Source organism: Elephantulus edwardii, unplaced genomic scaffold (genome assembly GCF_000299155.1).
Source record: "Elephantulus edwardii isolate Elephantulus edwardi_28Jun2011 unplaced genomic scaffold, EleEdw1.0 scaffold00126, whole genome shotgun sequence".
Lineage (NCBI taxonomy): Eukaryota > Metazoa > Chordata > Mammalia > Macroscelidea > Macroscelididae > Elephantulus > Elephantulus edwardii.
The window spans coordinates 6,898,082-6,960,446 of NW_006399876.1; the positions used below are offsets into that span (position 1 = coordinate 6,898,082).

Below are 62,365 nucleotides of genomic sequence, written 5' to 3' on the forward strand. Positions count from 1 at the left end.
AGGGGAGCAGCCGGGCGCTCGCGATTGGGGGACTGTGTTTTCCCTGTTCGCCAATGGGCGGCCAGGCGCGGGCTCGCCCAATCTGCACCCGCCGCGGCGCTCGGCTCTCGCTTGGTGGCGCCCGGGCCGCAGCCGCCTCTCGGATCGGCTCCCGAGCGCATCCTCCCGCGGCGCTCGGCTTTGACAGCCGCTCCCGGGGCCCGCCCGCATCCTCGGGGCCCCGGATGGATGCTGCCGCCCTGCCACGGGTTCGGATCCTGGGGGCCGCTGTCGCGCTCGCCTTTGGGGCGGGGAGGTGGGGAGAGTTTGTCAAGTGACAGCTCAGCCTGGCGTCCTAAAGTGAGCTAGAGGAAGCCAGTGGGACGCGGGGACGTGCGTTCTTGTTACTGCACCCGGATCCTGAGTTGGTAAACGCAGTCACTGGCCAAACTTCAGGAACTTCTTGGAGATCAAAGTGTATTGTTTTAAAATTTCGTTTCTCAAAATGAAATGACCCCTTCGGGGCGGGGAACCTCGCCACTGAGCGGCCACTGACCGGCGGGCGATCGATTAGTTGCTGTTAAGTTCTGGCTCGGGCGTTCCCGGGGGCGGGGGGCGGGGGGGGGTTTGCTGTGCATCATCGTGCGCCCTAACTTTTTGTCTTTAATCTTTTGCTGCTGCGAATGCTTTTTCAGCTCTTGAGTATGTGCTTGTTACAAATACTTGGAGGTAGAGTTATTTGCTGTAGATACAGTTTTACTTTGTATCTGGCCGTGTAGCCGTGAGCCACAAGTGTGACCCAGACCCTGCTGGGGCGCCCTGTCACGTCGGGGTAAAGTCCACAGCCTCTGCTCCTGTGAGGACCACAGCCCATTTTACCGATTGCAAACTCTAGTCACCAGTTGCCCTGGTGAAGTCCTTGGGGGGAGGGGGAATGCCCTGCTGGGCAGACCAAACATCCCTGCCCCAAAATACTGTCCTTGAGAAAGGGTCTGGAGTGTGCCAGCGTGCACACACACAAGACTGGCCCGCTCAGGGCCGGTGTATTCCCAGGTTGGACAGTACCTTCGGTGAGAGTGGGTTCATCCCGTGCCCTCTGCTTTCCGGTGGGCCTGCTAAGTTTCTGATTTATGTCTCACCCAGTGCAGCCTTGTAGTAGCCGCCGGGCAGACACTCAGTGAACCTTGGCTAATTCAGTAATCCGGAGTTCTCAAACTGCTTGTTAGCCGCTGTGGAGTTGGCTCCATGCTGGCCACCTTCCAGACAATAGAAGGACTTTCTGTAGGACAGAACGGGAACCGGGTGGGGTGGTGCTGCCCTCCTGAGCTGTCCTTATGTTATAAAATGTCACAGTTTTGTGTTTAGTTTAAAAAAAAAAATACGCTCATTGTGATGCTATTTAGAAGCACACTTACTTTGAAAACAAAAGGTAACCCATTTGATTGAGATTGCTTGTAATAGAAATGATATGGAATAACTTCCTCTTTAAAAAGGGTGGAGTTGTGTGCCATTGAGTCACCTGCAACTCATAGTGACCCTGTGCACACACCGATCCTCTGCACAATAGCTCTAACTGTCCTGTGGAATCTTCAGCTGCTTCTGCCTTCTCTCTGCGCTGAGTTTGAGTGGGCCAGCCTGGAGAGGTGGCCTGTGCCAAAGCAAACTATGCCTGGAATAGGGCCAGTAGAGGGCAGTGGTGTTGCCTTGTAAACTCTCCCTGGTCTCCTGTAACTTAAGTCCATGGCTGCATGTTAACTGCACAGCTTTGCAGGTGTGTCCTGTGGCACATGCACACGCGTGGCTGCACTTGACCTGCGTCTCCATGGGTGTCCAGTGTGTGCTGGGCCGGTTGTGTTGCAGAGCTTTGTCTGTGTGTCTTTGGGAATCCTTTCCCTTGCTTACAGGAGTGAGTCCTTTCGGAAATGCCCCTGCTCCACGTGGAAGTGACAGCAGCGTGTGCTCAGCTCTGCTTTCCCCACAGTCGTGTGCACACAGCTCTTGTGAGGCCTAGGGCCTGTAGTTCGTCCTCTGCTTTGACTTTCTGCTTGCTGGAAAAAGTTGCACCCAAGTCAGTTCACAGACCCTGTAGGGCAGACTTGCGGTGCTTGATGACAATTCCGAGGAGGCCGGGATCTGTGGTGATGCCTTTAAACCGTCCGCACCCAAGCGTTAACCCCTGTGTCACCAGGCCATCTTCACTGGCTGCACTGTCTCTCTGAAGTCCTGCAGGAGGAGGGCTCTTGTTTGTTCAGTTGTGGCTCCGTGTCGTTTTTTGTAAGGGAAAATACCCTTTATTTACTGACTTTTATTGGTGTAGAAAATGGGTTTAGTTGCTTTAGGAGGTTAAGTGCAAATCAGAATGATTACATGGCCTACCTACTGGACTTTGATGTGACTCACAGCACCCATCAATCGAGTTTCTGAGGCTGTAACTTGCAGGGAGGGATCGCACATCTGAGCCCTGCTGGTAGTTTCCAAACACGGAGAATCATAGCCTTTGGGTTAACAGCTGTGGACTGACTATGCCACCAACTTGGAAACGTTGACATCTTTTTCTTGAAGCTCTGAAGTTTTGGAATGTGAATTAAACATCGTAGTTTTCAAGCCCAGTTTCCACAGAATGTGCTGACCAAAGGAGCTACCTTGCGGCCTGGTGGGGAGTGCGGTGGGCGTGTCTCCACAGGAAGTTTAATAGGGGAAGGTTGAACATGTTGTTTTGAGCTCATCCTTCCAACTCTGCATCTCTCTCGCCTCCGGAACCCTACAGATCTGCTCTGTGTGCCTCTCACTCTGATCCCTCCTCTTTAATTTGGCATTTCCTAGAAAATCAGGTGGGTTGACTGAGAGGAGAAGGCTGAGCCTGGCTGGTACCCAAGGCCGTCTCTGTCTTGACTGTGACACCCCTTCCCCACCCCCACCCATCCCCCCGACCCCCCGTTCAGTCTTAAGAAAACGTAGAAGTGTGCCTTGTTACCCTCCACAGTCGTGTTCCCAGTGCTTGGTCATGCGGTTGGAGAGCTTTACTCTTTGGAGGCATTCACTACAGTGAGTTCATCTGCACAGTAGACATTCTCTACTCAGCTGTTTTGTCCAAATACATTTGCACTTTTAGCATCCGTGGAGCCTTGGGATTGTAGTACGTGCAACTGGAAGGTTGGTGGTTCAAATCCACCAGCCACATCTTGTTGGAAGTAGGTCCCGTTAGAGATGGGCAGCCATGAAAATGTGACACAGGGTCAAGGGCAGTGAGGTTTTGACATTAGTGTTTTCACAGTGTTGTTTAGAAGTAATTTATAAATGCAAGTTTGTTACTGTCATGTTGGAACAGACCATCCAGGGAGTTTTCAGAAGGTGTAAAACGCCCAGGAGATTGCCCATCCTTCTTTCTCTAAGCTGCTGGTGAACTTGAACTTGTTAATTTTAGGTTAGCAGTGCACCTCTCTGTGGACTAGGCCTCCAGATCTTCCTTCACAGGGAACAAAGTGTACATGTTAGCTTCCTGGGGCTGGGGATGGGACAGAACCCAGGGTCATCTTAGTTTTGACCCCCCCCCCCCCCCCCCCCCCTTGTTTAGCGCTCTTGAATTTGTTCTTACTCCTGATGGCTCCACGTATGACCGGACACCGTAGCCTGGTTCTGTGCCGTTCCCACAGTCACCACTGCTGTGCTTGTGTTAACCCACTGTGACAGCACCCCCACCCCCACCCTTGAGGGTCTGCTCCCCTCACTGCCTCAGTTACTAAGCACGTCTTCAGGGATTGTATCTCCCTTTTAACATGCTCACAGTTTATGAGTCGTAGGCGACTCGACGGCACATAACAACAACAACACAGTTTATGAGACCAGAGCCCCAACCTTGCCTCCAAGAAGCATCCTGTCTGTGTTTTTTTCATGTTTACCATCCTCAGTTCTCAATACTGTCGTAAAATAAGAAAAGTCACTGGTGTCCTTAGGACCCTGCCTCCCTTTTCTTCTGGGCTGCCTGAGGGTTGCAAGGGCTGGAATCCAGTTTGCCTCCACATCAGCCGGCCTGGTCAGCTGCTGGTCTGTGTCGGAGTGAGTTCAGTTTGCTGAGAGAAGTCCAGATGCCACACTGCCTCCTGGGGCTGTGTGCGACTCCCTGGCCAGTGGAGGAGCTCCTGGAGCCCAGGTTGCACTGAACCCAAGATGAGGCAGCCGCCTCCTGGTGGAATGCACAGTCTGGCAAGCCCAGGGAAGGGCATCATGAGTTGGAATTAACTCGGGCAGTGGGTTTGGGTTTGAGATTTTCATTGTTGTTTGATGTCATGAAGTCAGTTTTGATTCTTCATAACCCCATGTGATGGCAGAACTGTCCCTGGAGTTATCTTGATTCTAGTCGTTAAGGCATTGTTGATGCACTCTTCTAACTGGTATTTCATAATCTTCAAGATTTTGTGTGCATATGATATTAATGTTATTGTTTAATAATTTCCACATTCTATTGGCTCACCTTTTTTGTTGGAAAGGGAACAAATAGGTGTCTCTTCCAAGGTGGTCTTCCAATTTTCTTGGCAGAACCTGATGAACACATGCAGGGAGGGCTGCATCTGTTTGGGGAAGCATGCTGGTATCCCATCAGTCCCTGGGCTGCCCTTTTTGCCAGTGTCTTCAAGAGAGGCTTAACCTTCATCACCATTGGTTCTGTATCATGTACTACTTCCTGAAAGGGTTTCATGTTAGCCAGTTCTTACTGGTGCAGTGATTCTGTGTATTCCTTCCTTCCTTTTGATGCTTCTTGGGTCAGTCAGGATTTTGCCCATGACGTCCTTCAGTATTTCGACTTCAACCTTGAATGGTCCCCCCCCCCTTTCAACTTGAGAAATGCTGAGCAAGTTCTTCCCTTTTTGGTTTTGAACTCCAGTCCTTGGCACATACTTGCTTTGATTTCTTGAGCCACCCTTTGAAAGCTTCTGTTCATCTCTTTTACTTTGGCATTTCTTCCCCTTGTTCTGGCTTCTCAGCATTCTAGTGCAGTGAAAGTGTCCCTTCTGACTTGCATTGTGGGTTTTCTTTTCTGTCTTTGTGATGGCCTTAACGTCCTCCCGTGGCTCATTTGGTCTTTGAGCATTAGTGTCCATTTCCTCAAATCTGTTCTTGATGGTTTTTAAACTCAGTTGGGATAGACTCGAGATCATATTTTGCTTCTTGTGAACTTGGTTTTTATTTTCAGTTTGAACTTACATGTGAGAACTTAATGGTCTTTCCAGGCAGCACCTGGCCTGGTTTTGATTGCTGAGTCTCAGTTACTTACTATGCATTTGAAAGTTGGATAGTAAATAAAGATGATGTTGTGTACCGTAGAGTAGGAACCAGCCCATAGCTGACCTTCCAGCGGTTTTTCAGAGCCGGTTAATCACGTGGGAGGAGATTGCCCATCCTCCAGCAGAGCAGCTGGTGGCCTCGAACTTCTGGGATTGCAGTGCAGTTTTTCCCCACTAGGCCACCAGAGCTCAAAAAAAAAATCTATACCTTTGAGTTGTGGTTTTGGAGAACAGTACTGAATGTCCCATGGGCTTTCAAAAGAACGAATAAATACGTCTTGGAGAACGTGTGACCAAGGTTGTTCTTTGGAGGTGAGGATGATAAAACTCTGTCTCCCATACTTTGGGCATGTGGTCAGGAGGGGCCAGGACTGGAATAAAGGCAGCAAGCTTGGAATGGTGGAGGGTCAGTGACAGGGCGGAAGGAAGGCCGTCAACGAGATCCCGTATAACAGAGACCGTGAGGCGGCCCCCGATAGGGCAGAGTTCAGATCGCGCTTCAAAGTTGCTGTGATTCCCAGTCGCCTCGATGGCACCTCACAGCAGATCTTCTGCCCATGGAGCTGGGGGCGCGCAGATCCCCAGCTTTTCAGTTAGCAGCCACGCACTGCACATCGTGCCAGCAAGGTGCCAGCAGGATTAGAGTTTTGGGGCCAGATGGAGAGCCATCAGAGAAAGAATGTGATCGTGTCTGTAAATGACCAGTCCCTGAGGTCAGTTACAATTAACACATTCACAGATTTTATATGCCTTACTGCCCTGTTTCTCCTTTCTTGGATTTGTATATTTGAGATAGTTGTCCACTTTAAAAAAATAATGACATGGCTTGTAATCAGTTGGGTATTAGATTTGGGTAACTAGGATGTGTTCTTGAGATGTGGGGGGTGGGTGTGGTGGGCTGTAAATGCCAGGCCTGGTGTACAGTTGGGTGGGGGAGGAGCCCAGGTCCCGTTGGTTGGTTCCAAGCAGGCATGCTAACTACCTGACGACCAGACCATAAGTGTGACTCCAGCCTCTATGAGGTGGGAAGGTGGGCGGTCTCCTGGGGAGGAGCAGAGACGCACAGCATAGACCGAAACCTGATAGAGGATTGAGTCAGCATCAGCTAACAGCTGTGTGTTTGGTTTTACAAGTTATTGTTGCTGTTATGTGCTCTTGAGGGAGAAGAGAGCCACCTTAGTTGACCCACCAGCAGGATTTCAGAGGCTGTAAATCACACAGGAGGAGATTGCCCAGCTTTCTCATGTGGCACAGTTGGTGGATTTGAACTGCCTCCCTCTGGGTTGGCCGCACACCTCCTAACTAGCCACACTGGTCAGTAGACATGATTTCAGGAGAGCAGCCCCTTGGTTCCCTGTCTTTTTGTGGTACTTACCTGTCTCACCTGCCAGCCGGTGTCATGTGTGTCAGCAGACCAGCGCACCCATTTTCCAACTTGTGCAGAGTTTACAGAGACAACTTGGTTAGCACATGACTTGTGGCCCCGCGTGTCTCTCAGGCCTTAGCCAGAAGTCCCCTTCCGAGCCATCCCTCCTGCATCCCACTGTCCTCTCTGGTCCACTTCTCCTGGAAGCGGGATCCTGGAAGCAGGAAGGCTCGGGTGCCCTCTAGTGTTTCTTGTCCTGGCGGTTGTTCCAGCCCCAGGACCTGAGGAGCACTTGTTGAGTCGAATGATTCATCCTTTACAATTTAATTATCTGTGAGGTGTATTTTTCTTTTTTAAGAAGTGCTTTTGTTGTATGATGTGGAGGAATAGATGTTTTTAGCAAGAAAAACTAACTTTTTGGAAGACAGCTGTGGAGGAAGAGAGAGCCCAACTCTTCAACCAGTGGTGTGGGGGGTTGGAGAAGCCCAAGGACACCAGGCCTTAAAAAGACGGGTTCCTGGAGGAGTCCAGCAAAGCTGGGGACTTAGAACTTATTTGGCGAGACCAGGAATGTTTTTGACACACAGGTGATCATATTTGTCATTTTACTTTTTACTGAATTACCTAAATTGGCCCATTTAAAGTCTACTCCCACTTTATACTCACTCATGGGTATTTTGGGAGTTTTGGGGCTCTTAACAGAATTCATCCACAGATAGTTGATTCTCTTTCCTTTTACCATGAAAGCAGAGATTGTGCTGTGTCTGGGTCTAGGGGCTCCCTCTTCACATGTCAGGTGAAATGTGTCTGCAGCCTCCCTGAGCTGGGCCTGGGCTGACTGCACATGATCTGTGAATGAGTGGGCTGGTTCTGATGGGCGGGACCTGATGGCAACAGCTCTGGTTCTTCTAGCCCCCCTCTCAGCCTTAGCAAACAGGGGGCCCTCTCTTCCCTGACTTGAGTGAGCGCTTGTTTTACCCGACTTGCGCTTTCTCGCACCTGACTGCCTGTCTGACCCTCCTAGTTCTGATTCTTACCAGGTCTCACCAAGCCTGTATCTTGAATGCCGAAGCTTTTTCTCTCTTTACATCCATACTTCCTGCTGCATCTGGCTGCCTCCCTACTCTGCTCCATCATGTTCTCTTTCTAGAGCCTGACTGAGAAATCTCCCATCTCCCACCCCAGTTTATCTCTGCTACTGCTAGGAAAAGAAATTTTACCCTGGAGAGGGTTAAACCAGGCTGCTCCTTGGAGGCAAGGATTCTGAGGCTTCATCTGACATACTTTGGACATGTTTTGAGAGACCAGTCCTCGGAGGAGAACATCATGCTTGGGAGGGTGGAGGGACAGTGCAGGAGGGGAAGACCCTCTATGAGGTGGATTGATTCAGTAACTGGGGTAATCGGGATGGGTGTGTCAGAGACAGTGCAATTGGCACAGGACAGAGCAGAGTTTAGGGCTGTTGTACATAGGGTCGCTATGAGTCGCAAGAGACTTGAGGACAAGTAACAATAAACCTTACAGGGCATGGATGCAGGAAACACACAGGGAAGGGCAACTGTCACTATTTATTGTTACAGAAATTAATTGAGATAAAGTAACAAACTATCTGTTTTAAGGATATATCTTGCTCTGAGGTTCCTGCTCCGCTGCCCCCCCGCCCCCTCCCCCATGGTGCTGTGGCTGTGGGTCTTACTTGAGTTGCTCAGGATGTCCAGAAGCTTCTCCTCAGGAGTGGACAGCTCTGCCTGAGGTGTGCATTGCTGCTGCTGTTGGATGCACTGAGTTGACTGCGATTCCCAGCAGTCCCACGGGTACCAGAACGAAGCCCTGCCCAGCCATGCCCCTTCCAGCAGTCCACTGCACTCGGCTAATGTTGCAGCATCATGCCAGTCCATCTAGTTGAGGGCCTTTCCCTCTTCCACTGCCCCCCTGACCGCATGCCCAGAGTGCACGAGACGGCCACCCCATCGTCGCCTCCGCCTCGTGCTGGTCCCCCAGACGTCCATGCCACAGGATTATAAATCAGCACCCCTTTCGTTTTATGGAAAAATCTGAATTCTTTTTTAAATGGGTGAGATGACAGAGTTGGGTTTTGTTTTGTTTTTTCTTTGTGATGGAAAAGAAAGGAGAGGAAGTTTTGTTAAAGTCTACAATTGAGTTCTGCCTTAGCTCCTCAGAGGGAGTAGCTGGCGGGGTCCATAGGGAGATGTGCTACAGATCCATCTCTCATGGTTCAAGTCCCCCCCACTCTCCTGTCCTGTGATTTACAGCTCTGGAAACCCCAGGGAGGGTCAGTGTGTGTCAGGACCGACTGGAAGGCAGTGAGGTTTTCATTCCTGGGGCTGAGGAGCCAAATGATTTTTTGGTGGTGTTTTTTCTTCCTTAACCTTTCTACCCTTTGCCAGCACCCCTCATTGGTCTGAACACCTTCACCTCCTGCCCTCACCTCTGCATGCCCCCCAGTGCCTTCTCCGGTCTTCATATCCTCTTAGAGGTGCCAGCTGTGACTTCCTGCCTGGACCTGGGTCAGTCAGCCGCACACTCCTCAGCCAGAGACTCATCCCATAGCCCACTGGACCTGGGCTCCGTCTTCAGAGTCTCTTTATCCCCCTTTCCATCCTTTCGTGCCCCAGACTCAACAGCCACACCGGAAGCTTCGTTCCTCCTAGCAGCCTATGTCCAGCCCTTGGCCTGAGTGACCAGGCACTCGGTCAGCAAACACTTTGTGAGCTCTGATCATGTGCCGGCAGCCCTGGTGGTGCTGTGGGGAAGGCATTCAGCTGACAGCCCCGCAGCTGCTCCACTGGGAAAAGCTGTGGGAGTCTACTGAAAAGGGGCAGCCTTGTCCCCAGGGTGTGTGCTCTGTCACAGGGTCACTGTGAGGTGAAAGTGGCGGTGGATTTGACCTGTGCTGGGATGAAGCCATGAAGGAAGGGCTCTTGAAGCATGTCCTTCTGGTGTGAGGAGAATGGATGGACAGTAAGCTCACGTCATGTCTGTAGTAAGATGTGTATAGGTGTGAACAAGGGAATTCTGGGAGAGGAGTGATCCCAGAAGGGCTCTGTGGTAAGGGGACATTGGAACATAGATGTGCTTGATGTGAGGGTCCCTCAGATGGCTGAGAAGAGTGGTAATGGGGATGGCATCATGCCTGAGACCCTCTAACAGGTGTTGTAGTTGAGGGGGACATGGCAGTGCTGAGGGGAGAATGTAGGAAAGCACAGTTTTGCTGTCAGTTTGATTAGTGGTCAGTGCAGACCCAGAGGCCCCGGTGAGAGGCTTCATCTTGTCTCATCCAAGTGCCAGACCTCAGGGGGAGAGGAGACTCCAGAGAGCTGAGGTGATTTGTTCCTAGTCACAGGTCTGCGATGAGGACTGGACCCGGGGGCAGCCCATGACAGTGGACCCTCACCTGGGCATTGGGGCCTTTCTGCAGAACATGGGGCAGGGAGTGCACTTGGCTTGATGGTGGTAGATCGCCCACTGCCTGAGCAGAGCCGGGAAGCAATTTGGGCTGGGATTGGTTTTGGTTGTGTGGTTTGGGTTTTTTTTTTTTTCTCGTTTGCAGAATTTCTGTCATTAAATTGGCTTTAAAAAAACCACTTTCTTTGGGGAATCCCTGCTGAGATGGTTGGAGATGTCTGTTATCTTCTAAAAAAATGTTCTTTCATAATACATCCTTCATGGTGATGGCTGTATTTCCTGCTTCCGTCAGTCAACATCAGGGCAGAGGAGTCTGCCTCATAGGGTTTGGAGGCTGTAATTGGGATGCAAGTGAGCTGCCACACTTTTCTTCCACAGAGCGGTTGGTGGGCTCGAACTGCTGACCTTCCCGGTGTCTGGTGACCACTGGGCTCCTTTAAATTTATTTAAGGAGTTGTGAAAAATATTTTTTGTGATTTAACAATTGGAGAGGAGTTGATTTTTCCTGATGGCCAGATAGATAACAGATGTCTGGTCATAGGCTGACAGACCTGAAGGTGTTTTATGCTTTAGAAGTTTTTGTTAGACTGCATAGTGTCAGTTTTCATCTTTGTTATAAGTTGTGTTTTTACGTAAGTAGAAGAAAGCGTGCAGTCATTTACTTCTGCGGAAGCTCTTGTCCGGCTTGGCACCTTGTGAGAGGGGCTGACTGTGTAATGGAGAGACCAGCTTTATTTTCCAAATCCATCTGCAGCTTCTTTTCACGTTCACAAGGAGGGAAAAGGTGGCTTTTAGAAATGTATTTAAATTTAAAAACAATAATTTACTGTTTTTAGAAAATCCAATCCAAAACATATAAACAAGTATTTTATGTCTCCTTGCGGCTTAAAGCAGCTTTTTAGCAGGTATTTTCTGGTCTTTCTCCTGACTGTTTTGTGATACATTGGAAATATTTGTATCTCTGGAGTCTGCTAAAACATTTCTACTTTGGTTTCCTTTTTCTTGGTTTCTGTTAATTTTTTGCATTTGCTGTAACAGATCACTACACACTTAATAGCACAGAACACCAAATGCTGTCTCTGCTCTGGGGCTCTGCACCTCAGGCCTGCTTGACTGGGAAGTGGCCACGATGACCAGGACCGCCCGCCTTCTGGGCTGAGTCTAGGGCATCAGGCCTGCCATCTGTCCTGTTTGCACTTCACCATATCTTTGCTGCTCTCTGAGAGTGAACTACCAAGTCCACTGTCAAGTGGATCTCAACTTACGGTGACATCTGGGTCCTGAGACTGTAGGCCTTTATCTGAGGAGACTGTCCATCCTTCTTGCCCAGAGCGGCTCATGGGCTCAAACCACTAACCTTTTGAGTGAAACATGACCCACTGTGCCTCTTGATGGTATTACTTGAACGCCCACTCAGGTACTCCATGGCAGTCTTGTTTTAACCCTTTGGGGATGTGTGGTGGTGCTGCTGTGTGCTGTCCAGTTGGAACCAACCCATAGCTGGCCTTCCACTGGGTTTGCAGAGGCAGTAAATCACATGAGAGGAGATTGCCTGTCCTCTCACAGAGCAGCTGCTGGATTCAAACTGCATGGCTTTACCATTGTAGTGCAGCTTCTTACTCCCTTGTGCCCACCTAAATTTTCAGTCTCTGGGATTTAGTGGAAAGGTGCTGTCCCACTTTCAGTATGTGCTGCCACCTGGTGGGGGCCTGTATAATTGTGGATCCAAAGAAACAGGCCTCATCCTCTCTACCTCCCAGCACCAGAGGCCCCTCGGAACTTTTGTTGTTTTGAGGGCCTGTCGAGTTGAGTAGAACCCATAGTAACCCTGTGAACAGCAGATCTGAACCCTGTCCTACCTATCCTGTGCCATGCTAACACTTCCTGACACACGAGAGCCCATTGTGGCAGTCACCTGTAAGTCCACCTGATTGAGGGTCTTCTTCCTCTCCTTTGCCAGCCCCTCCAAGCATCATGTCCCTCTTCAAGGAATAGCCCCTCCTAGCATCATGCTCAAAAGTATGTGAGGCAAAGCTTTATTATCTTTGCCACCAGAAAGCACTCTGGCTGCACTTTTTCCAAGATGTCCTTGTTTATTTTGGCAGTCCATGGGATGTTCAGCATTCTTCTCCAACACCACAACTCCAAGGCATGAGTTCTTCTGTTATTCATTTTCCAGCTCTCAGATGCGTAGCGAGTGACAGGAAAGACCATGGCCTGACAGACACACCTTAGTCCTCAAACTGACATCATTACTATTCCTCATTACATATATGTCCTATTAATTGCATTAAAATACTTACTACTTCAAATATTTTTTTGCATTTCATTTAAAATGCCTTCTATTACTGAAAACAGCGTTTCAACAAACTCAAAGCCAAAAGTAATTTAGTTTTGTATGGGTTAAAGTCTCAAATCATCATTTCGGAGACTCACTTTTCCCCCCCCTTATGAAGTTACACTCACAGATTGCAGGGTTTGGGGCCTGGTGTGAGGTGGCAACAGGAGTTTTGAGCCTAGTGCAGTCTCTCTCAGAGCAATCAGGAGCCTTGGTGGCTCGCTGGTTAAGCACTCCACTGGTAACTGAAAACCTGCTCTACTCTTGTGTGTGCGAGCCCTTGGCTGCCCTCGGGGCGGTTCAGTCTGCCCAGTAAGGGTTGCTAGGAGTCAGAACCAGCTCTGTGGGAATAGGTTGTGGCTTACAGCCATTAGCGCGCGCCTGTGGTTTTTATATTCAGTGATGGTATCTCTAACCCCAGAGGCCTGGTGGTGGTGATAGTATCACATCCTTCTGTCCTGTAAGGGCTGTGGAGTGTTGTTCTATTTGGTAGGAAGCTCCTGAGGCATTGCCATTGTTGAACAAGCAGAAGCAAAGTGCAGGTGAAGTTGGCCCTATTCGGCCTGGAGAAGACAGCAGGAGTGGTGCCTTTAAGAATGACAGAATTTCCATCCTGTTCTTTGCCTGGGGGTTGATGTTGTTAGGTGCTGTTGAGTCAAGTACTACTCACAGAGACCCTATCAACAGAGTCTGAACCCTGTCCTTTCCTGCGCCTCCACATGGTCTCTGACCCATTTGAGCTCGTTACTGCAGTCACTGTGTTAGCCATCTCATTGAGGGTCTTCCTCTCTCTCACTGACTCTACACCTTCCAAACATGATGTCTGTCTCCAGGGAGTAGCGTCTCCTAGCACCTTGATCAAAGTATATGAGATGAAGCTTTGTCATCTTTACCTCCAAGGAGCACTCTGGCTCTACTGTCTGTTCTTTTCTTTGCCATGGGATATTCAATAATCTTCTCCAGCACCACAGCTCAATGGCACCAATTCTTCTGTCATCCGTAGTCATTGTGATTGAAAAGACTGTGACCTGAATCAGTGCACCTTAGTCTTCAGCCTGCTATCATTGTTCTTTAGTAACTGATTTCTTGACTCCCGGTACCAAGGGTGTTGATTATAGATCTAAGTAAGATGAAACTGTTGACAACTACAGTGGAGAAAACCCCTATCCTCATGCTGCCTGTTGGCCCAGTGGTGAGGAGTTTAGTTTTCTTCATGCTGAGATATTATCCATATTGAAATTTGCAGTTCTTGATCTTCTGCAGCAAGTGTTTCAAAGTCCACTTTGAGCAAGCAAGGTTGTGTCATCTACATAATGCATGTTGTTGATGAGTCTTCCTCTGACCTTAATACCACACTCTTCTTCATAGAGTCCAGCTTCTCAAATGATTTTCTCTGCGTCCACATTGAATAAGTATGGAGAAAGAATACAACCCTGATGCACATGTTCCTTGATTTTAAACCATGCAGTGTTCTCTTGATCTCTTCTGACTTTTTGGACTAGGTATAGCTTTGGATAAACATAATCAAGTGTTTTGGAATTCCCACTCTTCTCAATGTTAGCCATAGTTTGTTATGATCCTTACAGTTAAATGCCTTTGAATAGTCAATAAAACACAAATAGACATTCCTCTGGTATTCTCTGCTTTCAGGCAAGGATCCATCCGATACTAGCAGTGATACCCTAGTGCCATGGCCTCTTCTAAACCCAGCTTGACATTCTGGCAATTCTCTGTCAGTGTACTGTTGTAGCTGTTGTGGAATGTTGTTGTGTTATTATGTGCTGTCAAGTCACTTGTGACTCATAGTGAACTTGTGTTCAGCAGCTTTGAACCCTACTCTATCCTGAGCCAACCTTATCATCTCTGACACTCCTTCCCCCATTACCCCAGTCTCATCAAGGATCTTCCTCTCTTTTGCTCTCCTTTCACCCTCACAAGCATGAAGTCCCTCTCCAAGGATTGGTCACTCCTTGCAACATGCCCAAAGTATGTCAGACGGAGTTTCTGAATTCTTGCCTCTAGGGATTTCACCCTCTCTAATATGAAACATGGTGTATTCAGTACTCTTCTCCAGCACTACAGTTCAAAGGCATTAATTCTCCTATCATCCCTAGTCAATTGTCCAGCTTTCTGATGCATAGCAATTAACTGCAAAGACCACGGTCTTGATTAGGTACACCTTAGTCTCCAGACTGACATCATTGCTTTTCAGTGCTCTGGAGATGTTCCCAGAGCCATTCATCTTTTTATTTCCTGGCTGCTGGTACCAAGAATATTGATTGTGGAACTAAGCAAACAGAAGCTTTTAACAATCTCAGTCTCTTCACTATCATTATGCTACCAATCAGCCCACTGGTGAGAATCTTGGCTTTCTTCATGGTTTCAGTCCATAGTGAAGGCTATATTTCTTCTGTAGCAAGCAAGTGCTTCAGGTCCTCTTCAGTCACATCCAGCAAGGTTGTGTCATTTGCATAATGCAGATTGTTGATGAGTCTTCCTCGAATCCTGATGCCGCATTCCTCCTTATAGAGCTCAGCCTCCCAAATGATCTGTTCTACATATAGATTGAAAAAGTATGGAGATAGGATGCATCTCTGGTATATACCTTGTCTGATTTTTGAACCATACAGTATTTCCTTGCTCTCTTTGTCCAAGTATAGGTTTCGCATAAGCACAATCAGGTGTTCTGGGATTCTCATTTTTCTCACGATTAGCCATAGTTTGTTGTGATCCACACAGTCACATGCCTTTGCATAGTCAATGAAACACAGACATTCCTCTGGTATTCCCTGCTTTCAGCCAAGGCCCATCTAACATTAGCTATAATATCCCTAGTACTATGGCCCCTTCTAAACCCAGTCTGCACATCTGACAGTTCTTTGTTGATGGGCTTTTTCAGTCATTTTTTTATAAATTTCAGCAGAATCTTGCTTGCATTTGATATTAATGATATTGTTTGATAATTTCTCTCCCAGCACTCTGTTGGGTCACCTTCTTTGGAATGGGCATAAATATGGATCTCTTCCAGGCAGTTGACCAGGTGATTGTCCTCCAGATTTCTTGGCACAGCTTGGTGAGGACATCTAGGGCAGCATCTCTTTATGGAAATATGTCAGTTGGTGTGCTGTCAATTCCTGGCGCCTTGTTTTTTTGCCAAATCCTTCAGAGCAGCTTGAACGTCTTCCTTCATCACCAGGCTCTTGCTCATACATTGGTTCATGAAATTCTTGAGTGTCAGCCAGTCCCTTCTGGTACAGGGACTCAGCAGTTTGCTGCCAGTGGGAGAGAAGAATCTCTAAGCCAGGAGAAGTTAGTCGTGCCGCATACGTTCAAAGCAAGGGACTTTTTCTCAGAACCATCTGAGATAGAAAGCCTTCCTTCAGCATAAGAGACCAGCAGCAGCATGAGGCATTTGGAATCACAGCAGCACAGAAGTATTGAGACCTAAGCCATCATTATCAAGGGCTGGATGGAGGGGGAGCGGTAGGAGTGGAAGGGGATGCTGGTCCAGTGGGGAAAGGGATGGGTCAAGACACATGTGCAAAGGGCAGGGAGTAACGCTGAATATGTTGGTTGCTTATATAATATAATTGGGAAATGTCTTTCATCTGCTCCTTTCTGTAAAATGCTTGTCTGCCAGATACTGTTAAAAATCTAAGCATTTAAATTATGACACACCAGAAAGAAGGATTGGCTATCCACTTCCAAAACAACAGGTCTTCGAAAACCCTCTGTGCAGTCATTTTTTTCGATGGTCTTCAATATTTTGCTTGCACCCGCTGTTAATGATGCTGTTTCGATAATTTCCATGGTCTGGATTTAGCAGTGTGAAGGTTTATACCTTAGGTTGAGGAGAATTTTACAAATCTCCATGTTGTCTGTTGTCTGTTATCTAGCTTTAATGACAGTATTTATAGAGCAAGTTTTAAGGTTAAGGTACATTCGTGAATTTGGGAGTTTCCTAACAACTGGCACTTGCCCCATCAAACTGTACTGTAGACGTCTGTTGGTACAATAAGGTGCCCTGGTGGTGTAAGGGGTTAAGTGCTGAGCTGCTAACCAAAATCTCAAGTTCAGACCTATCTTGATGGGAGAAAAATGAAGCAGTCTGCTCCCATTAAGGTTTCCATCCTTGGAAACCAATGCAGGGTGACCATGAGTTGGACAGCAGTGGCTGGTCGGGTGCTCTGGTGAGCGGAGGTGTTCCTGATCACGTTTGCAGGACATCTCACCTTAAGACTTGTTGCAAAGGGTCTGCTTGGAATCTCGGGGAGCTGTCAGCTGCGGATGACTGAAGGAGGCCGATTTGCCGTTCTCGGTATAGTACAGGCTCCTTTTGAAACCACAAGTCTGAGGGAAGAAGCGATCAGCTTGTTGGCATGTGTGTGACAGGTGTGTCAGTGGGGCCGTGTGCTGGGTTCCAGGGACCCCCAAATGGTGCTGGTGTGCACTGAGCAAGCAGAGCCTGTGCCAGGAGTGTTCCCACTGGGGGGGGGCAGTGCTGTGATCATCAGCGTGAGGAGAAACTGATCTGTGTGTCTGCCAAGATCTGGAGATGGGACCAGCAGCCGGGTGGGCATCGGGGTGCAAGGAATAAGACGAGTGCCGTGGTGTCCGCGGCAGGGAGATGGCTGTGCAGGCTGTGCCGCGCCCCGTGGGAGCTGACCTCTACAGCTTGCTTCCTAGCAGTCTCCACTCACTTCTGGGGCTCCTGATGCAGGTGTCTGTCACGTGAACTAGCCGGGCACACCAGGACCTGACAGGGACACTTGATTTCTCCCTCAAATAGTGGGCACTGTGAGAGTGGGCACCAGAATGCAGCCCCCTCGCCCCAGGTCCCTTCTGAAGTGTGTTTGGTTTGGGTCTTTTTCCCTTTTTGGATCTTCTGTATTTTTGGTGTTTTTGTTTGCTTCCAGGTGTTATTTAAAATCAGGAGCTCCTAGGATTCTAGAACTGTGGTGATTTCGTGTCAGCAACAGGTTGAAGCTTTTTAAAACTGGAAATATTTAGGTAACTTGTACTTTCTATTACCCTGAAAGCCTGGGGCTCTGATTAACTGCTTGGAGACTATAGGGTTTTAAGGAGTCCTGAGAGGAAAGGCAGTTGCTGCCCAAGTTAACAGAAGCCTCGGAAATCAAGGGCAGATCTGCTCTGGCCTCGAGGGTCACTGGTGGTCGGAATCAGCTTGGGGTGGGTTGGTTGTATGGTGCAGGGATTAAGCACTCAGTTACTTACTGGAATATTGGTGATTTGAACCCTTGTGCACTCTGAGGGAACAAGACATGACAGTTTACTTTTATAGAGATGACGGCCCGGGAGCCCCGTGGGCTGTCCTGCTCTGCCCTGCAGGATCGGCATAACTCAACCCCATGGCTGTACATTTTTAGACATGGTAACTTACTTACAATTAAATAGTATAGAACAATTTTTGTAGTTTTGTTTTCAATTACCTGTTTTTCACAGATCTAATTTTTAATTGCAAAAATTAAGCATACTCACTTTGCAAAGTTGAGGCCTTGGGAGACTGTCACGTACTTGTGGTCTCGTTCCTCGGGAGACACTGGTACCTGTTGGGTGAATTGAATTGGTTTCTTACCACATGATAGCTTAAGCACTTGAAATGTGTTTGCTTTGCTTCTCTGAGTGAAGTTTTCTGGAAGGCTTCCTGCTAAACATTATAAAAACATGTATGCACTTTTCCTCATCAGCCTTTTGGTGGCGTAACCCTGCCGAGCAGTTTTGTATTGCAGGATTTGCACTTGGGCACAGGATCTGGCCCAGCAACTCTGGGCAGTGTGACAGGAGGGCTGTGAAAATTCTGGCCAAGGCTTCAGAATTGGTGTTTTTATTTTTCTGACAGATTGTGACAGATGTGCATTATAAAGACATTGAGAAAAGAATAAACTTGCCTCAGAGTTTAAGTTGGAAAGCACTGGAACCAGAGTTGTCACTTTGGGTATAAGCAGGTCACTTAGGCGTCCCACCCACTGACTCATTTGAGTGCCTGTTTCGGGGCTGGGGGGCAGGGAACTGACAGTGGGTGCCTGAGGGACCCTGCCACCACCCTGCCCAGCTGTCACTCAGTGTTGTGCTTTCTCTGAAAACTTTAAAAGGGTTTTGTTTCTTGGATTATAAAGAAATAGGTTCATCGCAGATATTTTGTGAACAGAGTTGATCCCAGTTTCTCAAGAGTTGTCAGCAGTAAGGTGTCTCTCAGCTGTGCTGGTGGTGAGTGGAGCCTTTTGCCATGGGAAGTGGTGGGACAGTAGGATTGCAAGTCTCCTTTCTCGGTGCTATGCAGGTGTTCTTCCTTGCATCCCTGCCCGCGCAACTTCATATGGAAACCTACCCCCACCAGGTCTGCTGTCCCTGCACAAGACTTTAAGGTCTGGTCATGTGCCACCTGGTCAGTCCCTCGGGGCAGCACTATCCATCTCGGCGTAATCCCAGCTGAGTTGTGAGGGACTTAATGCATCTTTGAGCACCTGTGAGAATGGAGGGAGCAGAGCTTTCCCAGCTCTGTCGAGGAATGCCAGCCCTCAGGACCCTCAGATACTACTCTAGTAGGAAACTGTGAGCTTCCCTTAATTCCTAGGAAAGTGTAGTCTTTAAAGTGACATCCTTGCTCTTTAGCATTTGAAAGAGGTCCTTTTGCAGGTTTGCACAGTAGTGTGCCAGCACTCCTTGGAGGCCAAGATGGCAAAGCTTCATCTTTCATACTTGCGACCTGTAGCTAGGCGAGGCTACTCCTTGGAAAGGGACAGCATGATTGGAAAAATGAAGGGTCAGCAAAAGAGGAAGACCCCAAAGAGATAGATTGATATGGTGACTTTAGCAGTGGGCTCGAGTGTGCCAGAGATGATGAGGATGGCACAGGACAGGGCAGGGTTCAGATCTGTTGTTCACAGGCTTGCTGTGAGTCAGTGGCACCTAGTAACAGCCACATCAACATATGTTATATGAGTTCTTGAATGTTGCTTCCACAAGACTGACTGTGGAACCAAATAAAATAAAATCCTTGACAACTTCAGTCTTTCCTGAGATTACTATGTTACTGCTTATGGTCAAGTTGTGAAAATTTTTGTTTTCTTTGTTGTGTAATCTATACTGAAGTCTGTGGTCTTTGATTTTTATTAGTAAGTGCTTCAAATTCATTTTTATTTTAGCAAGCGAGGTTGTGTTTTCTGAATGTCACAGGTTTTTAAAGAGTTGTCTTCTGACCCTGAAGCTGAAGTCTTCATAGATGTACATTCAGCATGCAGTCAGTTTACAGTTAAGAAATCTTGTCAGAAGACAGCCCATCTGTGGGTTAAAAATGGCCTCACTCACGGACTTCCTCACTAGTTGGATGTCTGAGACACTTCAGGCTGTGCTACGTACTGGGGTTAGAAATAAACACCTCAGGATGCAGACAAGTCTGTCTGCCCTGGAATGCAGATAAGCTGGAGGTGAAGGACTTTAAGGAATGAGCCAGACAAATGAGTAGTGTTCCAGGGGGCACTGGCTTACTCTGCCTTTTCAGCTCAGAATCACAGTGCAGTGCCCTTAAGTTCTTCTGTGTAAATCCAGGGTGTGGGTAGTCAGCAGAAGGTCTCATATTCTGTGATAGGGAATTCCTAGCTTATGTGGGAGTGGGATGTGGCGGGGTGTGCGGGGGGTGTGGTGGTTAGGGACTTCCACCTTGGCTCTGACTCACAGCCACACACATCTGCACAACCTCTCCTGTGCATTAGCCCGTTGTTGAGTCGCTCTGTTGGGCCATCTAGAGGGTCTTCCTCTTTGCTGACCGTCCACTTCACTGAGTGTGGCTGGACGCTCCTGGCAGCATGCCCTTTCCTCTCCAAGTAGTCGCATCGCTTTGAGTTTAGTGAAGCCATAAGAACACTCAGGTGGAGAGCTGATTGGATTAGAACGGCGGCCAGGCAGGCGGGGAGAAGTGTTAGCCAGCGAGTTTGAGGGTGACACACTTCGTCCAGTTGTGAGTCACAGGAGGAGACCTGGGCTCAGACTGAGGCATGTTTGCATCTGTCGGTGTGTTCCTCACTGTAAGAACTTGAGAGTGTCCTGTATCTCCGTGTGGATGTGGGAAGAGGGAAGCGGATCTGGGCCTGAAGTAGCTCCTGGCTGGCCCGCCGGGCTCTGACCACCAGCCACCTGTGTGGACAGGACGGGTGAGCACCGTCCCTCCGTCTTCAGTTGTCGGTTCGCTGGAAGATTTGAACTAGGGATCTGAAAGCACCTGCCTGCTTCTGGCTTCTACACTTTTCCCTCCTCAGGTCTGTGGTTTGACTTCACCGAGATGGTGTTGTGCTTGTCACCTTTCCATCCCTCACACATGGGGCTCTGCTACACTCACTTCCAAGGGACCTTGTCAGTGTTCTCCTGGCCCCTGTGTCCAGGTCTGTGGCTAGTTACAGCTCGAACAGTGAGAGTTGTCTCTTACCACTGCCTCATGTAGCCATCTCAATGCCCTGGACCCTCAGAAAGGAACAGTGAGGTGACCACATCCAGCTGGACAGACGCTTCTGATACTTGAATATTGGCCCCTTTTGTGCCTGCAGCACTGACTTGAAATGAACAACACATGGCTATGAGTCCTTCACTGCCCTGTCCCTAACTCTCTGCTGGACTTTGACAAGTAGGTCTTCTTATGCCAGGACTAACGAATTGATAGCATGTCAGTGAGTGTCTCTTACATTGGTGGATGCGGCCAAGATGATTTAAGAATAAATAATAATTTTGTGGACAAGAATTAGAGCGTGCTCAACAGATGTGGTTCGAGCAGATTCTAGAACTATCCCTGGCTGTCCCCTGCTGGATGAGCGAGCAGAGGTGGTGCCCATGGCTAGCTGGTACATGGTGTCATCCTTCTAAGCACAGTCGGTCGACTGCCTCATGGGGGTTACATGCCCGCGGCTTCGGAGTACTGCTGTCCCGCACCTGATATGGGAGCCGATGCTGAATTTAAAGAGTAGCTGCTGTTGGCTTCACTCATACTGACTTTATGCTCCACACATGAAGCCGTCCCTGGTCATTGACCATTCTCACTGTCCCTGCACTTGAGCCCTTTACTGCGGCATTGTGTTGCTCCAGCTCATTGCGGGTCTTCTCCCTTCCCAAGCGTACTCTGCTTCTTGTTTGGAGAACCCTCCAGCCTGAGGGCCTTGCTCCAGCACTGTGTCAGACAAAGTGCTATTTCTGTGAAACCCTGGGCCCACTTTTTCACAAGTGGAAGGCCAGTCCTGCTTCCTAGTCTTTGTCCAGAAGCTCTGCTGCAGCCTGCCCGCCATGAGTGACCATGCTCCGGTGGCCTACTGTGATGGAAAGAATAGAGACATTAATTACAAACTTACTTTAACACTTTGTGTCTTTCTGGGTACTTGTGCAGCCCCATCTTTTGTATACTTACCTGTGTGGTTTTGTTTTCATGTTTTGTCTGTTAGGAAGGAACTTTGACCTTGTTCTCTAAGCTGCTTGAAGAGCGTGACTAAATGCCCCTGAGTCAGGCTGGCTGTGGGCATGAAGTGAGTGGCTGGGAAACTCCGAGAACATGGTGGTGAATGGCAGGCGGAACGGAGGCAAGTTGTCCACTGACCATCAGCAGAGCCAGTCAAACCTGCAGCCCGTGGGCAAGGACGCCCTGAAGGCCGGGAAGAACACAGGGGAGAGGAGGTCCAGCCGAAGTACGTACCCCTGACCTGTGGGCCTCTCCTGGGGTGGGGGAAGGAGTCGTATGTGTCTGCACATTTTCTATTCCATAATCAACAGATTTTTTCCCCATGCTCTCAAGTTACATCTGTTTTTTGGTTCCTCTAACATTATGTAAAATGTAAGTGAAACATCTACATAATAATCTTAATCATACATTCCTGTTCATAACTTTTAAGTTACGGTTTGTAGATTTATTTTTTTTAAATAGGCTCCTGAAATTTATGTAAGTTTAAATTTTCTTTTTCCTATTTGGGTAAGTAAACGTGTATTTCTTTGGTTAACTTCCATAAATGTTTCAAAGAGTAATCTGAATAATGACATCAGTTGTGCTTTACCGACAAGTTGCATGAGAGAGAAGTAGATCTGCTGCTTTGGGACCTGCCCGCCCCTTTGTTGTGGAGTTGACTCACAGCAACGCGAAAGGGTAGAGTGTCTAAGACTGTGTATTCCTCGTGGATGCCCACTGCCTAGCCCTTCCACCCAGGAGCTGCTGATGGAGCCCTTGACAAAGACTGTGGACCCTTGCTCGCAGTCCCACACTTACTCCCCTCTGGGTCCCACACTTACTTACTTACTTACTAACTACTGGGCCATTTAGCCCAGTTCTGTTGAGTAAATAGTGGTTTATCTTGACCATATAGCAGTGCTAACAGTCACTTACTCTGTACCTCTTGGTGAGAAGGGGGCTGCTTTTTGAGTTTGAGATGTTGTAGAAGTGTTTTACCTTTCATAGTTCTTCCAAAAAGAGTAAAGCAGTACCTCAAGGAGCAGTATGACTCTTTAAGCAGGCAGCTGTATAAAAGTTGTCCCAAATTGTGTGGCCTTGCTAAGGAGAAGTTTGACCCCCTTTCTCCCCAAGGTTAATCCAGCCCTACTGAGTGTCCATGTTCATCTTGGAATCAGTCTGCTCCCACTGAGTTGGCACTACTCTCCGGTGTTCTGCGGTATCAAATGGAGTCTACATTTCTGACTTCCTTCCCCTTACTTTTAGGGATATGTGCTCTTCATTGGGCCCCAGCTAACCCTAACCAGTCTCTGTCATACCAGGCCACTGCTGGGGCAGGAGACCAGAGGGGCATCTGTGCAGAACTAGAAGGAAGAGGTGTGCCCGAGACTGAGTGGACCCTTCTCTCCATGGACCCCCCCCCCAGCCCCTGGGGTTACTGCTGGTGTGCACTGCCCCTGCCTCACGCTTCAGTATTGGAATGGTCACTCAGTTTAAAAGGATTGAGAAATGGAGTGGCCATATCAGTGGTGTTGGTGCTGGTCAGTAAGTGAGGCATCTCTGGATCATAAAGAGATTGAATTATTCATGAAATACATTACTGATAAAAAGCTCAGTACCATAGTCACCCAGAAGAGGAAATATTTAGAAATAAACGTAACCAGAGATATAAAAGACCTATACAAAGAAAATGACAAAACATAAGAGACTTAACATAAACTGAAAACTGTACATGCTCATAGATTGGAAGATTTAACATTAAGATAATGGTATACTGCCAAAAATTACAATACGGTCCCACTCTAGGCCCCTTCACCATTTTTTAAAAAGATGGAAACAAAGCAGTTACCAACTTTCTGTGGAAAGGAAAGCAACTCTCAGGTAAGCATGGTGATTCTGAAGAACCAAACAGAGTAGGGAGCTTTACGCTTGTGCCAGTCGGATCCCATTCGATGGTACACAGCAGCAACAAGAAAGAAAAACCTACTACCCAGCCACCATAATCAAAACAGCTTGGAACTGGTACAGCAGCAGACGAATGGAATAATTGAGAACCCAGCAATAAATCCATCCATCCACCTATGGCCAGCTGATCTTTGACGACAAAGAGATGAAATTTATAAAGTGGAGAAAAGACAGGCTCTTTAGCAAACAGTGCTGGCAAAGTGGGATATCTACAGAAAAGCCAAACAAGACCCACACATCATGTGTCATGTGGATTAAGGCTGTAAGTGTAAAATCCAGAACTATAAAGATCGCCTGACAACAGTCTGGAACAAGAAGTGCATTGCAGGGTGTGCTGGGGGAGGAGGGAAGAGAATGTGCAACAGTGAGTTAAAAAAAAAAAACACAACACATACCACTAACTATAAAGATTGTCGGGGAAACAATTGGGCAAACTTAAGTGCCCTAGTCAATGGCATAAATAGATTATCAAATATAACAGAGAATGCACGGTCAGAAGAGGCTGAACTAGACGATTGATAGCGCCTAAAATGTAAATCCTTATGTGCTTCAAAAGACTTCTGTGGGAGGAGAAGTTCTAAAGACCTCATCTCTAACATTTATAGAAAACTCCCAACACTTCATGAGAAGACAGACAACTCAAGTTACACAATGGACAGAGGGCATGAATAAACACTTCACTGCAGATGCTATCCAGATGGCCAAGAAATCCTTGAAAAGGTCCTGAGGGTCATGAGTCATGAGTAAGTGCGTTGCCATTGAGTGGAAACTGGCCTGTAGCTGACTCTTCAATGGGTTTCAGAGACTATATTGCACAGGAGAAGATTGCCCAGCTTTCTTCTCCCTCAGAACAGTTGGTAGATGAACCGCCTGCTTTTGCATTATACTCAGTGTTGATTCATGTAACAACAGCGTGGTATACTCAATAGCCAAGTGCATCAATTATTTTTCTGTCTTAGTTACTCATTAGTCATCTTTTTGTGCATGTGAAGCAACTGAAAACACCATGGCTTGAATCAGGTACAGCTTAGTTTTAAACTGATATGCTTGTTTTTTGCCACTTTAAAGGGGGTCTTTGACAATAGATTTTCCCAGTGCCTTTTGATTGATTGATTTGACAATTGATACTTAACCATTCATGTTGATTGTGGATGCAAGTAAAGGTAAATCCTTAACAACTTCAGTCTTTTTTCCATCTCTCATGATGTTGCCTCTTGGTGTAGTGGTGATAATTTTTGTTACTTGATGCTGTGATTTATCCATATTGAAGGCTGTATTTTTTTCATCTTTAGTAAATGCTTTCAGTTTGTACTTAACATAAGAGTAATTGATGGTCTGTTCCACAGTCAGCCCCTGGCTTTGTTTTGACTACTCATAATTTTTTTTTATAATTTTATTATTATTTTTGTGTGTATTGTCAAATCAGATCTGACTGGTACAGGAGGAGATTGCCCCTCCTTCCCCAACAGAGCATCTGGTGGATTCGAACCATGTACCTCTGGGATTGCAGTGCAGTTTCTTGCCACTAGGTCACCAGGATTCCCTTTGACTGCTTATAATTGAGCTGCTTCAGCAACTCTTTATACAGGTATATAATCAGTCTGATTCCCTGGTATTCCATCAGGTAAGGAATGTAAGTTTCCAGAACTTAACTGAAAGTGATCAAGACAATGTTGTATTCATATAACAGTAGACGTGATAGAACAAAATGAAGAATCCAGAATCAAGCCCTTACATTTGTAGTCACTTGATTTTAGTTCAATAAAGTTGTAAAAGTAATTCAGTAAGACTAGTCTTTTCATTTGGAAGCAGTAGTGGCACCCACTTCCTAAACAAAATGCCTCCAGAAACTCTATAAATTTGATAAATGTCGATAGTTATAGAAAGGCTACAGGCCTTTTGTTCATAGGGTCGTTACGAGTCATGCTTTACTCCAAGCCAGTCAACAGCATCAACAGTCTCTTCACTACATAATGCTGGGAGAGCTGATTATGCATATGTACAAGAATGATGTTACTTTGCCATGGATGAATTATATTTTCCTAAAATATATGTACATATGTATATAATAATAAAATGCGGAAACTATGTCGAGAATCCCCCATAAAACAAATAGTTGTAAGAGAATTAAGAGTGGGATGTAATCACCTTTTATTCTACCACTGCTCTGGTGGAATTTTTCCTTCCCGAGGGCAGTTAGCATAAGGTGTGACCTGTAACACCTGGCATCTGCTAGAGCAGGAGCACTGCAGCACCGAGACCAGATCTCCAGGAGGAAGGCCCGGACACATGGAGATCTCCAGTGAGCACCACGCGGCCCACAGATGCTAAAGGAAATAAGGATTTCCTCCTGAACTGGCACGTGGAGTAGGGCTGCTAGCTTCTTAAATGAAGAATAAAGTTGTAAAGATATCTAATTGTGGTATCTCTGTTAAATCAACACTAGATTACTAAGTTCCCTTGCCTCACATAAGAAGTAAAAATGATTTCAAAATAAGTCTGTGGCCTAAATGTAAAATTTGAAAACTCTTAGGAGAAAACTCGTACAAATTGTCATGACTTTGGATTAAGTAGGCATTAATCTTGAAACTTGGGCTTCAAAACATACTATCAGTAAGGTGAAAAGATGGCCCACCAAATGAAAGAAAAAAATTTTAAAGTCATGTGTTGATAAAGAAATTTTATCCAAAATACGAGTCCTGTGTGGATCTAAACAAACTATGGCTAACACTGAGAAGAGTGAGAATCCCAGAACACTTATTTGTGCTCTTGCAAAACTTATACATAGACTGAAAAGCAATTGTCGGAACAGAACAAGAGCACAACTGCATGTTTAAAATCAGGAAAGGTGTGCATTAGAGTTGGTCTGAATTCCTTTCCAGACTGTGCTGAGCAAGTAATTCGAGAAGCTGGACTGTGTGAAAAAAGAACGTGACGTCAAGATTGGAGGAGGCTCATCAACAGCCTGCATGGTGCAGCTCTCACAACCGTTTTTGCAGAAAATGAAGATGATTTGGAACACTTACTAAAGAGCTCAGACTGCAGCCTTCGATACAGGTTATGTCTCAACATCAGAAAATAAAAATCCTCATCATTTGACCAGAAGGCAACAACATAATGGATGGAGAAAAGATTGGAATTGTTACATATTTCATTTTACTTGGATCCACAGTCATTACCCCTGATAACAGTCGTCAAGATTCAAAACACATGTTGCATTGAGGAAGTCTGCTATCAAAGACCTCTTTTACTTTAAAGGCTTAGGTGTGCTTGGCCCAAGTCATGATATTTTTAATTGCTTCATATGCATCTGAATGTTGGAATAAGGAAGACAGAGGAAGAATTGATGCCTTTGAATTGTCCTGTTGGCTAAGAATATTGACTATACTGTAGACTGCCAGGAGAACAAATCTGTTTTCAACCAGAATGCTCCATAAAAACAGAGATGGTGAATACTTTGGGTGTATTGTCAAGAGAGGCTCTTCTTGGAAAAAGACATCCCGCTTGGAAAGGTAGAGAGTTTATATAGACACAGTGACTACAACAGGCTTGAGCATGGCACTTGAGATTGTGAGGGGACGCTAGTTAGAGCAAGCTGCAGATCTCTTCTCGATAAGGTTGCTGTGAGTCATGGTTCTGTCAACGTCACTTAACAACAACATCCAAAATGTATGTCTACAAGCTCCTATAAGTCTTTGAGGAAGACTTCCCAGTTTAAAAACAGCGAAGTTTTTTCTACCTTCTGACATGTGCAAAGCATCCGTAATGCACATGCTAAGATGTCATCAGAGAAATGGAAATCAGAGCTGCTTCTCACCCACTAGCATGTCTAGAATCAAAAGTGGGCAAAAATGTAGTGTTGCTGAGGGTGTTGAGAGACGTGGAACCACACCCATTGCTGGTGGGAATGTGAAATGATGCAGCTGCGATGGAAAGCAGCCTGACAGTGCATTAAAACGTTCCTCCTAGGCTCTCCATGTGGTCTTTGTTGCAGTCCGGTTGATGCCAGCCTGTAGTGACCTCATCAGACCCAGTGGCCCCACTTATGGGTACATTCCTAAGGGAAATGAAAATACATGTGTGATTACAAAAAACTTGTCCATGCAGAAAAGGAAATTGGAGAAGTATTTCTGCTTGTCTTGTATCTGTGTGTACCTGTCCTTTCTTTAGGACCAGGCAGACCAACTTATACACAGATATTTGTAAGAGCATTGCCACAAATGACGGTAATACTTTTTTTTTAAGTGTTTCTAAGCACGGTCGTCAATTTAAAAGTGTGCGGCAACATGTTAATGAGCCCGGAAGTGGAAATGACCCATGTCCAGTAACTGATAAATTGTGGTCTAGGCATACAGTGGGAGATTACTTGGCCATCAAAAGGAATCATGTTAATACACCGCACAACAGTGGTCAAGCTTGAAAGTATCATGCTGAGTGGAAGAAGTCAGGTGCAGATGGCCATGTGTTGAATGATGTCCTCTAGATGAAATTTCCAGAATGGGCAAGTCCCGAGACAGCAGGTGGTGGTTCCTGAGCTGGCAGTGAGCAAGGGTGGATGGATAGTGACTGAAGAGTTAAAAGGGGCTTTTAGGGTTGTGATAATACCCTCCAGATGTTGAGGCAGTGGTTACACAAGTCTGTGATAATACAAACCACTGGATAGTATGTTAATTTTTTCTTTGTAAAGTTGCTGATTTAAGGACTCTGCGAAATCACATACTTGTCCTTTGGCAGGGACTTCGTGTAAGTTTCAGTTGATTGTGAAGTGAATGAACAGGTGTATCCTCATGCTGCCTCTGTCATTTTCCACGTCGTTATTCTGACTGAGCCTTCCCTGCCGGTGGCCTCTTCCTCTGTAATGTAGGTCTGTTGATTCTTAGAAAGGCCGGCACACCAGGGGGGAGAGCTGCACCTCTGCCTTTGGGGCAGGCCTTTTCTTTCTTTAAGGAACCCTTGTGGGTTATATGTTGAACTGCCAACTACAAAGTTGGCATTTGGAACCCACCAGCTGTGCCCATGGCAGAAAGATGGGATAGTCGGGCCCCAGTTAAGATTACAGCCTCAGTAACCCCTGTGGGTCAACTCTTAATTCATTCAAGATCTATTTTAAACAGGTCCATTATTGTCCTTCTACTTCTTCCCACATGCCCTCCTACCTGCTAGCCTTGCAGAGAAGTTTCTTAACCTCAGAGTGGAGTTGCCCGCGCAGTTAAACATGATCACTCCTGTGCCCAGAAGCAGACGGTTGAGATCTGTGCTTCTGCCCCTGCAGCATGGATGAATTCTGGGCGACCCCCCGGCAAAGGCTCCATGAAAGAATGAGCTCCCTCAGCCACGCGCTCCACTGTGTCTCCAAGGGCCGAACACAGCGGCCAGAGCCTCACTAATCTTAGGAAGCCAAATACCTGCTGGCCAAAACACTGGGAATAGCTGGGTTAACACTCTTGGTTTTCTGTTCATGCAAAGTCTTCCTGCTTAAAACTGAAATGAATCCCATCAGTACTTAATGACTAGCCTAACAGGGTGGTGAAGCCAAGAGCGATGAAGGTTGTCCACCTGATTTACATGTCTATTTCTCACTTTCCACAGGTAATGGTAATTCAGGATTCGAAAGACAGGGTCGCTATGTACCGTCTTCTGGAATGTCTGCCAAGGAGCTCTGTGAAAATGATGACCTAGCAACCAGCTTGGTTCTCGATCCCTATTTAGGTTTTCAGACACACAAAATGAATACTAGGTAATTTCCCGTCTTCTTCCTGGTGGGACAGGCAGTTTTGCTGAACTTAACAGGCAGTTAATTTTATGCTTGCTTAAAATTCAGAGTGATCATACGTGAAAGTTCTTTGATTCAGAGTGACTTGATGTTTATGAGTTGGGAGAAGCAACAAACATTTTAAGACTTGTTAATTTTATGTCTATGTACCTGGGTTGTCTAGTGAGAGTTCTATTAAAGCGTAGCTAGAAGAATATCTTCTTTTTCTGTTTTAAATATTGATCATTGGGCAATATCTTTGCAGCATCCTTCAGAATCTTGAAAATGTATCATCATTTTTGCTACTGAAAGAAGGCTTCCTCAGAGTGGGTGTTCTAGAAATTTTATTACAGATTTTTATTTTATTTTTTTGCAGTGGAGCCCATTGAGACATTTTATTCGAACTGTGTTTTACCTCCCTAGAAAAAGAACCCTAGGGTTTGTCCTCCTGTGTGTTTCCGTCTTGGTTCCTCGTGGTCCATGATGCCAGCTGAGGTGGTCAGCACAGTGAAACCAGACTGACGGGGGCGGGGGGCAGAGGACTCTGCCTCTTCTCTAGATCTTTGAATTGCACATCAAATCTGGCGCTGATCACACTCGTTTGACCTGCCTGTGAGGTTGACAGTTTTCCCCACTCTGTGATCATTAGTGATTTCAAATTCACCGATGTAGCCATGCTTTATCATCGCCGGTAGGAACCGAACTATGACTGATAAGAACCTGGCGCTTGCCTCTCTGCACTGTTGTTGCTTATGAGAGCGTCATTTAGGACATTCATGCACTCCATAGTGGCCGCACGTAAAGGTGGTGGAAAGAGCAAACTATGGATCTTTTTTCTTAAATAAAATTCTACCGTACATGGGGAGCTTTACCACCGGTTTTGGACAAGGAAGGAAGTATTTAAAGACAGGCTTACGGTCATTGTGTAGAAGTGTAGCTGCCTCCTTGAGCATTAAATGACATGTACATAAAATACTGCTGATCTAGTGAGTGGTCATCCAGTAACATCAAGAGCACTGATCCTTTATTCTCATTCCCCTTGATGATTTCACACCTGCCTCCTGTGAAGTTTCATGATTGGCCTCCGGCCAAGGAGAGCAGAGAGCTGTAAGCCTCCCTTTCTCAGACCTTGCACGTGGAGGGTGTTCAGGTCTGCTGGGAGAGAGTAGCTGTGGGACGGAGAGTGAGGTCTGGCCCTGCCCACACTGTCCCTCTCTTCCGATGGTGTCCAGGTCACTGATCTAGAGACCCGCTCAGCGAGCAGAGTTCGACAGTAGATGAGTAGAGGTGACTGGGGAATCTTGCCCTCTTCTTTCCCTTGTCAGACCTGCTCCTTGTGAGAATTAAAACAAGCCCATACAACATGGATGTCCTACAGTCAGAAGGAGGTATCATCATTCATCCTTACTCTGAAATTACGTTACTCTCAGAATGGACTTGAGGGAGTAAATTATTGTCTGCCATGAGAGAAGCCATTGTCTAGGGTTCTGAATTGGCAGGTGCTGGCTGTTCAGCAGGGTCTGGTTCCCCCAGGTCCAGCAAGGTCTGCTTTGGGTGGTTTTGAGTCCTTTTCTTGCCCCAGGGCTGGTCCCTCTAGAAGGTCCTGATGACATTGAAATGACCCAGTAGCCTTCCTCTTTGCTGGGCTTAGTGTGACCAGCGGTCACTCTTCACTCAGCAGTGGAGTGGCATTCCAGCTGACACCAAGAAAACCAAGCCATGGCTGTGAACCAGAGCCTGTAGGAGTCACACTCCTGCGCTCTCAGCTGACACGTGGGGGCGTGCCGAGCAGCGCAGGAGGAGGGCTGTCAGGGTGACGGCAGGACGTGGCGGCGGAGCCCCATGCTGCCCGTTTCCGGTGTTGCTGGTTCCTGCTGTTGGAAATATCTTCCGTTTTCATAGATGTTCTCCCTGGCTGTTTCTTCTTTTACTGAGTTTCCAAAGAGGAGTGGAAATGGTGTTAAAATTCCATTTGCTCCTGTGAATTTGTCCTGACGAGCTCCCACACTGCACGTGAGTTACCAGGGGCCTGCACACTTGACTGTTGCTTGTGGAGTCAGAAAGGCCCGCAAAGTTGTTAACACTCCTTACTCCTTGTTGTGAGGTAGAACCAACCATAGCTGAGCCCCGACGGGGGTTTCAGAGGCAGTAAATTGAAAAGTACGGGGTTGCCTGTCCTCCCATGGAACAGTTGGTGGATTCGAACCACATGCATTTGGGATTACTGCACAGGTTCTTGTTCCTAACCACTAGGCCAGAGCTCCTAACTCCTTCCCTAGGGCTCACTTGAAACCAGTTAATCATAAAATGTTGGGTTCGTGATTACTCCTTACTGTTACTGAAATAGAAGACCTTACTGTGTCTTGAAAACACTTACATTTAAATGCATGAAATGAAATCATTTCTTCCCCCTAGAAAACAAGGCATCTAAAATTAAAATGGGCTACGCACATTAAACATGGAAAAGAAAGCACTCTGTTTCCAGCGCAGCATTTAGTTCTAAAGAGTGCCTCAGCTCACCGGGGGTAGCTAACCCGGGCGACCCTGCTGGCTGTGTAACTAGAGCTCCAGCCCCTGCAACCGTGTGAGTATTGTCATGTGACCAGAGTGACTCTCTGTTTAGTCAGAGGCCTTCAGTTGGAAGGGTGTGAGGACCCCTCTAAACTGACCTGAGAGACACAGACACTTGTTTAATGAAATGTGTTATTTTTAGGAAAAGAGAACATATTTTCATGTAATCTGAGGGGATACATTTTAAAACTTAAAAGTATCCTTTTTCCCAGCCTCCATCTTTTGGGCAAGAATTTATCAGCATGTTGACTTAGGTCATTTGCAAAGCTGATGTATGTGGAAAGTCGAGTCTGCAGCGGTGTCTTAGAGCAGTTGGTAGTCTGTAATCTGTCCTGGGCGCCGGGGGCATCTCGCAGTGCACTTTCTGTGTGCTGTGCTGGTGCTGTGTCTGCACCTATTTCTGTCCCGTTTCTCTTATCACCTTGGCCCTCCTCCTCCATGGTCCCATCAGCAGGGCTGAGAAGCAGTAGGTGCGCCATGCTATCTTGAGATGGCACAGTACTCTGTCACTGGGGAACGACTCTGGGGGCCACAAAGACCCAGAGGCTGCGGGCAAAAGTCGAGACTTCACTAACTGACCTCACTGAGGACACTTCCTCCTTCCTTCTATCCCAGCTTGGTAATAGCTTGCCTTAGAAATGGGAGAAGGGGCTGAAGAGGAGGTTCCAGGCCGACCTGGCTGGGGCTGCTGATTCGGGCCAGGCTGCGCAGGGCGCAGTGACACAGGGATGCAACTTTTGATTGCCAAGTGCAATGAAGGTTATGTTTACACCACCAAGTGTGCCACTGCTGTTGTTCTATGGCATCGTATAATTGATCCTATGCACATTAGCTCTGACCCCTGCTCTGTCCTGTACCAATGTGGAAAACATGGACTGTTAAAGAGACACACATGGGGGGGAGAGAGAGAAAGAGTGTGTGTGTGTGTGTGTGTGTGTGTGTGTGTGTGTGTGTGTGTGTGTGTGTGTGTGTGTGTGTGTGTGTCTGTCTGTCTTTCCATCCATGCCTTCTGCAAAGGCTCCTACAGTCTGCACAACCCTGAAGTTTCAGAAGAGTTGGAGGGGGGCTGCCAGTGGGCAGGGGGCACACACAGTCATTGTAGGGGCTGCTGTTTGGAACTTGCCCTGGGTGTTCTGATCCAAAGTTCAGCCTGTGTCCTCGACGCTTTCTTCCACTGTTGCACCGTCTCGTTTTGGAAGTCCTGGTTTCTGTACAGGATAACTTGTCTCCGCTGTTGGGTGTGAATTTATAGATCGTTTTAGTATCTAAAGTCAGTGGCTTGACTGTGGCATAGAGAAATTTATGTATCTTCCTTTTGTCACGGGTAAAATTCTGTAGAAACAGTTTTCACCAAGAGGCTTTGTTCTGCTGAGCCTCCCCATGGTTTGTAAAACAGACTCGGGTTTGCCGCAACTAATATTGCTAAGTCTGGCAGTTTAAATATGGATGACTCAAACCATGTTTATTGTTTGTTTTTGCCTTTAGCGCCTTTCCTTCAAGAAGCTCCAGGCACTTTCCCAGATCTAACAGTTTTCCTCAGCACAGCCCTGTGAGGTAGGTATAGCTTCTGCACACAGTTATGTACAGTGACCACTGACCTGCTGCAGGTTTGACCTTAATATAATGTGAGGTGTCAGCATAAACGCAGTCTTAGAACTTTTTGTTACATACCTTTTAAAATCATTTGGTTCTGGTTATAGCTCTGTTTAAAAAACCACTTGTACTCCACAACAGGGTAATTTTAAGAGAAACAGATCAGTCATCCAAAGATCAGGACTCACTCCCTGGGATTAGCTGAGCACTGGTTGCAGGCCTCAGCCAGGTATGTTTTCAGTTCCTGTTTCTTTGCAGGTGAAGAGGAGCACAGAGCTGTGGTCCTGGCGGGACCCCTCTCTGTGCCCACCAGCTGTCCTCAGTGCGGTCAGGCCTGCACTGATGTGGAATTAGACTTCATGTCTGCAGGGTTTGAGTGTTTCCTCTCTCGTCCACTCGCTGGTTTCTGCTCCCCATCCTCTCCCCATCCCTCCAGGTGAACGCACTGTGGGGCGCACTAGCACAGCTGGGACAGCATTCCTTCTTCCTTCACCTCCACGGTGGGCTCTGGGAAGAGAGGGGCCCAGGTGTGCAGGAATGTGATGCCTCCTGCCCCGTAGATGATACTGGCCATTGAGAAGAGGTGTGGGAAGGGACAGACACGCTCACTGGCTTAGTAAAAGCAGGCTGTGTGATAGGAGAGGTGGAGAGGGCGTGTTGCTTGGAGATGCCACGTGTCTTTCCCTGTGGCCCCTGCCTTCAGCAGCATGTAAAGGTGTGTTGCTGTCCATTTCTGTCCCTGTAGTGGCCACGTGCAGCCCCGAGCTGCCCCTGTGCCCAGCACACCCGTGTCGTTCCTGCTCCAGTTACACAGCACGGGAGTGCGGAACCTGGCCACAGTCCTGGGCCAGCTACGGAATACTGGATAGACCACTTTTGCCTGGTCTGCTTCCTCTCATACCATAATAGGCATGTCACAAATACAGAGGCAGAGAGACCCCATTCAGGTGTGTGTGTAATGCAGGGAGGGGGAATAAACACGCTACCAGGAGTCTTTATGCAAGTCTGGAAGGTCTCTGTTCATCTGAAAGTGGAGCTTTGAGTTGTAGCATTACCGTAAGGAAAGCGGTACCTTGATATCAGGGGCGTTGCTGTACATCCAGATTCTTGTAGTCCAGAAAAGGTAGGAGCAGGAAAGGCCTGGCCAGCACTTGATTGATTAGCCTGAGTCCTGCTGCAGAAGGCTTGGCCTTGTTGGCCTCATCTCCTTCACTTGTGAACGAGGGCCCTGATCGGCTCATCTGAAATGTCCTCCCAGCTTTAGGTCCCGTGATAGGAGGAGGGCTTCCTGCCTTTTGTGGAGATTGGAGGGATATGGGTGAGAAGGAGAGAGGGCAGCCTTCTAGTCAATGATAGAAAAGCATTTTCCCCAAAGACCTCCATGGCTGGCACTGAGCCTTCAGTCCTGAGTCTTCTGTGAGTAAGTTCACTCCCAGAGTGTGTGTTACAGGATTTGACTTGAATGATTAGGTGCTGCTAATGTGCTTCTACGGGACTTTGAAAACAGCTCTCTTTTTATCATTAATTACTAAAATATTAATGAACTTTGTTACTGTAATTAATTAATCACAGTATTTTCATCAACGCTTTGTGTATATGTTGCCTTTTCCTTCACTCAGTCTGTTTGTTTCTTCATTTTTCCTCTCTCCTCTTCCCTGGTAACTATCCAAGTTTGCTTCTAGGTGTAAACCTTTCTGTATAATGGTTTTCTACCAGGACTGTCCTTGAGTGGCCGGCAGGCCTCACTCAGCATCATTTCCTTGAAACTCATCCCTGTTATGCTGTGACAGTCCTCAGGTCTTCACTGTGTGCACCTGTCACCGTTCTCTTCCACTTTTGTCCTTCACTGTCACTTAATGCCTGTGGCAGACAACTTTAATAGTCAGCGTTAACAATCTGGGGACAGATTTTGTTGCTGTTGGAGGAATATAGAAATCAGGAAAGAAGAAACAAAGGTCCACACTAGGAAGCTGGAAGGCAGAACATTCCTAAAGCAAGACTTGGTTATTTCGCGTTGGTTTTGGCAGAACCCACAAGAGTAAACTAAAGAAGACCTGAGAGGTAATTTCCTGCTAGGAGGTTTCCCAGAAGGCGGCATAGGCGCACAGCCTGTCACATCAGCCAGCGTCCCTTCTGGCCTGTAATTATTCTCCTGTGAGTTCTTAGGACTTCAGGGGAACTTTGCTTGGCCATGTGTCGAGCCATTTATCCAGTTATTGAGTGCCGATGACATGGCCAAGTCCACCCTGCATGTGTGAAGGTCACCTGGCTCGCTCTGTCGTCTGTAGCCCTGTCTATAGCTCAGTTCTGGGTGTTCATTGCCTGTACTTTTCTGGTGCCTCTTTGTTCCCACCATTTCCTGTTTGAGTCACATTCCCTGGTGGGCTACACATCAGCTCACAGTCCTTTGTTGTCTTACCTGTCCCCGTGTGCATAGAGCCCACAGTCAGGGCTCTCCCTGGCTTTCCTCAGAGCACCTGTGACGGTGATTACAAGTGTTTCTGTGTGGCTTCTGTAAGGAAGGTAGATGGTTTGGTCGTGGTCTCCTGACACCATCTTCTGACAACCTAAACACTTGACTTATGCAAAGGGCCTCCGCTCATCTGTGAGGAGCAGTGTGCCAACTAATTGGAAATAAGAAACAAAAAAGGTGGGGCATCTGCTGTGTCACTAGGTTTATTTGGACTCTCAGATAATCGCATCACAAGTGTGGACGTGCAGACTCACCAGGCTCCAGCCCCTGGCAGTGCCGGTGTGTGCTCGTGTAGCCCCTGTCCAGTCAAGAATGCTCTTCACCTGCTCTGTACCCCATCGCTTTCTTCTCACACTTTCCTTCATTCTTGTTCCTCTCAGCTGTCCAAACCTAGCCTTACCCAGAGCCTTTCTGTGCCCTTTCTCACTCTGCTTCCTTTCTGCTGTTCTCCAGCTATAGGACGCTGCTGATGCATTAGCTGAATTCACCTCTTTGATTGGCCTTGTCAGTGTCAACTTGTAGCACCCTTCCCAGACAGTCTTCTGCTCCCTTCCATTGTTTTCACACTGTTAGCATGCCTTCACCTGCTGGTGGCCTTGTTGAACTGTGTGGTGCATATCTGTCTTTTATCCTCAGTTACGTTTGCCAGGAATGGAGGCCATGAATGCCATCTCCTGCATTGTTTATTGTAAATACCCGAGGTGCTATCATGTATAACAGCACTGATATCTTTGTGATATAAACCCCAGAACTCAAAATTCATTGCTATCAAGTCAGAAATGACTCGTCGCTGACCCTCCAGCGGGTTTTCTGAGACAGTAAATCACACCTAGGATTACCCATCTCTCTCCCATGAAGCTGCTGGTGGATCCAAACCAACAGAGAGGAGCCTTTTTTGAGTTAGCTGTGCAACTACCTACCAGCAGTGCCAGTTACCAGTACGCAGATGACACAACCCTGCTTGCTGAAAATGAGGAGGGCCTGAAGCGCTTGCCGGAGAAGGTCAAGTATGGTATTGAAGCTCACCATCAAGAAGACAAAGATTCTCACCACTGGACCAATTGGCTGCACCATGATAGATGGAGAAGAGATTGAGGTTGTTAACAATTACAGCTTGCTTAGCTCCATGGTCAACACTCTTGGCACCAGCAGTCAGGAAATCAAAAGACATGTTGCATTGGCTAAGCCTGTCAGGAACCTCTAGAGTACTGAAAAGCAACAGTGTCAGTCTAGAGACAAACGTGCACCTGATCCTGGCCATGGCTTTCGTAATTACTTGCTGTGCATCAGAGAGCTGGACTAAGGATAACAGAAGAATTGATGCCTTTGAGTTGTGGTGCTGGAAAAAAGTCTTGAACATACCATGGACCACCAAAAAAAATAAGTCAATCTTGGAGAGGGTGAAACCAAGTACAGCCCAAAACTTCACAGGCAGCAGTGTGCTCTGAAACTAGTGAGGTCCCCGAGCGGGAGTGGAACCGATGGAGGCTGGGATTTTGAAGTTCCATATCACATACTTGAGGCATGTGGCCAGGAGGGACCAATGCTTAGGGAAGGACATCATGCTCAGAAGGATGGAGGGACAGCACAGAAGAGGAAGACCCTGGACGAGATAGATTGATACAGTAACTAAGGCAATGGGGGTAGGTGTGTCAGAATCAGTGAGACTGACTTAGGACAGGGTAGGCTTCAGAGCCGCAGCACATAAGGTCGCTGTGAGTCACAGTTAACACAGATAACATTATGTACCGCCAAGTTGGAACTGACCCATAACTGACCCTCCGGCAGGTCTTCAGATGCAATTAATCACGCTGTAGGAGGTTATCTGTCTTGCTCCCACAGATCTGCGGATGGATTCGAACTTTGCACCATCCTGTTGCCAGCATAACTCCTTCCCATTTAGGCCCCCAGAGCTCCCTAACTACATCATAGACTGGCTTTACTTGGTTAACATATTGCAGCAAATGACGGCAAATGCGTTTCTAAGCATGGTCGCCAATGCAATGTGTTAACTGCAGTATTAGTGCACCTGGGAGAACTTACCTGGGGGAGAAAGTGCAGCTGTGCTGCTTGGTGCGGGGAGGCCTAGCCCGCTTTTAGCATTTTACGAGATTGGGCGCGTTCAGGGTGGTATGGCCGTAGACCGCTTTTAGCATTTTCAGTTGTGCATGCACGGTGCTAAATGGGAGAGCAAGGTGCAGAATTCCAGTCTCTGTGTCTGTAGCCACTCATGATATTTTTATAAATGTATTTTTTATTTTAGTGACAGTCTTTTTTTTTTAACTTTTTTTCTGGGTGTTTTGATTTATTTTGAAAGATGGAAACTTAGGGGAAATTAGCAAGATGAAGTTTGAGATGAGAAGAAATTTTGAAATTAAGATCCAGGTACCTTTAGTGATAGTAACCATGCTTCACCAGGAGTTGGGAGGAAGGGATGACGTGACACACACCACCTTTAGAATAAGGGGCTGAGAAGTCTGCATCTCCCCTGGACGCGGTTGTGTTGTGTTCATACATGCCTGACCCCATCAGCCTGAGACCCAGTACCATCGGTTCCACTCCCGCTCGGGGACCTCACTAGTTTCAGAGCACACTGCTGCCTGTGAAGTTTTGGGCTGTACCCTGGGCGTAGAGTGCCAGGCCTTCCTTCTGCTGCACTGCTGAGGTATTTGGACCAGCAGACCACCTACCTGGGGGCTGACTCGCGTTGAATTCTGGAGGCTTTGTGTCATGAGGAGAAGAAACTGCAGCTCGTCTTTCTCCCTCAGAGCCACTGGTGGAACTGAACGGCCACCCTGTGGGTTAATGCTGGGGACACGCTGTATCACAGTGCCCCCAGGGTGACACTCTTAAGTCAGTGGAACTAATTGACACTGGAAGCCTTTTCAGACTCCACCATCAGGTTTTTGTTTGCTTTCTGCATTCGTTCGCTGTGATGCCATTTCACTGCTAGCTTCGTTCCTGATGATTCCTGTTTCCTGGGTGCACTTGTCAGAGGTGAATTTGCAGGGGTGATCAGAACGCTCTTCCTGGTGAAGAACATTACTGGCTCTCTTCCACCTTGACTTTGCCTGTTTTCAAGCTCTGGTCGTTCTGACTCATATAGACATCTTCTGTTCGTTTTCTTCCTATTTCCTTTTGGACCTTCTTAAGCAGATGGCTAGTATGCCCCTGGTCATTAATGAGGTAGCAAATAAAAATGAGAAGTAACAGTTTGATGGAAGAGAAACTTGCTTCCTGGTAATCACCGTGATTTAGATAATTATCACTGGTTCTCTTTGTTAAGTCCGTGCTTTGCAGTCTGTGGTGGATTTAGCGTAGGTGTGTCTTTTGCTCATGTTTTTCTAAAGATGAGTGGCCAAGGATGGTGAAGGCGACTAAATTTGCCTTTTGGCTTTCTTCCAGGTTTCGGCCTATTAAAGGAAGGCAGGAAGAGCTGAAGGAGGTGATCGAGCGCTTTAAGAAAGACGAACACTTGGAAAAAGCCTTCAAATATCTGACCTCCGGCGAATGGGCACGGCACTATTTTCTTAACAAGAACAAAATGCAGGAGAAATTATTCAAAGAACATGTACGTTGATTAAGCAGATTAATGCTATTAATCTGTTTCAATAAGAGTAAAGGAAACTAAAGTCTAAGTTTTAGTGAACACTGAAGCGTTAATCAATTTCCATAAAACTGCTCAGTATGAAGGACCTTGTAACACGTAAGAAGATCATTTGGATGATTATTCAAAGAGCAAACGTTGTCATCTAGAAGTGAAAGTGATTGTGAACTTGTAGAGTAATTTGGCCAAGCTGTTAGGTACTCCACAATATTTGACATTTAAAAATAACAATAAAGTTTATTACTTAATGATGTGACATTTTTTACATTGTTGGTGGTGGTTTGTTTTTATAATTCTGAGAAAGTCTAGCAGGATAACCAGTTTAGGACAAAGTTAATATCAAATTCTTTTTCCTGTTTTAGGTATTTATTTACTTGCGAATGTTTGCAACTGAGAGTGGATTTGAGATATTGCCTTGTAATAGATACTCTTCAGAACAAAATGGAGCCAAAATAGTTGCAACAAAAGAGTGGTAACTATGACACTAGTAAAACCCTTAACGTCATTTCTGTAAAGTTCTCTCTCAAGTTACTGTTAAGTGTGTGACATTGATGGTGAGGGATGAAGCTGGAGCTTCCTCCTGGGGAGCCGCTGCCCCGGCCGTCCCGCCCACACAGAGCATAGAAAAGGGACCTTGATGCTGTACTGTCGTCTGTTACACGTGCAGTAGCATGATGGGAAAGTTGGTTATGTCGGAGAATGACAAAAACAGGACACAGCCGTGTGATGAGCAGGGGGTGGTCCGGCCTGCAGCTGTCAGAAATGCTGTGTCTGCGGAGGGCAGTGAAGTGGGGTGTACCTCTGTGTGAACACACACCACGTGCCTGTGTCATCCTGAAGTAGTCGACCTAATCCCCGCTAGGAAGGGTGAGAGCTGTAGCGGGAGGCCGTGGGCCTTCTCTTCTGATGCCCCTTCCCAGCCATGCTTCTCGTCCTCACAGCCTTGTGGTATAAGTGTGGAAGGCAGATACCTGTGGATGGGCAAAGGAGCCCCCCTGCAGGCCTCCTGGGGCAGAGGGGTGTGCTTGAGCGTGCATCTTTGTCTTCACTTTGGGGTGCTGTGGAGCCTGCCAGTTGGATCTCGTGGCTCCTTGTAGACACGACAGGGGTTTCCAGAGACTTGCTGTCCAGCCCAGTACACCAACCAGAGGGGCCACCGGGCCCTCAACAGGGCTAGTGTGAAGGGAGACGTGCTGTCCGGGTACTTACCCACCAGATCTGGTAGTAAATCTTTGCTCTCATTCATGTCTCCTGTATCACTTACGTGCTGAGACAGGATAGCAGACGTATTGGGTTAGGTACATTATTAAAGGCAAGGCCACTTGTTTCATTGATTTACTGAGACTGCTGGGAAATGCCCCATTCCCACGTGGCTTCCCACACCCCGTGGATGGTGCACGTGGAGGCGCCAGCCAGGCCTCACTGGGCCTCAGGCTCCTGTGGGGAGCAGCTTGCTCTCAGTGCATGGAGCGTCCACGGGCACCACAGTCCAGCTGCTGCCTGGGTCGCCCTGGAGGCATCTCCTGGTTCCTGTAGGACTAGAGCAGGCACATGGCTGACAGTGCAGCGCTTGGGGCTTAAGCAGCTGGCAGGTGGGAGCCAGGTGAGGAGGCAGAAATCGCCCCATCTGGGTCTTCGCAGTTCCCGATATTGATTGGGCAGGCGTAATTTATTACAGAAGCCTTCTTTATAATTACTAGTGGTTTTTAACACATGACATATTTTAACTAGGAAACGAAATGACAAAATAGAATTACTGGTGGGTCGTATTGCCGAACTTTCAGAAATTGAGGAGAACATGCTACTTAGACGCGGAGAGAATGACTTCAGTGTCATGTACTCCACGCGGAAAAACTGTGCTCAGCTCTGGCTCGGCCCCGCCGCCTTCATCAACCATGGTGAGTCCTGTCGGGGACGGGCGGACAGGCCTGGTCAGACTCGTCAAGTCTTACAGGGGACGGGCGGGCCTGCTGCGGGTGGACAGGCCTGGTCAGACTCGTCAAGTCTTACAGGGGACGGGCGGGCCTGCTGCAGGGTGGACAGACCTGGTCAGGCTCGTCAAGTCTTACAGGGGGCAGGCGGGCCTGCTAAGGTATAGCCAGGCTTGGCCATAACTCTGTCAAGTCCTACGGGGGTGTGGGCCTGCTGCAGTGTGGACGGGCCTGGTTAGACTCCATCAAGTCCTTCCCGGGTCGGGCGGGCCCAGGGCTGCCAGGCGGGCCTGCTGCATGTGGACGGGCCTGGTTAGACTCCGTCAAGTCCTACAGGATAGAGTCTAGTAGGAACCAGAGTGACCTTTGAAGGAGGGTTTGAACAGGAGGTCTCTGGGTTTTTTTCTCCTCCTCTTCTGTCTCTCTCTCTCCTCAGCCCCCCACAAATACATTAAAAGATTAAATTTTCCTTTATGTTCCACTGGGCACCTAGCCTGTCAAAATTTGTGACATGATCATGGAAAGCTTATTTCAGATTTCTGTAATTGTTCGTGTTTCAGATTTATCCACAGTTAATTGACTTTATCTTTTGGACATTTTTCAGATTGCAGACCTAACTGTAAGGTAAGCATGAAGCAATTCTGTATTTCGCAGAAGTTGTTCTGTTTGGGTTTCAGGAGTGAGTTTCTTAATGAGTGGCTTCTGTTTCAGTTTGTGTCAACCGGCCGGGACACGGCCTGCGTGAAGGCTCTGCGAGATATTGAACCTGGAGAGGAAATTTCTTGTTACTATGGAGATGGGTTTTTTGGAGAGAATAACGAGTTCTGCGAGTGCTACACTTGTGAAAGGTAAAGCAGCCGGGTCGATTGTGTGCTGGCGCCTTCCAGCGCCTGCCGTCCCGGGCCGTTCTCTCTGACTTAGCGCGCAGACAGCCCTGTGGTCTCGCTGACCAGGACTGATGTCTGAACATGTGATGCCCAAGTTTGTGGGATCCTCCTTGCACCACAGCCGCCGCTGTTGGTTAGCCTGCAGCTGTGCTTGGAGGACGGGAGCCTCCACACACTTACATGCACAGAAACACATGTTCCCGTGAGTTTTCTGGAAGATGGGGGAGGAAGCACACGGTGGCTGGCCCATGGAAACTTTAGGGCTGTCCGCATGTGCCTGAGCTATGCTCGTTGGAATTTGGCCATAGAATTTTCTTTCTTTGTATTAAAAATAGGAAAAAGAAAAATAGTTCAAATGTTTGTTAACAGTTTTAGACTAGTAAAAAAAAAAAAAACAAAACACCACCATAAAACAGTAAATCAACCAAGTCTGTTACTGCATGAAGTAGTTTAATTGCACTTGAATTTAGAAGTTCTTGTAAAGAGAGCTATGCAGGGTAGCAGTTGACTGAGAGCTGCAGGCGCCCGGGGTCCTGTACTCACTGGTGACCGCAGGCAGGAAGCTCACCTGCCTTAGCCGTGAGCGCGGGGTGGATAGTAGCAGCCTCGCAGGGTTTCAGTGAGGATGGGTTTGTTATGCAGAGCTTGTAGAACAGCTCGCAGTTGGTGATTTAATCTGAGTACTTATGCTCTGCCCCAGAATTTGCCTACTATGCGATCTGTGTTCGGAGCAGTAATCAGTAGTTACTGGGTGAAATGGATAATGGTGTGCTGGTTTCTTTATATTGCCTGGAAAGAAGCAGCCCTGTAAATAAGTGTGCAAACCTTGGGAAAAAGGAATAGACTGAGACCTCAGCAGCCAGGTTAGCGCTGGCTGCAGGGAACACTGGGTTCCAGAGCAGTCGGCAAGGATGCCCAGTGCCATGGATGCAGGCCCCACTCTCCTCCGTGCTGCACCATGAGCAGATGGGACTTCAGTGAGTTATAAAGGAAGAAACAAGGGACATAGAGAAGCAGAAGAAAAAATGTTTGGAAAAAATTCTAATTTCCGTCATGTCTATTTATTGAAATGTACTTGAACTTTAGCCCATCTTTGTAGAAATGAACCAAAAACACAAGCGTAAATGTCGTGGAGTTTCTGAAAATAGTTTATTACTTTCTTTATGGAATGAAGCCACCTTTGGGGACTTGATCCCCCGGGCGAGGCACCTGGAGGATTGCTCTGCTGACTCCTGTGCCAGCACTTGAGGAAAATTGCATGATTTGGTGGGGTTTTTTTAAACATTAACAGTTAGTGAAAGGAGGATCTGGATTCATTTTAGGGCTGCGAAGACAGCAACGGGTGCCGTACCCCGTGGTGTGCTAGGTGTAGCCCTGTGTTAGCTAGCGGGAAGGGATGGGAAGATGACATAGAACACAGGTAGTCGCTAAGTTGGAGGGGAAACAAAGTAATTGTTTTTGGAAACCTTTTTTCTCGGAGGAAGTGTCCTCCAGTCAAGGTCAGGAGCCTGGGGAGCCTGGGCAGTCGCAGTGAGGGGTCAGTTTGGAGCAGCCGTCAGTTTGGAGCTTTTGGATCTGTTTTTTAGAGCGGAGTCCTGCTTCTTCATGGCCTGTGGTCTCCACAGGGCTGCACTCAGGAGCGTGTTCTGTGGCTTCTCCAGCAAGCTGAGGCCAAGGAAAAGCAAGTCAGTGGGTTGGGCTTTTACCTCATTTATTCAAAATTTACATCTTTTTAGCATTGTGCATTGAATAAAAAAGATGATTTTTGCAGAGCTGAAGATGTTGAGCCCATTTGGGTCTCCTCTTACCCATCCTTGTATGTGTTGTAAGAGTTGATGTGACCACAGACATCTGGGGCAGGCTGTAAGTCATTCACACCCGAGTGATCGCCAGGATCCCCTGACTTTTGCTTCCTAACATTTGGTTTGTTGTTGTACATAACTAGTCTAGAAACATAAACAGAACTGCTTTAACACAGCTCAGTATTCTAGAAACCAGTGTTTCATTGATTGAGCCTAGTCTCCTTAGGCACTTTCAGTTAAGATTTTGTTTTGTTTGGTTTAATCTGGCATCAAATGCTGCATGATTGATGAAGTAGTGGATAATCTGGAAGGATAGAACTTTGAGGCCTGGGCTTCACCTGCCTCCAGCCGTGGTATTTTCTCTCTCCTCGTGAGCATGCAGAGCTAGACAGTGTTGAAGGAAGACTGAGTGGAAACGGACGCCTTTGAGTTACCGTGTAGGCAAAGGTTATACCAGGGACTGTGGGCCACCAAGAGGACAGACGTGTCTTAGAAGAAATGCAGCAGCTGGAATGCTCTTTAGAAGCAAGGACAGCGAGGCTTGGTCTCACATCCTTTGGACAAGTTACCAGGAGAGGCCAGTCTCTGGGGAAAACATGTTTGATAAAGCGGAAGGTCAGCCAAAAAAGAGAGATCCTCAGTGCGAGAGATGACCAGGGGCCACAACAGTGGGCTCACTTGGCAGCCCTGTGACAGTGACAAGGGCCAGACAGTGTGTGACCCTGTTGTGCTTGGGTCACCAGGAGTCAGAACCACCCCCAGTTGTCTTAATGACAGCCACGATAATTTTTGATGGGCTATTAGCAATTTGTTTGTAATAGTTATAGCAGGTTGTTGTCCTATATTAAATGCGAGAGTTTTACCTAGATTTTAGATGCTTATTTTCTTTCCTTTGAGAGTCAAGAAGTGGCAGGCTCCCACCAATGGCTGGGCGCCCCTCTGTTTATCAGCCGCATCTGCTGACGAGGTTCAGCCAGAAACCCACAGCCTCTGAGTGTGTTGGAAGTTGGTGTGTGCTGTTTGCGTAACCTGTGCTGTTTTCTCTTTCAGACGGGGAACTGGTGCTTTTAAATCCAGAGTGGGACTGCCTACGCCTGCTCCTGTTATCAATAGCAAATATGGACTCAGAGAGACAGATAAACGCTTGAATAGACTTAAAAAGTTAGGTGACAGCAGCAAAAATTCAGACAGTCAATCTGTCAGCTCAAACACTGATGCAGATACCACTCAGGAAAAAAACAATGCAAGTAAGTAAGGGAAGGGGGTGGAATAAGTATACTTCTTTTTCAAGCGTCGCGCTGTGATTTGAACTTTGAATTGTAAAACAAACTTTGGGACTTAGCAGCGTCCACATCCCTGAGGTTCTAGAAGTTACTTGAGCACAGTTTGCATTCTTCCTCCAAAGTCTGTTGTGCCCTGTGCCGAATTGTCTGTTTTGCTAGAGCTCTTGGTAGCTGGATGTTGAACTTTCCACACGTGCCAGGATCACCGTCTCAGAGAGAAACCTTCTAAAGGTGACCGGGCATGTTGCTGCCTTTGGCCTCAGGTGAAGACAGGACTGGGCAGAACCGTGACAGCGGCCATGCTCGGAGCAGGCCGTGAACTGTTGGACCTGGAGTCTTCTCTCTGTGCTGCTCGTTTGCCCTTTTCAAACCAGACAGACACAGTCATTGGACTTCAGGTTGTGGTAGGGAGTGTTTTCGGTGCTAGTGTGTGATGTGTGTTGTATTAGCCACTGCAGAATGCAGCAAGAAGAGAGGTGAAAAGGGGCGAAAACAAGCTTTGAGGTGGCAGCTGTGGGGGGGGGGGGGCAAGTGGGAAAGCGAGAGTGAAGAAAGGACGGAAGGGGCCGCACAGGCCAGGAAGCGTGTCTGTGCCGCTTTGACACATAGAGACTTCTAACCGCTGCTGCCCCCACTGTGCTCCAGTTATCCCTTAAGGTGGGCTGTGTGGGCATTGACAGGCAGGAGGAAGTCAGGGCGTCACATGTGGGCCTCAGGAGCGGCCTGCTCTGTTGCTCAGATGTCCCAGCATGGCTTCCTGACGGCCCGGATCAGCCAGCCCTCTGAGATGCTGACGCTTTGAGCTTTTATCCCCGTCATCTGATATTGGGGCCAGCACTGAGTGCAGTGCCCATTCCCCGTAAACCCTGAGGACCTGGACAAGTGTCTGCACGAGGGAGAGATGCCACTGCCTGTGTCCCTGAAACTGCTGCTGTGGGAGTCAGAGGCAGGGTGCACCTCTGTGATGTGGGCTGTTCCCCTCCCCCCAGTGTTGGCTGACACCCAGGTCCAGCTCTATGTTGTGAGGTGTCCCTCCTCCAGTGTGGGTTGACCCCCCAATTGCACCACTATGTTGTGGGTATCCTCCCTTCACCGTGAGCTGATCCTCAGGTGTACCTCTGTGATGTAGGGTGTTTTTCTTTCAGTGTGAGCATACTTCTATGATGTGGGGATCCCTCATTCAGTGTTGGGCTAAACCCCGGCATTCCACTGTGATGTAGTGTGTCCCCCTCCAGTGTGGGCTCACCCCCGGGTGCACCTGTGTGATGGGAGGTGTCCCCCTCCGGTGTGGGCTGACCCTCAGGTGAACAAGATGAGTGAGTCACTTGTTCCCAGTTGAAAGAGGACGTAGCACCAAGAACCGCTGAGGTGGCTTCCAGTGGAGCTGACACAAAGCCTAGTTTCTAAATATCTGTGTGGGAGACCTCGAGAGCCTGCCACCACCCGACCACAGGCTGCCACCATGCTATCCACATTGAGTGACCGTGACATCTGTGGTCGCCATGCTGTTTGTACACTGTTACCCATAGTACATCAATATTGACCTCAGTTTTCACCCTTGAGTTTAGAAGATATGACTACAGTTGTAAAGGTCCTGCGTGGGCTAAGTCCTATGTAACCGTGGAGGAAATACTTACTCATAAACAGTTAGTTACTGAAGACTGTTTTGGTGAGGTAGCCCGTAGGGAGCTGTAGTGCTGACCTACAGGGACCGCTGCTGGTTGGAATCCATCGACAGCTCCCGTACATGATTTAGCCTCAGAAAACCCACCTGAGGGTCAGCTGTGAGTTGGTTCAGACCTGACTGCAGTAAGTTGCTGAAGGAGGAAGCCTTGTGTGGTGTGGTAAACTCAGTGTTGGCTAACGTCCAGGTCAGAGGTTTGACCCACAGAAGAAAGACCTAGAGACCCTCCTATACATTACGACATCAGAAGCCTTCTGAGGTGCCCCTGTGCTGTCCTCCGCTCTTCCTTCTCAGTTAGGACTGTCTCCTTAGCCAGCATTCCACATTTATAGTCCACCATCCAGAATCTGTCTCCTGCATCAGTGATACACCTCTCTTGGTAATATGCCCGTTGTTACCGACAGTGTCTATTCAGCACTGAATTTAGCTGCTGCTGAGGAGCTGCTTGATTTGAGCAGTGTGTATTGAACCCTCTCTGCCTGCTTGGAGAAGTTGTCCTAACCTAGGGCAGTTTGTGTTCTGAACAGTGGCCAGAAAGCCACAGCTTCGCCATTTCCTGTAGCATCTGGAGGGAGGAGACCTGGAGAAATCCACTTGCAGAAATGTGAGTCGTCAGGGCCTCCATCGGACACATCTGTTCTTCGGGCTGTGCGCCGGCTGCTGGGAAGGCCATCTTCCCTGTCCCGGGGATGGCAGGCCGGCGTCACTCACAGACTGCTGCCCTGCTTACACCTAGAGGAGAGGTGTGCTGGGTGAGCCCGTGGGGCAGTGGGCTTCAAGGGCACGTGGATAGGCCTCCTTGTCCCCGTGTTCAGAAGAGCTGCGGCTGTGGGTGGCGTTCGCGTTACTCCTGTCCATTTCTGGGCCTTTCCTGGTGTGGGTCTGAGCACTGAAGATGACTTGGTACCGCAGTGCACACACGGAGCTTCCCTTCCATTCTGAGGACACCCTCAAGTGACCACAGTGGCCGTGTACCGCTTCTTTTACCAACCGGTAACCTAAGTCGCCGACCTGTGCTGCCCCTTAAATGCGGACGCCTGTGGACACTCAAACTAGTGCACGTGCTGCCTGTGCTGGCAGGATGTGTCCCAGGGCAGAGTGGTCCACAGCAGCCGTCCCCTCCATGCCCATCCTGGGGAATGTGTCCCCGTCGAATCCCTGTCTAGACTCATGTTAGGGCTCTGCCTCGGGCACACGTGCTGCATTGGTATTGGCCCTGCGGTGGCCACCAGCAGCCCTTATACAAAGCACACCTCTCCCTTGATGAATGGTCCAGAAATGATTGCCTTTTGATCTCATTGTGGTTAATCACTGAGCGCCTCAAGTCCCCCCCACCCAAGGTAGTGTGGAACCGTGGAGGGCCCCGACCCTCAGCTGTCTCTCCATGGTCAGCTTGCTTCTGCCGGCTTATCTGGCCTTGTCCTCTTCAGGCTCTAACTCGGGAAGCACACCTTTTGGCGGCTTCTGGCATGATGTGACCTTTTCAACAGAAAGAATATGTTGGTGACCAAAGAAAAAAATTATGTAAAGCCTCTGTGTTTAAATAATAGCGCATCAGATACCATGTTTTGTGCTCAGTATACACGAATCCACCAGAGTGTTGGTCAGTGGTCGCCACTCGACTGACGGTGACTGTGAGAGGAGGGATGCAAAGGGGAGGCCCAGTCGCTGTCGAGTGAGGCTCATTTCTCGCAGATGTGACGAGTGAGGGGTGTATGTCGGAAGGGCGCCCTTCTTACCGTGCAGCCACAGAGGTTTCCTGAGGGACGAGCTTCTAAGCCAGGGTGTCAGGAAGGAGTCGGCCGGGTAACGCCGAGAACAGCTCATAGGGGGTGCATGCGGAGACAGTCATTGTCATCATGCTTAGAAAGGACAGGACTTTAGTGCAGACTGGTAGACTTTATTCTTGGGACCTGAGGTTATAAATGATGGAGAGCCCAGGGTGACGTGGTGTTAGAGGAGAACCATCGGGCCAGTGTCTTGTGGGGAACGCAGAGGATGACAGGCTTGGGAGTGGGTTTGCAGCAGTGGAGAGGTTCCGGTGACTGCCCGCTGGGCTCCATGAAGGTGACGAGATCAGAGAGAGCAAGCACCGGCCGTGTCCTCCAGGTTTGTGACCTGGACACTTGACCTGTGGTGGTGTTCGATGAGGAGCTAAGTGGGGGAAGTAGCCAGTACATGTGCTGCTCGGGTCAGCCTGGGCTTGTTGACCATGAGGGTTATGAAGCACCCTTCAGAGAGGAGGGGGCCAGCAGATCCTGGTGTGTGGGTCAGTGGATGAGCGTCACCCAGAGAAATGCGTGCAGTTCCCAGAGGGTGTAGGGTAGCAGAGGCTTCACAGGGACATGGAGGAAAGCCGTGAATGTGGGCTCACAGCCCCCACAGGAAGAGAAGGCTCGTCAAGACACAGGCACGTGTCTGTTCTGCAGAGAAATGAAAGACGTAAGAGCTGAAACGTGTTTTCTGGGTTTTGTGATGAGGTGGAACGGAACACTTGGCCCAGACTACAGGGATACGTTGCTGATGAGATGACCCTTATGCAGCTGTTGAGGTGCTAGCAGTGTGTGTGGTGAACAGATGAGAAAGGAAGCTTCGGGAAGGACAGAGGATGTTCACGGAATCACTATGCCAAGAAACATTCAAGCATTTCAGGAGGTGGCATACAGACAAGATCACCGTGTTGAAGGAAGAAGTCTAAGCAGCGTGAACGAGGTCATTAAAAACCAGGTTCTGGGAACTCATGGAGTACCAGTGGGGGGTACTTCAGCAAACTAGTATAAGTTTGGAAGCGCTCACTAGTCTATGCCAGGAAATGGGGGAGGCAGCTATTTTCGCACCATTCCAAAGAAGGGTGACCTGGTAGAATGCAGGTGTTCGCCAACAGTATCAGTGATATCACATGTAAAATTTTCTGAAGATAAAAAATCAGCAGTTCATCAATAAGAAACTGTTGAAAATTCAAACGAGGACTTCAGAAGAATGAGAATTCTACAACACGTAGTTGTACCTCCGCAGAACCTGTACTTCAGAGCGGGCTACACTGTTGGAATAGAATGGGGAGGATGCTGCCTAGTGTACCGTCAGGGAATGTGTGCATCTTCCCGTGTCCTTTCAGCGTCTCCTCTGGACCGTATGAAGAACACAGCGTCAGCATTGGAGGAAGAACCCTTTACAGCTTGGGATAAACAGATGGCAACACATCGCTTCAGGAAAGTGAAGAGAACTTAAATCACTTACTGATGAAGATCAGAGACAGCAGCCACTGGTGTGGATTACAACTCGAACAAAAATCCCCCTGAACCATTAAGCAGCATAATGGTAAAAAAAGCTTGAAGTTGTGAAGGTTTTCATTTTAATGGAATCTGTACAGTCAACCCCTCACATACTTGGGGCATATTGCTAGGAGGGGGGAGCTGTTCCTTGGAGAAGGACATGATGCTGGGAAGGATGGAGGGTCAGTGAAGGAGAGGAAGGCCTTCAAACAGGTGGATTGATGATGTGGCTGCTGCAGTGGGCTCTTGTGTCAGAAAGTGTGAGGATGGCGCAGGACAGAACAGGCTCTTCTGTTCATAGGATCGCTATGAGTCATACTCGGCTCAACAGCACCAAACAACAGTCAGTACTCAGCAGTCCAGAAGTAAAAATGGCATATGACTCTGGGTCCCTCTGCTGAAAAACCTCATTAAAGTCTTAAAAAAACCAACAATATCGCACCACAACAAGGTAAACAACTCATTTGAAAAAATGGGCACAGAATATGAACACTTCACCAAAGAAGACATTCAGATGGCAAACAAACACATGAAGAAATGTTCAAAATCCTTAGTTCTAAGAGAGATACAAATCAAAACAATTATGAGGTATCATCTCACCCCAGTAAGAATAGCAAAATTTAACAGAACAGCAAGCAACAAATGCTGGTGAGGTTGTGGAGAAACTGGAACCCTTATTCACTGTTTGTGAGAGTGTAAAATGGTGCAACCACTGTGGAAGGCCGTATGGCACTTTCTCAAAAAGTTGTAAATAGAAATACCATTTGACCCAGCAGTTCCTCTACTGGGAATATACCCTAAAGAAACCAGAACTGCCACCCAAGTAGATATATGCACACTCAAATTTACCCCGCTGTTGTGTTCACAGTAGTAAGGAGTTGGAAACAACCTAAGTGCCCATCAACAAATGAATGGATAGGAAAGCTGTGGTATATTCACACAATGGAATACTACGCTGCATTGAAAAACAAGGAACTCATACAATATTATTAAAAATGGGTGATTCTGGAGGACATTATGCTGAGTGAAATATCTCAGTCACAAAAGGACAAATACTACTTAGTGCCACTATTGTAAAACGAGCCTGACATCGGGGTTGGGGCGAGACTGAGCAAGATGGGATAAAGTATGTATACTGCACTAAAACAGATGAGGGAGAAAACTGTTAAGGGAGAGGTGATTAGGTATTTTTGTCACGACAGGAGTCCAGAGCGAAGGCTGCATAGTGGAGTGGACTTGGGGCGGGTATTGTAAAACAGTGAAAGAATTTTTCTTTTTAAAGAGAGGAGCGAACTGTGGGGGAGGTTGGGCAGGGAGAAAAGTGCAGCAGTGAATGAATGGAAATCCAGAGTCTCTGTAAACTTTAATTAAAATTTTTAAAAAAATTAATTTTTTGAAAAAGCAACAATATCACCTTGAGGACTAAGGTGTGTCTGACTGAAACTCTGATGACATCCACGAACTCATGTGCAGGTGAGAGTTGGACAGTGGATAAAGACGTCTGAAGAACTGAGGCCTCCGGGTGTTGGTATTGATGGCGAATACTGAGTGTGCCGTGGATTGCCATGTGGACAAGCTTGTCAGTCTGTGAAGAGGGGCAGCCAGTGGCGGCCTTAGAAACAGAGACGGCCAGGCTGCCTCTCCCTGACTGGGGCGTTCGGTGGGACCAGTTCCTGGAGAAGAACAGCATGCTTGGTAAAGCAGAGCGTCCCTGTGAGGCGGGCTGAGCCAGGGGCTCACCGTGGGGCAGTGCTCCGCTGTGTGTAGGGTTGGCAACAGTCTGAATGGACTGTGCAGCACTTCCCAGCAGCCGTAGTGACGACAAGCTGAGAAAAGGCTGAGACTGGCCCCTAAGCTCACCGCATGGAATGGTGGTTGTGAGATCATGGCAGCTGAACAAGAGGCCGTCTGTCCTTTGGGTTTGCCTGGAAAGCACCAGGAGAGCGTGCACAGACACAGTGCAACTCCCAGATCACGCTGCAGGCAGGCCTTCGAGCTCCTGCACCGGAGAGATTCCCAGCAAAGAGTTCTGTGTCATTCTGTTTCCTGTGCGTACTTACTAACCAATCTGCCATTCAAAAAGTTGCTTGTCTGAAGTTTGGTGGGCTCTGTAGCCAGACCGCACCGAGTTCTCTGTCCTGTGGACTACTGGCTTCAATGCCTGGGAGAGGCAGGCCCTTCTGGTGCTGGTGCTCTGACGGCTCTGCCCTTGCCCTCGCTTACACGAATGGCTGGCTGGCTCAGCTGCACAGAGGACTCGGCCGTTTCCCTGTCACCCTCAGCTGTGGCCGCAGCAGCAGGCGTGCTTCCTCCTCGGTTCGCCTTAGCTGAGGGTGCTCCTGAGGGCTGTTGGTCAGGAGGAGGTCTTACTGGTTTAGGTAAGAACAACAGTGTCTGAGGATGCATGTAGGTTCAGGTTGTGGGTAGAGAAGAGAAGCGTTGAGCAGAAGTTGGGTCAGGTGAACAGAGCTGCTTCACTGCTGAGGTCCCCAAGAGCTTCAGGCGCTGTCCAGTGGCGTACACTTCCTTGAGTGGTCAGCCACCAGGACCAGCGTGATTGCCATGTCCTCGTCATGGAGGAAAGAGGGCTTGTTTTTAGGGTGTCATATTGGCACCTGGGTCCGTCCTCCAGGCTGCTCACTCAGGTCGTTGGGGCCGAGGCCCCCAAAGTGACAGGGTTCCATGTTGACAGTCCCTGGTTGTACCGCTGTCCTCACAGAAATGAAGAAACAGCTTACAGGTTACGGTTGGAGACATACCTGCTAGGATTTACTGCTTGGGTTTCTTATGTATCTGCAGCTATGAGTAACGTTTCTATTGGGTTGGGGTTTTTTTTCCAAGGTTAGGTAATAAACTTCAAGTTTCTTTTAGAGTATTTTAGAAACTGGAATAAAGTGATAAGAAATCCTGGAGACAATAATGTGTGACCTGTCATGCTTCTAACTGAAAGGTTGTCAGTTCAGGTCCATCAGCGGCTCTGAGAGAGAAAGCTGGGCGGTCTATGAATGTCCATGGGCGGTGTCCACAGCCTCGGAAGCCCCACCCAGCCAGTGCTCTGAGTTGGAAGCAGTGGGCTTCTAGAACGATGGGTTAGAAGGGAGAGGAGCAGTGTGCTTTCACTCAGCTTTCCTCTGAGTCTCACGTGGTGAAATCCATCCTTCAGCTCAGGTTAAGGACAGACTGAGTCCAGCCTGTGGACGTGCTGAGAGCCTACAAGTACCAGTGGTTTACCTGGGAGACAAGGGAACAGCTTCCAGACGTCAAAAGTGGACATTAGGGAGGGTGAAGCCAAGAAAGGAGCCCTGGTGGCCCAGTCCTTGAGCAGTCAGCTGCTCACTAAATGGCGTGTGGTTTAAACCAGCAAGTGCATTGTAAGAGAACGACAAGGCAAGCAGCTTCCACAAAGCGTGCAGCCACAGGGACCCCATGGGGCAGCTCTGTGCCCTGGAGGGTCCTGGCCAGTCAGCGTCAACTCCGGGCAGCGGGTGGGTGTGGTGGGGGGTGTGGGGGCCCTGGTAGCCATGGGTTCAGGTGCTTGACTGGTAACAGAAAGGTCAGGTCTGGAAACCTGCCTGGGGGCCGTCAGCGCTGTCCTCTGTGGACGATGGGAGTCAGAGCCGTGGCAGCAGACTTTGGGTTAGAGACAGGCGTGGTCTGGGAATGCTGGGGACTGACCGCATCCACATGAGCGCCGAGTGTTGGAGCTGACGGCTGGTCTGGGGTGTGGTTTGGTTGAGCGTTGCTGTGAACCCGGACATACTCTCATTTTTGTTTTCTACCTCTTACAGCTTCTAACCGGAAATCTTCAGTCGGTGTAAGAAAGACGATGCAGAGCAGAACGTTGGCCAGGCGGTCCCTGCCAAGAAGCCCGGCTCCCTCCAGCTCTACCTCACCTAAACTCACCCACATGCATAGCTCCAGGGTACCAAAGAAACTGAAAAAGCCTGCAAAGCCTTTACTTTCAAAGATAAAATTAAGAAATCATTGTAAAGGGCTGGAGCAAAAGAGTGCTTCCAGGAAACTTGAAATGGGGAACCTAGTGCTTAAGGAGCCTAAAGTGGTTCTGTATAAAAACCTGCCCCTTAAAAAAGACCAGGAGCCGGAGGGCGCCGTGCAGGCCGGCGTGGCCAGTGGGTGCTTGACGAGACACGCGGCCAGAGAACACAGGCAGAACTCCGGGAAAGGTGCTCACTCAAGGGGCGAGGGCTCGCCCTGCTCCTATGTCACCCGGAGGTCAGTGCGGACGAGGGTGAGCCTGAAGGACGCTGCTGACGCCAAGCTGGACCCGAGCTCGGTGGATGGCTACAAAGAGGACCCCACGGAACCGTGTGTGGAGGAGGGCGAGCAGCCAGCCCCCGGGCCGCTGGAGGAGGACTCAGCTCACGAAGGCACACAGAAGGGGGACGCAAAGTGTCACAAGAGTGACAGCAGCTTGTCCAAAAAGAAGTCCCGCCAGGGAAAGCCTAGGAAGCCGTTCACCCCGGTGGAGGCCTTGGCCCCGGCACACGAGTGCCCTGGGAGCAACAGCGTGGGGCCAGACGTGCCCGGCTCCCATCCTGACCGGGGCGAGCACAGTGGCACAGGGAGCACACCGTCGGGCTACGACCAGGCGCCCTCGCCCATAGGCTGTTCGATTGTCACGTCAGACAGCTTCAAAGCAAAAGACAGCTTTAGGACTGCGAAAAGCAAGAAGAAGCGTCGGATCACACGCTACGATGCCCAACTCATCCTGGAAAATAACTCCGGGATTCCCAAATTGATTCTTCGCAGGCGGCATGACAGCAGTAGCAAGACCAACGACCAGGAGAGTGATGGGATGGGCTCCTCGAAGATCAGCATCAAGCTAAGTAAAGACCACGAGAATGACAGTAACCTCTACGTGGCAAAGCTCAATAACGGCTTCAACTCAGGCTCAGGCAGTAGTTCCACGAAATTGAAAATCCAGCTGAAGAGGGACGAGGAGGGCCGGGGGCCGTATGCAGAGGGCCTGCACGAGAACGGCGTGTGCTGCAGCGACACCCTCTCCCTCCTGGAGTCTCGGATGGAAGTGGACGACTACAGCCAGTACGAGGAGCAGAGCACCGACGGGGCCTCCTCGTCGGAGGGCGAGGAGGAGGAGGAGGACTATGAGGATGACTTCGAAGATGACTTCATCCCCCTCCCACCAGCCAAGCGGTTAAGGCTGATCGTTGGGAAGGACTCCATCGACATTGACATTTCTTCCCGGAGAAGAGAAGACCAGTCGTTGCGGCTCAACGCATAAGCTCTTGGTCTTCACCCGACCCAGGAGAACAAAAGAAATTTTAAAATATTCCAGTCAGCTGTTCCTCAACTGAAATGTTTTCGTGGCAGCACTTGTCTCTTCAGTTAAACAGCCTAATACTGTAGAGAGTGTACAGCATACTGACCTTTACCAAGTCTGATTTGTGCACATTTTTATTGTACTTTTTAACTAGCCTTCTTATGTGCAATTCTGAGTTCGAGGTAAAACTCTGTTGTAAAATAAAGGCTCAAGCAAAATTGTACAGCGATACCAACTTTCCACACAGGATACTGAAAACAATAATGTGACTACACAAGTCCTTTTTTTTTTTTAAACTCTTAAGAGCATCTGTCAGCTGGCTCTTTAAAATCTGACTAAACAGTAACTGAAAACAAGTCATAGCAACAGCATATTAAGGTTTCCTAGTATATGCTAATATCACCACCAATGATCTATGGCTTTTGATTTATTTGCTACATGTCCCCCCTTTTGGCGTTCTGTCAGTTTCACACTGTTTGCTGGCCCAGCTGTACTGTTTGTGGTCTTTGTTAAAGTAGTAAACATTGGTTGGGAGTCAGATCCGTTTTTTTGTTTTGTTTTGTTTTGTTTTGGTGTTTGGTTTTTTTTTTAGGGGGAAAAAGGTAAAGTACAATGATATGTGTGACCGCCGACCGGTGCACAGTGTACAGGGAGGCGTGTGCAGGGTGAGTTTCATGTGGCGTATTTATTGCTTGTCGTGTAAATTAAAGACCTTGTATTTAACACTTTTCAATCCTTTTAGATAAAATTGTTTTTTGCAAGAATGATTGGTGCTTATTTTTTCAAAAATTTGCTGTGAACATTGTGATGACAAGAAGCAACATCTATCTAATGAACTACAGTGATCTTCATTTGGTTCTTTGAGTTTTCTGTTGCACTTGTAAAATGCTACAAGGAATATTAAAAAAAAGAAATCTATTCACTTTAACTTATAATAGTTTATGAAAGAAAAACATGAGTCACAGCTTTTGTTCTGTGGTAACCTATAAAAAATGTTTGTCTTGGGAATTCATTGTAAAGAACTGAAAACAATGTACATGTTGTAAATATTTGTGTGTTGTGAGAAATTTTTTCTGTCCTAAGAAATTAAAAGAACTTACCAGGAAGGTTTTTAAGTTTAGAAAATATTCATGCCAATAAAATAGGAAATTATAAATAATATCGTTTTAAGCACTGCATCAGTGGAAGTTCTTGGCTTACATTAGTTTATGAAAATTTCTAAGATACTTTATTATCAGTTATAAAAAGTCAGATTTAATTTGTTTTTGTTTCTTTGAAGCACTTTGAGAAGTTAATTTTAAGTAACTTAATGAGCAGACTTTGGATTACTGCTCTGCACCCAGACCCAGGCCCTCCTGCTTCCTCTGTCTGATTCGGTCACCGGATTCAGGGAGTCCCCATCTTCGGCAGCTGTTGGTGCTGCTCCTGGGAGAGGTGAGTGTGTGCCCCAGACACGCCCGGGAGCCGACTGGGGGACCAGCCGGCAGGGGGACCGGCCGTGTCTGGAGGAGCCCCTCACCCCCAGGACTGACGTGTCGGCACCATGCCATTGCATTGGTTCCCACCGTGCCAAGGTTCTGGGGATGCTCTCCAGGTCCAGTTCCTTGAAACTGGCCAGCTGGTTACACGTAAAAATTAACAGTACTCACGAAAGTGTTTCAAATTGAGGTTTTCTTTCTCCTCGGGTGTCCGAGGAGGTCCTTGCGGTCGTGTGTCGTGTCGTCCTCGTATGGTGCAGTTTAATCCCTCAGGTATCGATTTGGAAGCATGTGGTCGGCTTGTCCCCACACTCTCACCCCTTGTGCTGCGTCCTCGCACGCCCGGGCAGCCCCCCTCACCCACCCCGTCCCGGGGACCTCGAGCACTTTACAGCCCGCCCGCCCCACAGTGTCCTGCTCACAGCGTCCGCCCGGGGGAGGCGGCCAGGGCATTGAGGAGAGGTGACCATTACACCCAAGTCTGGGGGGCTCCTCTCCTCACTCCCACCTGAGCCCAGGCTGTTGTTCCGAAGAGGCTCAGAGACGAAACCTGCAACTGTTTGTTTTCATACCGACAATAGCCATTTCAGGAATTCCCATCTGAAGGAGAAAAGTAACAAGGCATCACATTCCCCATTCCTCTCCTGTTCCAGCTGAATTCCAGTAATTAATATATGGTGTGTGTTCACTTTCTTGTGGCCTCTGCTCGGGGGCTGACCTCCCTGTGAGTCTCAGAGCAGCACCATGGGGGAGTCGCTGCCTCTCAGGAGTCGGTATGCACAGCTCTCGGCGGCCACTGTCCATGCCTTCATGGGGACCCAACGCTCCGTTCGCTAAGCTGGGGCCTCGGACTGCTCTGGACCTGCTGTCAAACTTGACTGCTCGCTGCGGCCGAGTCCACACGCCCTTCAGCCTGTTTGGAAGAGGTTGCATTCAATAAAAACTTTAACTTGAGCTTATGCAATGATTGGTCAAGATTTTTGGCATTGTAAGAATTAGGAGATGATCATAGAAATTTGTGACGTATTCAATTTACAATCATTTTTCAAATTACTGTGTTTTGAATTGTTTTGCCGAGTTGTAATACTTTTGAGATACCGTGTATTCCTTGTACTGAAAGAATGAAAAAGGACTTTTTCCGCATTTGAGGTAAGTTCTTTAATGTTTCATTAAAAACATTTTTTACAGATATTTTGTACATGCACTTGCAGTATTGAGGTTAATCATTTTAATAAATTCGGAAATTAAAACAATCTGGCCGGTGTCCACTGTATCTGAAGAGAGATGAGATGAGGGTGAAGTGTGCTTCCCAAAGCTTTTCTGCCCTGTCCGGTCTGAACAGTGGCCTTGCCTGGTCCATGCAGCCATTCTCCTCCAGGGGGGGGGAGCAAGGGAGCATCTTGGGCCTTTGCAACCCAACAGGTGACTGATGTCCTTGAGTCCAAAGTGACTCATCGCAGCCCACCGTTGGGTCTCTTGAGTGGCACCAGAGGAAATGGCCCATCCTTCTCCCCCAAAACTGCTGGTGGATTTGAACCAGCAGACAGGGACAGCCCTTGGATTAACAGTGAAACCCTCTCTGGGGAGGGAGGGAGCCAAAGCTTGCTGGTGGCGTCTGACAGCTCTGGGATTTTCCACCAACAAATTGTACCACACACAAGAACCAGCAGCAGGTGCTGTGTCCCCATTGCTGATAAATAGCTACAGTGAGCTGCATGTTGGGCTGCTTGCCAAAAGGTGGGCAGTTCAAGCCCACCATGTCTTGCCCAGGACAAAGAATTTATGTTAAGATTTGCCGCCTCAGCTGGTGAGCTGCCTTGAGCTGGGATGTGCTCAGCAGTGGACGGGTAGATTTAGATTGATAGCATAACCTAGCCAGAGGAGACAGGCCCGGCTCGCCCATCGCGGTACTGTCCCAGTGACCTGCCCAGGCAGACATCTCCAGACCTCATTTCCTACTTCAAGCCTCAATCAGGAGTCGCTGATCTCATGGGGACAGCTGGCCCTGTCACCAGTCACATGTCAGGAAGGACTGCATGCTCTAGACAGCGAGTAGGGTGAGGCTCAGGCAGCAGTGACCCCTGCTGTCAACGCTGAAGTACCCACCCACATGCACTTCTGGCAAGCGGAGGGTCAGGTATGACCGCTCTCGAAAAGTCTCAGGCTTCCAGAGGTGGGTTCCTCCTGTCCACAGCTGGGCTGTCGGTTCCCAGAGCCCTTTGGGATTTCTGTCTTAGCATCAGTGTCCTGTCAGAACTGTCCCTCCCTGTTCTCTGCGGAGAACTTGGTGTCATGCATGATAAGTATAACTGCTGTGACCCCAGGGTCAGAACACATGGATGGGGAGAAGGCATGTCTGCTGGGGGCAGAGGAGACGTGCATGGACTCCTGGCACAGGATTACATGACGGCTGGGACAAAGTGCCAACCTTAAACCCTAGTCCTCACTGTCCAGGGCAGGTAAGACTGTGGTCATTGACAACTGATTCCTTCTGGTCCACAGCTCCAGGGACAGCTGGCTGAGGGGAGGGAGGAACCGGCAGCATCCTCATGCAGATTGAATCTGCTCAAAGCTGTCCCAAGTCGTGTCTTCCTGTCACTGGTCATCAGTGACTGTGTGATGGCGGGCCAAGCAGGGGAGGAGAGGAAGTTTGGTCCTGAAAGAAAAAAGGGGAGTGTCCAGCCAAGTCCCTGACAAGGGGCAGGAGGCTTTGGTCCAGAGCCCAGGGGTGGGGTGGGCTCTTGAACAAGAAGCGCCACTGGTCATGACTTCCAACTTAAGATGTCCATGGCGTTCATCCGAGCATCAGGAGAAGCCTGGAGACCACAGCTGGACATTGGAAGCAGAATGAGGACATGGACACCGCCAACAATGGAAATCCAGCACCCTCCGGTTGTCACAAAGGACAGGCCACGGGGCCGGTGTCCACGCACCAAAGCAGGAGCCGACTCACCGCACGGGTAGGCCGGGGTGGTGAGGGGCAGAAGTCAGGAGACCAGCTGTGGCGACGCTGAACAGGTGAATGCACGGGGGACAAGAGCTGAGGTCAGGTGGTGGCTCTCAACTTTGTGGACAGAGGCCTCTTCCGGTAGTGACAAGGTCCCCTCCCTGAGCAGCTACAGGGGTCAGCACCTGCAAAAGGGGAAAGTCCCTGGAGGTGAGGTCACACTTCCGAAAGACCAAGGACACTGGCCGGAACTGAAGTCACCCTGGGCTGGCCGTGACTCGCTCCGAGGGGCACTCCGGCGCGCGCACGCCAGGGGGCGCCAGAGCGCATAGACGCGCAGGACAAGGTGGGCCGGGCGTGGAGGACAGCAGGGACCCTGCAGGGGCGAGAAGGCGTGCGCTCGGCTGCCTGTGGTCACCAGCTAGCGGTGACCCAGCAGCTGAAGACCCGGCCTCAAGGGCCAGCTCGGCTTGCAGCTGCACCCCAGCCCCCCACGCCCACTGGACCCGGTGCCCAGTCACTCACGTGGCCGCACCTTGGACAGGTGATTGCCAGAAGCCCCTGTCTTGTGACTGTGAGAAGCCTTGAGGTGACAGATAGCAATCACTTGTCCTCCCTTCCAGCCAAGGGCTATCCATCCTGGGCCAGGAGACGTTTGTCTAAAGCTATCTTGTAGGTGAGCCAGAACTTCTGAACGCCTTCCAAACTGACCCGGAGCTGCGGAGAGAGGCCAGGGGCTGCTGGACCCAGACCTGGGGTCTGTGTGTCCACTGAGAGAGGTTGTGGCTTCTCTTTATCCGAAAATGTGAACCAAACACAAGAAGACCAGAATCAGAAGGATAAACAGTCCGTGGTGTCATCCAGGCAGCCAGCTGTCCCCTGCTATTTTCACGGAGTTGTTGAATACCATCGAGCAAAAGTGACCCATAGCTGACTCTGGAGCAGGTTTTCAGAGACGGTAAATCACACGGCAGGTGACTGCTCATCCTTCTCCCGCAGAGCAGCGCCGTTTTCACGGAGACTTCACATAAGTGTAACAGGACCCTGATGGAACAGTGCTGAAGCGCCTGGCTCCAAACCGAGCCCTCAGCTGGAGCCCACCAGCCGCTCCAGAGAATACAAACCTGGAGATCTATGACGATGACAGGTGTGGGGATCCCACGCAGGCCCACTCTGGCCTACAGGGCTGCTGGGAGGAGAGATACACTCGATAGCAACGGGCTTGCTGTACAGGGTGTTGACTTTGTAATTGGTAGGTGGCATTGCGTCAGTTCCAACTCCACGGGCCCCTGTGTGCAACAGACCCTACACCGTGCGCCCACTGTTACAGCCACTGTGTCAACCCATCTCGTTAAACTCCCCCCCCCCTTTTTTTCTGACCAGCTGTCTTTACAATCATGTTGTCCTTCCCCACGGACTAGCCCCTCCTGTTCACATGTCCAACAAACGTGAGACCAAGGCTCACCACCCTTGCTTCCAAGGAGCGTTCTAACTGTCCTTCCTCTCACACCTTGTTCTTCTGGTGGCTATGATGTATTTAATATCCTTCTCCAACCCTGTAGTTCAAAGGCCTCAGTTCTTCAATCGTAGTTACTCATTGTCCAGTTTTCACTGGCTGATGAGGCCACTGAAAACACTATGGTTTGAGCCAAGAGTACCTTAATCCTCAAAGTAGCGTCCTGGCTCTTTAATTAAAGGGGGGTTTGGGAGAGATTTTGCCCAATGCAATACACTGCTTGGCTTCTTGACTGTTACTGCCATGGGCACTGACTGTGAATCCAAGGCAAAGGAAATCTTGGACCACGTCAGTCTTTTCTTCACTTATCATGGGGTAGCTTTTTGGTCCACGTGTGAGGATTTCTGTTTCCTTCCTGTCAAAGTGTAATCCAGACCCAAGCCTGCAGTCTTGGATTTTCATCAGGAAGTGCTTCCTCTTCGTGTTCAGTAAGAAGGTTGAGTCAGTGACATATCGCACAAACACATTCACTGTC

General features: G+C 48.5%; 1 protein-coding gene across 1 annotated transcript; it reads left to right on the plus strand.

Annotated features, from left to right (window-relative positions):
* Nucleotides 1-21,834: 21,834 nt before the first annotated feature.
* Nucleotides 21,835-55,910, plus strand: SUV420H1 (suppressor of variegation 4-20 homolog 1 (Drosophila)). Its single transcript, XM_006893241.1, has 10 exons — nucleotides 21,835-22,074; nucleotides 29,382-29,529; nucleotides 33,601-33,669; nucleotides 39,587-39,752; nucleotides 40,151-40,260; nucleotides 41,520-41,686; nucleotides 42,324-42,343; nucleotides 42,431-42,567; nucleotides 45,459-45,655; nucleotides 54,436-55,910. The coding sequence occupies exons 1-10, from the start codon at nucleotides 21,942-21,944 to the stop codon at nucleotides 55,908-55,910; spliced, it is 2,622 nt and encodes an 873-aa protein (XP_006893303.1). The 5' UTR covers nucleotides 21,835-21,941.
* The last annotated feature ends 6,455 nt before the right edge of the window (nucleotides 55,911-62,365 follow it).

What these genes read in the sequence shown, in the direction of transcription:
- SUV420H1 (XM_006893241.1), top strand. Translation starts at nt 21,942, where the DNA reads ATGGTGGTGAATGGCAGGCGGAACGGAGGCAAGTTGTCCACTGACCAT. An exon ending in GAGTGCTACACTTGTGAAAG is followed by an intron (nt 42,568 to 45,458) that starts GTAAAGCAGCCG and finishes TTTCTCTTTCAG; the next exon opens with ACGGGGAACTGGTGCTTTTA. An exon ending in TCAGGAAAAAAACAATGCAA is followed by an intron (nt 45,656 to 54,435) that starts GTAAGTAAGGGA and finishes TACCTCTTACAG; the next exon opens with CTTCTAACCGGAAATCTTCA.